Raw genomic sequence first — 72,089 nt, forward strand, 5'->3', positions numbered from 1 at the left:
GTGGTTGGGCCCCAGGTTACAGTAGTTCTCCTGTCTCGGGGTGGGGACACTGATGGACGGGCTCTACAGGGTGGAGATTCATCCCAGCTTCGTCTCCGGCCCCGCTTCGCCAGTGGTCCGGGTGAGGGGATGGAGGATGATTGCGTGGAGCTGGAATCTCCTTCGCGTCTCGCTGCCCCCCCCCCCCATGACAGAGACAGGGCTTTTAGCATGTACTGCATCGATTCTAATTTGGCCTCTACCACTCTTAGCCTTTCAGGGGTTTGAGATTCCTCCCTCCCTCGTGCGTTAGGCTGACTCCCTTCTGATACCATGGTAGATTCTACGTTTGGGGCCAGTGGGAACCGATACTTCCAGGACGCCTGGGACATCCCTGGCTGGGGTTCTCCCATTTCAACCCAGGTGATCAACTCTGTGGGCGATTCGCTGGGTGCCGGTTGCTTTGGTGCTCTCCCATCTTCAGATCCCTCTCCCTCCGGGCTGGAACTCGAATGCTGCTGTGAACCTGAAGGTTCTGGGGTGAGGCTCCGTTCTTCGCTCCTGACCGTTGACTCAGGCATCAAGCTAGTTGGCTCCTCGAGTCTCCCAGTCATGGGTTTGGTTTTGGCCATCATTAACTGTTTTCCCTCACAAGAAACTAATCTTGGCAGGAGCTAACGGTACAACTTTGGTGATTCTCAGCTTTATGTAATGATTGCCTATCCTAAAACACCCATCAGACTCATGAACAGGTTCATAAAGATATCTGATTTATTAAAGAATAGTATGCAGGATCACAAAGAAAGCTGAGAATGGAAAAAGCACACCAAATGCAAACTAAAAAACCCTCGGTACAAACGAGATCCCTCCCCCTGTAGAATCTTCTCAGGCTCACAATCCCAGGTGCTCCTAATGGCTCCTGATGGTCTGCGGGAAAAGTCCTAAGGTGGGACTAGAACTCCCAGTCTCCTGGTTTCTAGCCACTTAACCACTAGACCAAACTATCCCATTCTTTTTCCCTAAGAGACCCAGGTAGCCTAGTCTAAAAACAAATCATATAATGAACAGCTGCCAAAAGTAAATGAATAGCAAACATGTCTTTAGATAGCAAAAAAGTCCCACGGGGGGTGGGGGGGAATTGCTCTCCTTAATACAACATTAAAAGAGTTGTATAGATATCCTAGTTCCTTCAGAGTATGTATTTGTATGTGTAAATTGTGTAGGGAATGGAAGATTTACAACAATAAAATATACAGAATTAAAACTAATCCCACTATATATGTAATCAGCAAGGAATGCACAAATTAACCCTGTGAAAATGGGTTTGGAAATCATTATGGGTGGCAAAAATAAATATAAAAATGGGGCAAAAATTTGGATTTTGCCAGGGATTTTCAAGCAATGCAAGGAAAAGATTTTCTTTCATGATTCACTGAAAGAACTTTGCTCTCATCTCTGACTCTGCAGAAAATATAATTGACTATTTGGCTTCAAGATTTGAAGCAAGAGCAAAAATGAGTGTCTAGTCTAGGACATATTTATTCCTAAATTACATGAGTTGGGGGGGGACTTGGTTTCAGCACGTTTTTGACGATTCCAAACCCCTAATGGTGTGGGAAATTTCTGGCAAGAGATAAGAGATCATATGTTTAACTGGGATGCATTGCAGGACCAGCTGCAGTTTTGAGGAGTACATAATGCATTTTAGAGAGAAGGTGGGGGGGAGAGAAAGGGGACAATGTCTGGTTTAGCCTAGAGGCCACATGTAATACTAAAAAGGATAAGAATTCCCATAGCTGACATCTGTGAAAGTTAAAATCTGCTTTAACATTCACTTTGATTGCTTTTTAAAAGGTGCATTAAGAGCTTCCAAGGTTTCTAGTAGCAGTTATTCATTACTGAACAGCACGTCTCATTCTTTACTTGAGTAGGTAGAGGAACTGGGTTGTTATTTGCATAACATCTAAGTGCTAAATGCTGATTTAGCTTCAGAAAAGGAAATTATAAATACTGAACTTTTTCTTTCTTTTGCTATAAGTAAAAAATATTGTGTTTACCAGAAATCCTGTTTAACCTTGTTTGTTGTTTATTAGTTTAGTCGCTTCCGACTCTTCGTGACTTCGTGGACCAGCCCACGCCAGAGCTTCCTGTCGGTCGTCAACAACCCCAGCTCCCCCAGGGACAAGTCCGCCACCTCTAGAATACCATCCATCCACCTTGCCCTTGGTCGGCCCCTCTTCCTTTTGCCCTCCACTCTCCCTAGCATCAGCATCTTCTCCAGGCTGTCCTGTCTTCTCATTATGTGGCAGAAGTATTTCAGTTTGGCCTTTAATATCATTCCCTCAAGTGAGCAGTCTGGCTTAATTTCCTGGAGGATGGACTGGTTTGATCTTCTTGCAGTCCAAGGCACTCTCAGAATTTTCCTCCAACATGTTTAACCTTAGTTTATTCCATAATTTATCTTAAAGGTGTTACATTTTTCAGGTCTTTTGTAAACAGGGTTAGGTAGAGAGCCTAGTTTTCCCAGCATTACTAATGAGACACATTTATCCAGAAACAGGTCAAAATGGAGATGGGTATTGTGTTACCTCAGGAGTGGGACTGCAATTCCCACTTATCCTGAGCACTAACCATACTGGAATTGCAGTTCAGCCATATCCCTGTTTCCTCATTCCTGCTCTGGATCGTTGTTCAGTTTCAACTTCTGGGTTCCTGGATCCTGATTCAATTTTATATGCTTTGCCTAAGCATGGGTCTGCGAGAATACCACAAGGCACTCATCCCACTCCATTCACTTGTAATTACGGTATCAATTTTGAGACCAACTCTCTTCAGTTATGGTATTGCCTCATGGGGAATGGCAGTGATACCATGTGGCAATTCATACAAGGAAAAAGGATGGATTGGGAGGTTGAACCATACTTGAAATTTAGCAACCAGTTTCCCATGCCGGAGCTAGAGAGTCAAAGGCAAAAGCAAGGGAGATATTAGGATGAAAGAACAAACCAAAGGTCAGGGATGATGAAGCAGAAGATCAGGCATAATTCAAGGCGGAAGCCCTTCTATAATCCTGTACTGATGGGGTGGCACACTGATTACTAGCAGGATATGTATGTTCATGCTGTCCTGGCTCTGAGTCCCTTGTCTGCAAGTTTGAATTGTGTCCTACAGGGGACACAGCAAACCATCCAGATTCAAAGATGCCTTGTTGAAGTCCTAAACTAGCAATTGTCAATTCTGAAAAAGAATAATTTCCATCAGCACCAGATTGCTTAGTGCCTTCTACAGGAGCAGATTCCACTTCTGGCCCCATCATTTGAAAGTTCCTGCAGAATTTTTTAGCTATCCATCCTCACTTGTGCCCATTAATACAACATGCTCTCTGCCAATCCCAAATCTGTGTTCCTTTCCTGGGGGTCTCATTCCTTCTTTGTCCCAGGTGCTTCTTAAAGCAGAGAATGTGGTTGAAAGTCACATCTGTTTCAAAAAAGGAAAACAACATGTGCCCATTTGCAGGTCTTGATTTTTAGTTGTGGGTTAGCAACAGTCACTTCAGAGATGGCAAGGCTGGATTGTGTCCTAAGCCAAGGGCTGAAGTCTGTGCCAATAAATACTGGAAAATAATGCCAATTTTCCACCTTTCCCATTTCCCATAGAATCAATTCTGGCCTAAACTAGAGCTGAAATCCCCTACTCTGTAGTGGATACCCTTTGTACCATTTTATATTGTAGGTGGGTAAAACAAAATGTTCCAGTGCTCTTCAACACTAAAAAACAAACAAACAGCCCTCCATTACCTAAAAACTAGCCTAGCAGGGAGATGATTCATTCCTTGAGATTTCTTAGTTGTCTGTGTGGGCTTGTGGGAGGGGCAATATTTTAGGTGGAGATCCCCCACCTGTAGCTTTATATCTCTGTAACTGCCATAGATGGCTTCCAGTTCTCCAGAAATGATTGTGAAGAGGGGAGACTAATCAGCACTTTGGCCTAGAAACTCCACTGAGTCCTATTGCCTACAAAGCTTCTCATTCTCATTATCAGAAGTCATAATGAAGGAAAAGAACCTTTGGGCGAGGTACTGGAAATACATGGATCTCCATCCAACATCTAGCAAGTGGATTCCCACTCATGCGCTGAGGCTCCCCCTTGATTTCCAACTCTGTGAAGCCCCACATATGCTCTTGAAAGAACTTCCTATGTAGCAACTTTAGAGGCTGCAGAAAGAAGAGCATAAGTTCTGCTAGCCCTGAATCCATTCTTCATTTTGAAGAAATGGTTGACTGGAACTTTGTAATTAGAAGCAAAAAAGAATATAGGAAAATTATAGCTAAAAGGTTACTACTTCTCTACAAACCCTCTGAGTTGTTGGAGGAGAAAGCCTTAGTAGATCCTTATTTTTCAGTAGCTGCTTTAGAAAAGCTGGGGGATGGGAGGGCGGGCAGGCAGGCAGGCAAATAGCCTTTGACAAACAAATTTACCTCTTGGTTGTTTAATGTTACTTGTAAAAAGACTCCATAGATTTTGCCAGATGGGTCCCTTATGAAGTCATCCCATTAATATTCTGTTGTGGTAAATCAAATGTGGCTTGTCCTCCTTAAAGGCAAATAAAAATGAAACTTGCCGTAGGAGAGCAAAAATATTTTACACCCACAGAGACAGCATGCACTCATTTTGTGAGAGAGATTAGAACAACAGCTTTGCAGTTGCTCTCTAAGATCCTGCAAAAGCAGTTCTCCGTATGACTTGTTTGCTTCAAATCTAACCACCTAGCACTTCACCTGCCAGCTTTCCCTTTTTTTTTTTTAATAGCCTTTTCAAAAGTGCTGCTGCTGCTGCTGATTTAGAAAACAAAACTCTTCTAATTAGGCCAAACCCAATGCAACATTTACAGGACTTCTCAAATGTAACCTGAAAACTAATTTGGTGATGGTGTGAAAAAGCTGATAGATTTTGTGACAAGGCAGTCCTGTGCATGTCTATCACTATACTCCACTGAATTCAGTGAACCTTACACTTTGTAAGTGGGCCAATAAGAATTGCATTCTTAATGGTGAAAGCTTTATTGTTATGCAGTTCCTTTCATTTTGCATTGGTCACTCATTAGAGGCAAGCGCACAAATAAAATTATGAAGCATGGACTTCATGGGCAGGTAATAAAACCGTGTTATCAAAGGGATGTGTTTTTTGGGGAGCGGGTGGCTTTCAAGTCATTCTTGACTCCTGGTGACTGCCTGGACAAGTTTCTGCCATTTTCTTGGCAACGTTTTTCAGAAGTGGCTGGCCATTGCCTGCTTCCTATGGCTGAGAGACAGGAACTGCCCCAGGGCCACCCAACTGGCTTTGTGTCTAAGGCGGGACATGAACGCACAGTTCTAGCCTGGTACCATGACCACTACACCACACTGGCTCGCTATCAAAGGTGCATGTGTTCTCCTTTTTACTTTTTCTTGGAAGCTACTTCAAATTGTAGGCCTGCTGGACGCGGACGATTGTTGGCTGCTTACGTGTACTTCCAGCTCATCTGGAGCTCCAACAGGCTAAGTGCTGTCAGGGTAATGTGGATGAACACTGTGTTTCTTTAAATGCAGCTCTATCTCTCTTCTTGCATGGCAAATCTTCTTCCCAGATTTATGCTGTTGTAGCATTTGAGGAACCGGCTAGACTGAAGAGAGATGCAGGGGGGCTGGGTCTCCTTTTCTCTCTGGGTAGAAATGAGAGGCCAGCTTGCACTGCTGCAGCTTGTTTTGAGTGGGAGCTTACTCCAGAGAAGACCTCAGAGCACCCAGGCCTTTTCCACGTCAACCCTTCCTTCTGAAACAGCAGCACTGGTAAAGCATGAGTGCACATACCTAAAATCTGTTAAGTCTGCTGAGATTGCAACAATAAAGGTCCTTTATTTTGTAAGAATGGCAGAAAACCTTTCAGCTGAGAAATGTAAGCTGGAGGAAGCAATTAATACTTGCCTTGTGCATTCCTACCTCTGTCTAATCATCTGATTCCATTCATCTTAAAATCTAGTCCATTTGTTGGACTTCAGTGCAGAGTTTTATCAGAATATTGCAGCTTGATGAGCATGCATGCGATATTGGGCTTTTTGACATTTGTTTTATGAAATCTTCTCAAACTTCCAAATGACTTTGGGCCATTACTCTCCTATGGAAATATTTTTCTTGCACGTAAAACTAAATAATTTATGGTGGTTAATCTAAAGTGAGCATGTACCTATATGTGTGGGCTTTTGTGTATGTGTGTAATAGCGCTCTGTAGAATACAATATAAGAGGGAGCATTTGTCATATATATGGCAAAGGTGCTCTGTTTTGTTTAACTCCACAGTTCTGTGCTGCCAGTCTTCCAAATTTTTGAGACAGATGTTCAAATAAATTTAAGAGGACAGAGCAATACTTAAAAAAAAGATATTGGTATAAAAGTGTTCAGATAGGCAACATGGTTTGCTGGGTTCTAGATCTGCTGTTAAATGATACCCAATAGTAATAGTAATAGCAAATGTGGCAACAGCTGGGTAGAAAAATCCCGTTCAGTTGCAGTGAGTGTAGCAGGAATGCTTAAGGACCATGGATGAACTGTGGAATTAAACTGTTTGTTGGGGCCCTTCTATTTGGAATGAAAATTGTACCATTTCATTCCAGAAAATAATAAAAGGTACACTTGAAAGCAAATGCACAACTGGTTGTCCCCTGACTATAAAAAACTTGAGGATATGGACAGGTGTTCTCTCTTCAGCACTTGCATCAGCCCATGTATTGATGCCTGTCACTGCCAACTTGACCAGCCACTGGCTTGTCCTTTGTTTTTCCTCCTTAACTGTTACACCGTGGACACTTGACCAGAGATCCAACCCTAGTTGTACCAGTTTGTGGCTTGGCACACATTTGCTGGTAGCTTTGGTATGTGAAAAACATAGCTGTTACTTCTAAAGCAGCAGCCAGGCTGAAGCTCAGAGAGACCTTAACTTGTAATATTTTCCAAGTTTTCCAAGTAAACTTAAATCAGGGGTCCCATGCTGGAAAAGTGAAGTATCCTGTGACTCACTGGAAAATCACTCCTATCTTTACCTGGATAAGACTGGTTGTGGGAAAGCCAGTTTGGATAAGGTGCTCAACCAGGAGCAGGAAAATCTGAATTCTAGTCCTTGGCATGGAAGCCAACTGGGTGACTTTGGGTCAGTGACTTTCTCTTAGCCCTATGACGACTATAGCAAACTGCTTCTGAAAACGTCCCTGGGAAACAGCATGGACTTGCCCATACAGTATAGTTGCCAGAAGTACTTAAAAAAAAAAAACCCTACCTCAGCTAATTGTCACTCCTCAACATCATTACAAAACACATATGACATATATATAGATTTACTAGTGTCACTTGAAAGTGTGCTCTGCAAAGGAATTTTGTGCACTAAAACAATCATGCTGCTTTTTATCTGGAGGTGCACTAGACTCCAGTTAGGCCGGGTCTCTAAATAGGTATAAAAAAGAACCACCTTTCCTAGGCTGGCACCCCCCAGAAATATTTAGCCATGCTGTGGCCCAACAGCCCCAGAGAAGGCCAAGCTGCAGAAGGCTGATTTAACATCAGAGATTTCTATAGAAAAAGACAATCATGTTAAGTGGCTCCAATTAAGGATAGCTTGCCAGTCAAGGAAGATGTCCCATAAAACAGAACCACAAGGCTTTAAAAAGCTGAACCTAAACCAAAATGATTCTGGACAGAGGGCCAGCACTGTAGTCTCAGAGGAAGCTGGAAGAAAAATTCTCTCTTAACAAACTCTACCTCTGCTGATACTTAGAAAGCAAAAGCGATACTGCCTGTGCAAACAAAGGATCTCTTGCCTTTCACCGTAGAAACCCTGGATAACTTTGGGCTTTCTTAATTATAACCCTTCCCTTTTTATTTCAGGTCCCAGTTGTAGCCTCTCTAAAATGCGTCTGCCTATCTCTGCAAGACAAGCTAGAGAATGGATTGTTGCTACTATTTGCAAAGATCAACATTTCTGTATGGAAAATCTGTACCTATTCCAGGTTTGGAGTCACTGAAAAATTACCTCCAATTATCCTGCTTTGGACACATTAGGCAGGTATCTGGAGAAGGCGATAATGCCGGGAAAGGTGAAGAGAGAAGAAAAGTACAACCAGCAAGAAGGTGGAAGGGCTTAGTTACTGTGGCGGTGAGTGCACCATTGAAAGATCTGCAGGACCAGGCTGCGGACAGAACATCACAGAGAAAATCTATCTCAATAAGAGTTGACACCATCTAGATGGCACATAGTCAGTCAGTCAAACCAAAGAATGCAAGTACAGAAAATTGAAACTTTGGGGGGGGGGGGCTGAGTGGGAATTTTTAAATTATATCCTTTATCCAAATTCCAGAAGCAGTCAGTAAGATGAATATTATGAATTTTGTCATAAATATTTTTGGCCCAGGGAGTAAATGAAACCTGGAACTAAAGTAACACTGCTTAAAAAAAAGAAGGCGGCACCATTGGTAAAGCAAGAAATATTTTATATTTAATTTACATTTTGACATTTTTGCACATAAATAACAATGTAAACCAGTACGTAAACATAAGATAGTTTGTTGTAGCAAAGTAAAAAGCCTGCTAACTTTGGTCAGAACCTATTCTTAGGGGAAAAAAAAACACTGATTGTTGCTACATTCACATGTAAGTTTTTAAACAGAGGAGACAAATAGACAAAGAAGCAGGTTTAAAGCTGATGCATATAAATCTTTGTAAAATTCATATCAAATACAAGAAAGCACTACAGGCAATTAATAAAAGCAACTGTGTGTCCAGTGATGGGAGTAGTGGTACTTTGGTTTATCCAATAGTTAATTGCTGTATTTATGAAACATTGCTACATTTGAATTGTATTTGCCTCACAATTTATGAGAACAGAAGTGTTATGAAATGTAGCTCTTCCTTCAAAAGGCATAAAGTTTTTCTTGGGCTACCTGTAGATTATGGATATGTTTGGTGCTTTATATAAGGCGGCACTGGAATAATGTATCTGAAACAGCCTAATTCCTTAAGATTATGGGATACAAATATGTACACACAGAACGGAAAGTAACGCTGCCCTTTTTATCTGTGATGACGCCACCTCTTAAGAAGAAGGGAAAGTGGGACAGACCTCCCAGAGCACTTTAAACAACTCATCCTTTTTCTTACACGTTTTGTTCTATGTAGCATTCAAAGATGAGTGATAATGGGGCCTGTTTGATCTTCAGTAAGCATTTCTAGACTTTCCCCCCTCCCCCAAGGCAGACATTTGCAGTGATAATATGAAGGGATATAAGAGTAAGCCACATATTCTTCACATAATACTTTGGAGATTTTTAAAAATATATGGATAAATCTGTTCAAACGAATAAAAACGTGCAGGATCATGCCTCGGTAAAAGTTACTATGACGAATGAGAACTTACGGTATTATAGTTTTAATGTTGAGAATTCGTCCCTTTGGGACAGTGAAACAAGCTATGTAAATCAGTATTTTATTACAGGGTTTGGCTCACAAGTGTACGTGCATGTACACAGACACAACACAGGATAGTGGTATAAATAATTATAAATACAATTATTTGCTATGCCCTGTATTGTGACATATTATCTTTGGGTTCAGCAAAACAAAAGGTTTAGAAAAAGAAACGAATGTGCATTCCATCTTCTCCACGTTTTGGTTTGTTTTCTAGAGTAGCGAAGCATTAGGTAAGACAGCATTTTCTGCATCACTGGACACACTCAATGAGGTAACTGTTGTTCAGCAACTTTGCAATGCCCTTTTCATTTTTAATTAAATTAACCACAAAATGTGCTAATACAAATACTGAAAGAAAACTTGAGTCATATGATAGAAAAGGAGAAAAAAAACAGCTAGGTATGCCCAGAAAAGTGTTTGTTACCCAATTTCTATCCAAGAAAAGTGCGGGGAGGGAGAATGAAAGGGGGTTGTTGTATTTCCCTCACAGAATCTCCATGTGAGGTTTGGGACCTAACCAGCCAATGCCTCAGCAACACCCCTTCTTTGCAGGGAGAATCTTTACGGTCTCATGTGTTGTATACTTATATGAACAGTATGCAAGAGGAGGAAAACGTTATTTTCTAAGAGTATTGCTCACAACCATGAGGTAAAACTACGTGTTTTGTGGAAAGGACTGTTTTTGATGCATTCTGTCTGACATTTTACTTTTCCACTCATCCTAGACATGAGTTTCTTCCTCTGCTGTATATATTTTAGAGTAATTTCACATGTTTACCTACTTTGTTCAGTTATACAGCACTGTTCCAACCAAATGAATTTTGAGGATTTACCTTTGGCAAAACAAAACATCATGCCTGAAATAGGCATGTTAACATTTCCCCCTTTGCAGCCTAGTCAGACACAGGGTTTTGTTATTATTTTGTTATTGTTAAACAGATATACAGGAATCAACTCTATGGAGAACAGCCACAAGACAAACAAAACAAACAACAAAGAAAACCACTCATATTCCATTTACAATGAATTTTCCTATCATTGTAAATATTATTCTAGCTATTGCTTTTTGAATAGTAAATTGCATAATAAATTATGAAGTACTATTACTGGAAAATGATTATAGATATTAGATTGTCTTTTTTGGAAGTGGGAGAGGCAATGGACAGTCTTGGCCTCTTTTTATGCCCTGAGAATACAACATGGAAATTCCTTCTTTCAACTGGAGAAGCTACTGTAAGCTGAGGTTGCTTTGCAGCGTTGATAGTATATACAAGCAATTGCTACAGGCACCCTGTCTTGCCAGGTCATAAATTAAAAAAAAAAAACCACTCCTTTGCCACACATACTAATACACATACTAATGCACATGCATATACTCTCACACACCATACCCATGCACATCCCACAGCACTTAAGGGTCCATTGGTTCGACTGTTTCTTGCTTGACCTTGATAGGTACCTGAGGTAGTGGATGAGCATGAGGCAACTTCACAACTGACACATCTGACGCTTCATAAAGATTACACCCAGAGTTGATCAGCCCGTTCCCCAGGTTCCTTTGCAACGATGCTTTCATCGTGGCTCCTTCTATCTCACTTCTAAGCACAGCAAGTATTTCTTTCCCTACTACTGATGCTATATCAACATTGTCCTCGACATCATCCAACCTGTCCGCACTGTCGCTAATGTCAAATTTCTCTATCTCCTCATTGATCCGATTGAGGTCCTCTGTAGAAAGGTCGGGGGCAGGGATTACAGGGCAGTTTCCCTTCAGGTGGACCTTGAGGCTACAAAGGTGGATGTAACTCTTATGGCAGTGGATACACTTGTGTGGGCGCTCTCTGGTATGGAGCCGTTTGTGCAACTTTAGGTGCACAAACTGGGTGAATTTAGCAGTGCACAGCTTACACTGGTAAGGTTTTTCTCCTGAATGCAGCCGCAGATGGGTCTTCAGGTTACTTGTGCTGCTGAATCGTTTATGACAGACCTAATTGGGAGGAAGTAAATTGGAGTTAGGTCCACTTAATAGAAAAGCATAAGCCTCCAATCTTGCACCCCACATTTTCTTAGTCTAGGATGAATCATGTGTAACCACTAATTGCAAAATCATGTCTCCGTTCTTCTAGCAAGAGGTCATAACACAGGATTTGCACCCTCCAAAGCATGCAACCTGAAATGCATGCACTTGTTTTGCAACAAGTGTGAAAGTAATCCTGCCTATTTTTTTTAGAACTGAAAAGCAGTTTCTCTTTTTCACTGGGCTGGATAGGTAGGGGAGCAGGCTGATATCAAATAATGTTTTGGTTGAGTCCTCAGCTGAACCTACTCAGCCCTTGGATGGTAGGCCACCAGCACATCCCAGGGCTTTCAGTTAGACTAGGAAGTTGAAAAAACATCCCAAAAGAAAGCAATTCTGTACTATTGCAAAGCAATTCTGCATTGCCCCCCACCACAAAAGGTATGAATATGTTCTTCAAGTAACCAGCAGTCAAATTTGACTTAAGGGTATCTTTACTTTAATTACATCTTTTGCCAAAGCCATTCCGTGCAAACTCTACATACCTGACACTCATGAGGCTTCTCTCCTGTGTGTACCAGATAGTGCTTCTGGAGGTGAGCCAACTGGGTGAATCCTTTATTGCAAGTAGTACATTTGAATGGTCTTTCTCCGCTATGTACTCGAAGATGCACCTTTTAAGGAACAGAATGCTTAGTGTGATTTCATGATCTGTTAAGTCAGCACATTCAGAATGATTTATTATTTTCTTATTGAATTAATACTCTTATTTAGCTATTAAATTTTCTATAAGCATTATAAAAAGGCACAAAGGGAACAGTTTTGTATATTACTACAGAAATAAATATTGCTGCCACCCAAGATCTACAACTGTTTAAATTTAGCAATATTTAGAGAGAGAACCACTTGTGGAAATTACTAATGTGAGCAGTAGCTTCAGAAATCAAGGAGTAATCATTTCTCCTATATACTATTATGACTGTGCTGGCCCACGGCTGAATTGTTTATTTCCAGATTGACATCAAATACTGTTGGGTAAGAAAAGAATATGGAACAATGGTGGCTAAGAACTTCTTGCCTCAAACACTGTATAGGAAAATAATGACTGGACTGCAGGGCTCAGGAAGTGTATATCAGTTAGTTAAGAAGCTTAGATATCACCTCAATGTAACTGGACCCTAGGCAAATGAGTTTGGCAGCCCAGCATCTGATAAAGTCTCTTACAAGCTACTCTACCAGGTACCACTAGTTCTATAACTGCTCATCATCATCTCCCCACCAGCTCCAATACTTTATATCTTGGATGCGCTCATTTTCTTAGTTCAGTTATCAAAAACTCACACAGCAGGAAACCCTCAGAATGAAAGTGATGAAGTCAGACCCACTCTGCATCACAGCCAGTTTATTTAACTGTTGTAGGAAATTATAACATGAGCCACTTAAGAAATAATTACTGTTTTAAGTATTTGGTCCTCAGATCTTTAAAAATGCAAAAACATAGGCATAAATGTACAACCTCAGTGCCAGAGATATAATACCAGCGCTTAGGTAGGGACTAATTTCTAGGAAAACAAAAACAAAAACAGACCCTTTAGCACGTTAACCTCTTTCATGCCTTCCTAAAAAGTCATTTTTGAGGAGTAGTAAAAAAATCTACCTAGAAATTATGTCTTTAAGAGCCTACCTTCAGATTGGAGAGCTGGCCAAAGGTTTTGGAGCAGACATTGCATTCATACTTTATTTTGCCATTCTGCTTTTTCAGGGGGTAGGGAAGGGTTTTGTAACCGGTCATGTTTCGCTTGCTCTTGATGAGATTTATGGCTTCTTCACTGCTAGTGGCAGCCAATACTGCCGAGGTAGGTTTAGGTTGCATGGTGTGTTCAGAAGTGGCTGCAGTGCCTGCTGTGGGTGACCCACTAGTGGGGCTACATGGCTTGTCTTTCATGCTGGCAGCAGCTCCTGTGATGGAGAAGGCACTGTTGTGTGCAGGGATGAGAAGGTCCCTTGGATGATCCAGCTGTAGGAGCTGACGGCTCCCATCTGATGGCAAGGAACTTGGAAGGCCAGATGAGTTCAGCATATGAGGAGAAAGGCTTCCCCCACTGAAGAGGCTGCTATAAAAAGGACACATCCTTGGAAAGAGATTGAAATTATTGATGCTCATGCTGTATGGTGGTAATAGAAATTTGGGGTAGGGAAAGGCTTGTGAAAGATGGCTTGAGGGGGCATATCCAGAATATGACCCTAATCCTTCTGCATTATACAGTCCATTCAAGTAAGGATAAGACTCCCTGTGCTCTTGAGTCACAGAAGCTAAGGGTGAAACTGTAACTCCTGGACTGCTGTGAGGGCTGGAACTTTTTAAACTTTGGTCTGGGCTACTTCTTGCTGAAGGGCTCGGGGTGGTGGAAGACTGGACAGGTGAGTGAGCCATGTAACTAGGTCTATCAATCCCATAACCTAGGGAAGCCTTCAGGTAATCTTCTGGAATGTGAGGTCGGATGGGGTAGACAACTCGAGGATAGAAAGGCCTCCTTTCTGGACTACAATTTTTCTTTAAGACCTCTGAGGCTTTTTCTTCAGTATGTGGAACAACATGGCTATAGCATAAGTCCCTTCCTCTAGGATGACTGGAGTCAGTTTTTAGGATTTCCTTTACACTATGTTCTCTTCTAGGAAGATTTTTCTGAAAAAGTTCATCTTTGTCACTGGTTTGTTGCTTTGGCCTACTGTGGCTTTGTGCTGAAATACAAGAACAAAATAAAAACATAAGCAATGAGTATTTCAGGTCACTATGGGCACTTGATGGTTTCACTTTACAGCCTTAACAAAGTAAGGGTAGATAACCTTGTCAAACATACACTTTTTGAAGCCACCTTGATCATTAACTTCTATCTAAAAAAAACAAAACAAAACAATCAATCTTGGTGTTTTGAATTAGTGGAATGAATAGCACCAGGTTAAACTCAAGGAAGTAAAATCAGTAACTACTTACATTGTATACTCATAATAATTTATAGCAAATCTGTCAGTACCTTCCTATTACATTTGTTCTCAACTCAATCATCATCTCTTTTTTCTTTAATACAGAGCTAAGTGCTTTAGTACCAAAACCTTGGACCATTTTTTTTTAGTCTGTTCAATTGTGTCCAATTCTCGGAGACTGCCTGGACAAGTCCATGCAGTTTTCTTGGCAAGGTTTTTCAGAAGTGGTTTGCCGCTGCTTTGTTCCTAGAGAAAGAGTGACTGGCCCAAGGTCACCCGGCTGGCTTTGTGCCTAAGGCAGGATTAGAACTTTTGGTCTCCCAGTTTCTACCTTATGTCTTAACCACTACACCAAACTAGTTCTCCAGTGTTTAAAATGGATCATTCAAATAGCACCTGATCACAAGGAAAAGAAAATTCTCAAAAATTCTTTTGACAACAGCGTAAACCTCTTACCTCTGACATCTACACATGTTCATTCTAGTTTTTGATCATCATTCAGACATTTCAACTGCATGTCAAAATGTAGGAAGGAAGCATTTTCCTCTGCCCCAATATTGTAATTTTCAGGAAACTGCATGAAAGTTCTTTCTACAAAGGAAACATTTTCTTTTGGGATTTGATTATGTGCCATCAAGTCAGTGACAACTCTTAGCAACTACATAGATACATTTTCTGCATGATTCTTTTGGGTAGGGATATAATTATAATTTCTTTGATAATGTGCTACTTTCCTAGACAGTCCTGAAGCTTCAACATCCCAGTTAATAGTATATGAGATGGGATTATAAAAAACAACACATTTTTCAATGAATTCATCAAAAGAAAATGGAATTTCTCTTTTCTCCCTCCAGTTTGGGTTTGCACACCAACCCTACCTTTAACATGCCTCTATTTTAAGTGTGGCTTTGGTAGACATGGGTACACATACGTTGTGTCAGATGGCTACATAATTTTTTCCTACCACACATATATTGCTGAAACACTGTGGGGTGTGATGACTGGTCCCAGCTCCCTGAAGTGTTTCTGTGGTATATATGTGGTAAGAAAAGAAGACATGTAGGCCTCCTCATGTTCACCATTTTTAATATACACCTGCTTTTGCTATGATGTGTGAAGTGGTTTCTAGTTTTAAACTTTAAGAAAAGACACACCGAGGATGCGGTACTGTAATAAAAACTAAAAATAAAAGCCTCTTCAATTAGCACAAGTTCTAACTGTGAATTTCATACAGATTCATTGGCCTTTCTGTAACTCTAGCATGCATCCATATTCTGTCAATGACCAATAGAAGCAGAGTCCCAGCTGATACGCTAGATTTATGGGGGAAAAGTCAGCCCTACCCGCCTTTCTAAGGACAACAGTTTTGGTTTCATTATATCTTCTGTTAAAAAATAGCTGCCAGTGACCTAGCACTCTAAAAAGAAATAGTGCACCTTTCTGTCTTCTGTAAAATGTCTTGGGATCCAAAAGGGAGGCTTCATTTAGAAATTTTCTGGTTTATTTTCAAAAGGTTGTTTTCCTTAGATGTGCCTGAACACAGGAAGTGGTATGGTGCTTTGCTATGGAAGAACCTGTACCACTGCATTCTGTCTTTCAAGGCCACACAAGGGAGTATCATTTATTTATTTATTTAGATTTATTCCCTGCCTTTTATGCAGGAGCTCAAAGTATCATATATAGGGCTCCCTCCTATTTTTTTCTCACAACAGCAATCCTGTGAGCTAAGTTGGGCTGAGAGAGACTGGCCCAAACTCATCCAGTCAGCATCCATGGCTGAGGATAGAGAAGAACCTGGGTCTCCCCACTCCTAGCCCACTACCTTAACCACTACACTATGCTGATTGTTGGGATTGAAACTGAAGAGACCTGCTCAGCCACAGACACCTCCTTTTTTGTTCCACTTCACATAGTCTGCAAGGCTACTGTGGTGGACTTGTATAAGCCTTCCTGAGCATTCTGATGGGAAAGACAGGATATATACATGGTAGCTTTCTGCTACTGCTGAATAAGAAATTTGGGTTCTTTGCACCTTGAATGTTTAATATATACTTTCTGTGAATGTATCAAAGACAAACATTCAAAACAAATGTACCATGTTTGCTAGCTCAATGAGGATCTGTGACTGGTTATCAGGTATGCATTTCTTGGCACATGCAGCTAATTTCTTAGTAATGTGTAAAATAGCTTCTACCTCTTCTGAATTACAATTCTCCCAGTCCTATCCATTGGCTGTATTGGTAGAGGCTGATGGGAACTGAAATCCATAACATCTTTAAGTCATGGAGCTGCCCTCCCTGCATTAGAATATTTCCCTAGAGCAGTGTTTCTCAACCTTAGTAACTTTAAGATGTGTGGACTTCAACTCTCAGAATTCCCCAGCCAGCCAAACACTGCCCTACATACTTTCTTTTCATAGTTTCTTTCAATTAATTGGCTCTTCATTCAAAGCAGAAGACTCAGAGTGGCAAAATACATGTTTACATTTGGGGGAAGATAAGTAAAATAGAGAATAAATAAGATTACTTAATCCCACTTATTATTTCTACTGTCACAATACTAATGGCAGAGGAAAAGATAATGCTGCTGGATAAATAATAGGAAGCAGAGGAAAGTATGGCCCAGTGTGCATACTTTTTATACACTGAAATACAGGAGTTTGCTCCCTGGACTACATGTAGAAAAGACTGCATATTCAGCATTATATGGACTTTATCTCTCAGAACATAGCTGCAGTCACACTCTTTTTGATGGTGAGCAGATTGGGAAATCAAGATTCATATGCCAGCACATCAGTATACACATAAAGGGGGAAATAAGTCTAAGATTCATAAAAGCATCTCCCTGCATATACAGTCTAATTCAGGGTAATGTTGTATAATCATCCATGTACACAAGAAATTGCATTAAAATAATCATATACATGAACAGCATTTTCTCAGTAAAAATGTACTAACCAAATTCAACCTATTATTTCCATCAGAAGCCAAAGAAAGGTTTTTGCCTAACCTATAGACATAAATTACAGATTACATCTAGTCTGATGAAAATTAGTATCAGTGTAGCTACACAGCAATCAGTGAAAAACGAAATACAAATATAGAGTGAATTAAATTTCCCCCAAATCTACTTGGAAGAACCATCTCATTTGTAAACTATTAGGTGCCTGAGACATTTTATTTTAATTCTTTCCCTTGAGATCTCAAAAAATAGCTGTGGGTGTATAGTGTCATTTCTAGAGTAAATGCTGATGAACATTTTGAGTGATTAATTTTAATAATGCTGATTCACATTTTTGTTTTAAATAAATTGTCTGTTTTGCTAGAAGAGAACCTCGAAGTTCTAGTTTTTTTTCTCACAGACACTAGAATTAAAGCTATTGTTTAAAATTTCATTAGTTCAAATTTTATTTCTAAATGTATCATGTTTATTCACAGCTCCAGATCTTGAATATGATGGGAGAACAAAGATTCACTACTGCTTTGAAAACTCATCATAATATGTCTATGATTCATATTTGGTATTTGGTAAACCTAGTGAAAACACCAGTCACTTGTCATGTAGTCAGTGTGACCATATACATTTATGTTCTAATGTTTCACATTTAATTTGGACAAGACAATAAGCAATAACCTACTATTGCTACTATTCTGCATCTTTTATTTTCAATGATGTGATCATTTGTATCCTTCCCTTCCTCTAAGGAAATTCTTGACCAATGAGCAGGGATGTTTCAATGACTTCCCATTCCCTTTATGAGCAAACAGAGATCTGAATCTAAAAAAATATCCAGCTGACCTAGAACAAAATATCCATCTCATTCAGCATCCTTTCCAGACAGATATTTCTGGGAAGATCAGTAGTAGGTCTTGAGAGTGAAAAGCTTCCCCTGCTGTTCCTTCCCAGAAACTTGCAGTTTCACAATTAGGTTGGTCCTCAATTAATACATATATTAAATCCCTTTTAAAATGGGCCTAAGTTAGTGACAACCACCACATCTTATTCCAGAGATTTCTATAGATTAATTATATATTATGTAATAAAATATGCAGTTTTATTCTGAATCTACTGCTAATCAATTTTATCAATGACACTTCAGTTCTGCTGTTAATAGAACAGAGAAAGTTTTTAACCCGCATAATTTAACATGTTAACATACTTAATATTATAAATCTCTCTAATACTTCCTCTGCATGAACCTTAGCTGATTCCCCAGAACCTAAGCACAGCCTTGATTTGTTCTTAGATGAGAAACTACCTCAAAACTTCAGGGCTGTAAGGTAGACTGAGAAGTCAAAAGAAAAAAAAAACAATATCCTAGAAGACAGCAACGGAAAATGACATCTATATTGTTGCCAAGAAAACTGCATGGATCTTTTTACTCAGCTGGTCATTTTCCTAAATGAAAAATCACGTCACTTTTTCTTAAAAGGAAGATGAACCAAGCTCCTAATCATTTTATGTCACTTTTTCTTAAAAGGAAGATGAACCAAGCTCCTAATCATTTTGTCTACCCATCTGCAGGATACATGACAAGCTCTACCATACATCTTTTTAACTACAGCAGCCTGGAATCCAATGTTTCTGACACCACAAATTCATATAAAGGCATCATAAACACATGGCTTCTGATTGCAGGTAACTGAAGAACCTGAGTTTTTCAACATAACTCTGAACTTTCCCAGCCATTTTGGGACACAATTACTAGGACTGTGTAATGTGTCAAGTTGAATCAGGTCCCTTTGAATCAATTAAAACATTTAGTAGACTTTTACGGAAACATTTACCTACTGATTTTTCAAAGCAAACTGATGATTCACATCAACTCAACCTTTTACGTTGAATTTTACGTTGAATCTCAGGCTCAAAAATCAGACTGCGACTGATTCACATAACCTTAGCACTTACTACATGTGCAGGCACCTACCATCTTAGGCATTCCTATGATACTTTATTGAACTTGTAATAATTTAAATCAATGTTTTCTGGACTGTTATATAAATCCTCCACTTTCAAAACTTCTCACAGTTAACAGTGCATGATGAACAGAGTGCAACTACTTTTGTTATCTGAATGCTTAGGAAGCCCTTTTTTGATGCAAATTATTATAGAACAAGAATGTACACATTGTTCGAGAATATGCTTATAATAATCAGAATGTTTTATGTTCCTAGGATACATTACCTCAAAGATGGACAATTACAGGGGAAATAATATAAAAAGTAAAAAATGAAGACATAAAAACATGAGATAATAGCCCACACCTCAAGCAGCACAATTTGTCACAAAACTAAGATGGCCAAAGAACCTGAAACTATGGGGGGGGGGAGGTGTTAAATTATCCTGGATTCACAATTCAAGTTCAGTCAAAAGGTTCATACTACTTGATACTATGATAGTAGACAGCAATTCTATATAGAGCCAGATGCATATGACTACTGATTTCAGATTAGATGTACCTCACTTAATGATACAGTAATTAACCTATTTGAGAAGTAGATGCTATCCGGATACCCACCCTATTTCCCTGTTTTTAAGTAAGTATGCTCTTTTATAGGGCAGTAAGTATGTAAGTAAGTAAGTATGTATTTATTCATTCCATTTCTACGGATCTCCATTCAAACATATCTCTGGGCAGCTTACAATGATTAAAATCAGTATAACAAGTTAAAAGCTCTTCATTTCATCAGTCTATACAGTTTCTATACTGGAGAGAGAAAATGTATGGAGCAGAGGCGATAAGCAACATGACTCAGGAAGAGTCTACTTGTGTCTTTTTTTTTTTTAATCCATTCAATTGTGTCTAATTCTCAGAGACTGCCTGGGCAAGGGCCTGAAGTTTTCTTGGCAAGGTTTTTCAGAAGTGGTTTGCCCTTGCCTCCTTCTTAAGGCTGAGTGTGTATTACTGGTCCAAGGTCACCCAGCTGGCTTCGTGTCCAAGGAGGGACTAGAACTCACAGTCTCCCGGTTTCTAGCCTGATGCCTTAACCACTAGACCAAACTGGCTCTACCAGTCTTGTAATGATACACATATAGGCCTCCCCAGGAACTTGAATTCCTGCCATCAAGATATTGGAATTGGGTTCTTTTATTCCTCGTTTTTCATCTGTGGCTTTATCAGAATGTTGGGTCTCCCCCTCCCCACCTGGCAGGTTAATGACTGCTTAAGGATTCTAACAGCTTGATACTACCAAAAAAATCAGCAACAGCACATAAACGCTCAGGTTAAGCTCTGAAAGAAGCAACAGCCTCATAACAGGATGTTCAGCCCAACAGTGTATCTACATTTTTGTTTCACTAAAGGGATATACCAGGGCAAATATTCAGGCTTTTGATGCTGAGTTGTGTTGTTTTTAATTAAGAATGTTTCCTGTTTAAAATGTCTTCTCCTGCAATCATATTTGAACCTCAGAGGTTAATCATTCATACCATGATTCATACCCATTATCAACATTCCACTGACAAAAGACTTTTTTTTACATGTCAGTAAATCTAAATTACTCACTATTCAATGTCACCAGGTCTCCAGTGGAAGGATAATGCAATCTATCTGCGAAGTCCTGACAATACCATACAAGCAATTCCTGGCCAGGAGGAATAGGTTTGATGGTGTAGAAGTAGATGTTCATGCCATTCTGACATGCAGCCAAGTTCTGCTCCTGAACAGAGTGGGCAGGATTTACATAACGCATCCAATTGCTTTTTTCTTCATTAAATCCATCAATGAAATGGAGAAGTTCACCACCAGAATAGATCTACAGGAAAGGAAAGATACATATGCAATATAGAAATGACAAAAGCCCTAATTACAGTTAAATATGTTATTTATGAAAAAGTTCCTCTTCCTTTTAAAATAAGATTGCCATAAATGTAGGAAACAAATACCCAAAATAGTATTTGGTCCAAATTAAACGCCTTTTTATGCTTTTGTAATTACTGCTTAGTTTTATTATGGAGTTTTGAATTAAAACCTACAGGTAGAAGTTAGATGTTCAATGTTTCTGCTTTAAAACTCTACCTAAGTCTTGTCAACAAGCATCTACTTAAAGTTGACTATATCTCTGCATTAAAGCTATGAATCACTGTTGCAAAGGCCAATTCACTTAGTTATGTTACAACTGAATATTTTTCTTCTCCCCACCACCCTGCCTTTCTCTTTGTGATTTCCTACCATCACCACAGATTTAAGTTACTCAGGTACTGTCCCCTCAAGTCCTAAAGTAGCACTTGCTCATATTTGGAATGTAGCCCTATTGTACAAAGACTGGGTGGGGTAAAGTGAATTATACTAGTAGGTATAACTAAATGGTAATCTGGAGACAAGCCAGATTTAACTATAAGTGAAAGGCATTCTCTCAATAAGAATCTTTGAGAAAATATAATTCTATAGCAGGTGACCTTCAGCAAAGGATCGTTACCTTGTCGTGGTGCTGGAGCTTGAGCACCTCAATGATGCCATGAGCTAAACCGTGAAGGGCCACCCAAGACGGGAAGGTCATGACAGAGAGGTCAGACTAAATGCGATCCCTGGGGAAGGTAATGGCAACCCACCCCACTATTCTTGCCGTGAAAACTAAATGGATCAGTACAACCAGAGATATGTCGGTATACCATCGGAATATGAGACCCCCAGGTCGGAAGATGGTCAAAACGCTACTGGGGAGGAACAGAGGATGAGCTCAACTAGCCCCAGACGTGATGACGCAGCTAGCTCAAAGCCGAAAGGACGGCTAGCGGCCGACGGTGCTGGTGGTGAACGGCGAATCCGATGTTCTAAGGATCAACACACCATTGGAACCTGGAATGTAAGATCTATGAGCCAGGGCAAATTGGATGTGGTTATTGGTGAGATGTCAAGATTAAAGATAGACATTCTGGGCGTCCGTGAACTGAAATGGACTGGAATGGGCCACTTCACATCAAATGACCACCAGATCTACTACTGTGGACAAGAGGACCACAGAAGAAATGGAGTAGCCTTCATAATTAATAGTAAAGTGGCTAAAGCAGTGCTTGGATACAACCCAAAAAACGACAGAATGATCTCAATTCAAATTCAGAGCAAGCCATCTAACATCACAGTGATCCAAATATACGCCCCAACCACAAATGCTGAAGAAGCTGAAGTACAGCAGTTCTATGAGGATCTGCAGCACCTACTGGACAACACGCCTAAAAGAGATGTTATTTTCATCACAGGAGACTGGAATGCTAAGGTGGGCAGTCAAATGACACCTCGAATTACAGGTAAGTATGGCCTGGGAAAACAAAATGAAGCAGGACATAGGCTGATAGAATTTTGCCAAGACAACTCACTCTGCATAACAAACACTCTCTTCCAACAACCTAAGAGACGGCTTTATACATGGACTTCACCAGATGAACAACACCGAAATCAGATTGATTACATACTTTGCAGGCAAAGGTGGCGGACATCTGTGCAGTCGGTAAAAACAAGGCCTGGAGCTGACTGTAGTTCAGATCATGAACTTCTTCTTGCACAATTTAGGATCAGACTAAAGAGATTAGGGACGACCCACAGATCAGCTAGATATGAGCTCACTAATATTCCTAAGGAATATGCAGTGGAGGTGAAGAATAGATTTAAGGGACTGGACTTAGTAGATAGGGTCCCGGAAGAACTATGGACAGAAGTTGGCAGCATTGTTCAGTAGGTGGCAACAAAATACATCCCAAAGAAAGAGAAAACCAAGAAGGCAAAATGGCTGTCTGCTGAGACACTAGAAGTAGCCCAAGAAAGAAGGAAAGCAAAAGGCAACAGTGATAGGGGGAGATATGCCCAATTAAATGCAAAATTCCAGAGGTTAGCCAGAAGAGATAAGGAATTATTTTTAAACAAGCAATGCGCGGAAGTGGAAGACGACAATAAAATAGGAAGGACAAGAGACCTCTTCCAGAAAATTAGAAACATTGGAGGTAAATTCCAGGCAAAAATGGGTATCAAAAACAAAGATGGCAAGGACCTAACAGAAGAAGAAGAGATCAAGAGAAGGTGGCAAGAATATACAGAAGACCTATATAGGAAGGATAACAATATCGGGGATAGCTTTGACGGTGTGGTCGGTGAGCTAGAGCCAGACATCCTGAAGAGTGAGGTTGAGTGGGCCTTAAGAAGCATTGCTAATAACAAGGCAACAGGAGACGATGGCATGCCAGCTGAACTGTTCAAAATCTTGCAAGATGATGCTGTCGAGCTAATGCATGCTATATGCCAGCAAATTTGGAAAACACAAGAATGGCCATCAGATTGGAAAAAATCAACTTATATCCCCATACCAAAAAAGGGAAACACGAAAGAATGTTCAAACTATCGAACAGTGGCACTCATTTCACATGCCAGTAAGGTAATGCTCAAGATCCTGCAAGGCAGACTTCAGCAGTTCATGGAGTGAGAATTGCCAGATGTACAAGCTGGGTTTAGAAAAGGCAGAGGAACTAGGGACCAAATTGCCAATATCCGATGGATAATGGAAAAAGCCAGGGAGTTTCAGAAAAACATCTATTTCTGTTTTATTGACTATTCTAAAGCCTTTGACTGTGTGGACCATAACAAATTGTGGCAAGTTCTTAGTGGTATGGGGATACCAAGTCATCTTGTCTGCCTCCTGAAGAATCTGTATAACGACCAAGTAGCAACGGTAAGAACAGACCACGGAACAACGGACTGGTTTAAGATTGGGAAAGGAGTATGGCAGGGCTGTATACTCTCACCCTACCTATTCAACTTGTATGCAGAACACATCATGCAACAAGCTGGCCTTGAGGAATCCAAGGCTGGAGTTAAAATCCCTGGAAGAAACATTAACAATCTCAGATATGCAGATGATACCACTTTGATGGCTGAAAGTGAAGAGGAACTGAGGAGCCTTATGATGAAGGTGAAAGAAGAAAGTGCAAAAGCTGGTTTGCAGTTAAACCTCAAAAAAACCAAGATTATGGCAACCAGCTTGATTGATAACTGGCAAATAGAGGGAGAAAATGTAGAAGCAGTGAAAGACTTTGTATTCCTAGGTGCAAAGATTACTGCAGATGCTGACTGCAGTCAGGAAATCAGAAGACGCTTAATCCTTGGAAGAAGAGCAATGACAAATCTTGATAAAATAGTTAAGAGCAGAGACATCACACTGACAACAAAGGCCCGCATAGTTAAAGCAATGGTGTTCCCTGTAGTAACATATGGCTGCGAGAGCTGGACCATAAGGAAAGCTGAGCGAAGGAAGATCGATGCTTTTGAACTGTAGTGTTGGAGGAAAATTCTGAGAGTGCCTTGGACTGCACGAAGATCCAACCAGTCCATCCTCCAGGAAATAAAGCCAGACTGCTCACTTGAGGGAATGATATTAAAGGCAAAACTGAAATACTTTGGCCACATAATGAGAAGACAGGACACCCTGGAGAAGATGCTGATGCTAGGGAGAGTGGAAGGCAAAAGAAAGAGGGGCCGACCAAGGGCAAGATGGATGGATGATATTCTAGAGGTGACGGACTCGTCCCTGGGGGAGCTGGGGGTGTTGATGACCGACAGGAAGCTCTGCCGTGGGCTAGTCCGTGAAGTCACGAAGAGTCGGAAGCGACTAAACGAATAAACAACAATAGCAGGTGACAGGACAAATAATGGGATTTAAGAAATGCTTGTTTTCAAAGTGCCTCTGAGATTATGAAATGAACAAAGAAAGCTCCTGCTAAACCTTAACCCATACACCGAACAATTTGTTGCACTCTGTCAGTTCCCCCTGATCAAAGGATTCACAGAACCCCTTATCGGAGGATCTGCCATCATTTCCCTGTGAATGGTGTAGACTCTGTGTCGCCAGATGGGAGGGGGTGTGAGGTTGGAGTGTGAAGTGATTATGGCTATGGAAGACATCAAGGACAATGGGTTGAGATACACCAGGACCACCACCTGGATGGGAGTGGGGGTGACATGCTTTCGTGGGAAAGGGAACAAACCAAGCAAATGTAGTTTTAAATCTAGGTTTGAGCGGGAACTCTCCATTCGCAGCTTTACTTCTGTACCGTTCATTACACTTCATTAAACAGTTGAAGGAACCTCAGCTTCTTGACTGTGATCGTGTGAATGCTCGAATGACCAGGTGCTGACATTAAGCTGCCAATCTTGTTTCATTCGAAAACTCTTCCTGAGAAAGTAACTCGGCTGAGAGTTAATGAATCATGCCTTAACACGGAGAATCCCGAGCCAAGCAGCCATCGCCTCTACCATCATCGGAGAGGACAGTGCTATACGCCAAGGTGGAAGAGGAAAGAGTTGAGTCGGAGGAGAGCTCTGGGAGCGGCGACAGCGAGTGTGAGATGGAACCCCAGCTCAACATCACAGAGTTGGAAAGTGCTCTTCTCTCCCTCAATTTCAAGAGGGAGCCTCAGACACCAAGTGTGATCATAGAAGAACCAAAGATGGGTCCTTCGCAGTCTGGTGCCAGGGAGCAGGAAAGAAGAGCCCCTCCACCTGTGGAGGCACAAGTAAAGGTGTGGAGCCTGGGGTCCCACGGGACTATATCAGACTACAACGGGACTCCGCAAGAAATGCGGGGTTTGGAGGCGAGGATGTCTGCTATGGAAGTGGTGCTGCAACAAATGTCAAAAACCCTTGAAACCATGGCATACCCCTTGGCAGAAATTTCGAGTCAGCTATGCAGAGTGGCATCACCGGACCCATGAGGAAGGCGATGCACCCTAACCCTGACCCAGGATTTCGAATCCCCAGTGAGGCGCCAGCAGAGTGGAGGCCACCCGGAGAGCCAAGGCCAGTGGGGGAGAGCTGCACACAGCAAAGCGATGTCGGCTGTGACCCCAAAAGAAATACAAGTTAAATTCAATGGGGATTCATGACAGCTGGCGTTCTTCTTGACCAACATGTCCATCTACATGAAGGAATATGGGTCTTGCTTTCCCACCGAGTACAAGAAAGTGAGCCAGGTAGGCGCCAGGCTTCAGGGACCGGCAGCGAAATGGTTTGTGCAACTGCACAATGCCATGGCCCCTGAGCTGAACAGCCTACGAGACTTCATGAGGGCACTGAGAGAGCCCACTCGACAAGATGAAAGCGAAGGTGGGCATCCAGAAACTTAGGCAGGGGGGGGAGAACCGTGGTGGAGTATGCCATGGAGTTCAAAGCTTTTGCCGGGAAAGTTATGGACTGGTCAGAGACCACTAAGATTGACTATTTCAAGGGGGGCTTGCAGCCAGAGGTCCTAAGGTGGGCACTCTGCCACAGAGACCCTCCTACCTTAAAAGAATGGATTTGCCTAGCAGGGGAGGTAGAGAATATTCAATACCAATTCCATAGGCAACTCCGAGCACAAGCGACAGGGAAGAATACTGGAGCCCCAGGGCAGTTTCCCTCCACCCAGCGAAAGCTATTCTGTGACAGAGAGGACCCGAAAGACAGCACATGGAAAAGAGGCAACTGTTTCAAGTGCGGGAAAGACACCCACTGAGCAGCAGAATGCCCACGCAGGGAGTCCGATGCACCTAAAGGAGGAACCAAGCCGACTAAGACCCCGCCAATCAGATGCAAAGTGACAGCTGCGACAGCGCTAGCACAAAAGGATCCAGACGTTAAGTCCCTGATGGAGTCAAGCAAAGACTCCGAGCAGGAGGAACAGAAACCGGTGGGAAATTACTTTCACCTGTTCTAGATTGCGCCTGCAAGCAGGTGGAAACTCCTGGGCACAACGTGCCTACTTCGGAGGAAGACAAAGATCATCCTTTGGTGAGTGATGATTGCCCCACCTTGTTGGTGAGAATAGAGCTAAAAAACTTAAGAACCTGACACAAAGCCAATTTGACAGTGATGTTAGACTTGGGGTGCACAAAATGCTTAATACACCCCGTCTTAATTGACATGCTGAGCCTCAAAACTAAAAGACTGAAGCACCCAATTATTTTCACCCAGATGGACAGTTCCCGTTGAATTCCGAACTGAGACTGTAGCCATGAGGTTTGGGGGGGGGGCATAAGGAAACCTTGCAGTTCATTGTGACCCCTATTGCCAACTATTCCATCATCCTGGGACTCCTGTGGCTAAAGAGTAGAAAACCACAAATCGACTGGGAGTCTGGCGCTTTATTGTTTAACGATGGTGCCAGCAACCTCTCGACTGCCACGGAACGGGTGGAATGTAGCTGGGATACTCCTCAACCAGATCCCAATGGGAAAACCTGATGCACAATCAGGCATTCCACCCGAATATGCCGACTTTGATGTGTTCAATGAAAGAGAATGTGACCAATTACCTCCGCAAAGGAAAACTGATTGTGCCATCAAAATTGACCCAAAGGCTAAATTACCCAAACCAAAAATGTGTGCTATGACAGAGACAGAAAAAAGTCCTCAGGGAATTCACAGATAAAAACTTGGAGAGAGGTTTCATTGAGCCTGCTAATTCACCTCTGTGCTTTGCCCAGTGCTTTTCTGGGCAAAAAAGGATGGCTCTTAGACTCTGTACTGATTACCGTGGAATAAATGCTATCTCAATAAGCAATCAATACCCTCTCCCCTTAATGAAAGACATGCTAGCACACCTATCAAAAGGAAAGGTGTTCACCAAACGATCTCAGGGAAGCCTACTTTACAATTCGAATTCGGGAGGGGGATGAATGGACAACTGCTTTTAACTGCCCTTTGGGTTCTTACCAATACAAAGTGCTCCCATTTGGATTGTCAGGGGCCCCTGGAGTATTTATACAATACATTAATGAGCATTTGTACAAGGAGTTTTTAGTGTATTTAGATGACATTTTAATCTATTCTGACAACTTCAAGGACGTTTAGCTTGTTAAGGAGGTCTTGTGAAAACTGAGGGATGCAAAAACCTCCAAGCTTTACAAACTCCCAGAAAGTTGAATGGTAAACAAATCCGCTGGGCTCAATTTTTTAGCCATTTTAATTTCACCCTCAATTTCCTCCCTGGGAAAAAGAACTTTCTGGCTGATGCACTTTCTTGCCTCCCGCAATATAACACTGCCCAAACCGAAATTGTAGACACCGTTTTCTCTCAGAAACAGCTTGGAATGGCTTGCGTAAGGTGCAAACAAGCAGTAGCAGGGAAAGTGAAAGTGCAGGCAGACCTAAAAGGGGAACTGCTTAAGGCGCTCCCTAACGATCCCTGGCTACAATGTAACAAAGCCCAATTGACTGAAATTGACAACGTCTGGTATTGCAACGGCAAAATCTACTTGCCCGAGTCTCTTCACCAGACAATTTTACACCGTTCCCATGATATTAAATCTGCAGGACATTTTGCCTTCATAAACTCTCTCCACTTGGGGAGGTGCCAATTTTGGTGGCCCTCCCTTTGTGCTGATGTACAGTCCTACGTCACCTCATGCCATGTCTGTGCCCAAGCAAAGAGGAAGGGGGGTAAACCACAAGGACTTTTACAACCCGTGGCCTTCCCCAAAGCTCCATGGAAAGAAATCGCTATGGATTTCATAGTGGATTTACCCAAGAGTAAAAACAAAACTGTTATTTGGACTGTTATTGATTTATTCTCCAAGCAGGCTCATTTTATATCTTGTGCCAAAATCCCAACTGCTCAACAATTAGCAAAGCTATTTCTCACTCACATCTACAAAATCCACAGCTGTCCCACGCGTGTGATTTCCAACAGAGGCGTCCAATTTACTTCCAAATTTCGGCGAGCATTTTTAAAATTAATTGGGGTCCAGCAATTCCTCAGCTTGTTGAGCCATCCGCAGACAGATGGAGCAACTGAACGAGCTCAGTCTACTCTAGAATTCTTACGTTTTTACACCAGCTTTCAACAAGATGACTGGGTGGACCTCCTCCCTTTCGCTGAGGTTGCTTATAATAATGCAGTACACCAGAGCACTGGCTTTTCCACTCTTCACATGGTTTATGGCCAGGATTTCATTCCCATACCAGAACTTCAATTGCAATCTTTGCCTGATTCCTCAGTAGCTGACTGGGCTACCCAGATTGCCACAAATTGGCCTGTCATCTGCCAGGCATTGGATCATACACATGACACTCACAAAAAGTTTGCTGATCGCCACAGGCGCCCAGAATGGAAATTTAAGGTTAGGGACTTGGTGTATTTGTCCACTAAATTTTTACACTCCCAACAACCTTCTAAGCAGCTTGCCCCTAAATTTGTTGGACCTTTTCCAATCACCAAAATCATTAACCCTGTGACTGCACAATTACGATTACCTTCCAATCTTAAATGACTTCATCCTGTTTTTCATTGCAGCTTGCTTAAACCTGCCCTGGAACGTTCTAAGTGGCACCAGCCTGCAGCAACCCCTCCACCCATCATGATAGATGGCCATCAACACTTTGAAGTTAAAGACATTCTGGACTCTCGTTTTTTTCGCAAATCTCTACAGTATTTAATTCAATGGAAACATTTTCCAGATCCTGAGTGGGTTGATGCATGTCATGTTAATGCTCCTATTTTAACTAAAAAATTTCATTCCAGATACCCTGCAAAGCCCTCACCTTACTGAACCTGTACTTATTTTGCCTCCAGTTATTGCTGTTTCATTCCTTTCTATTGTTCCTCTTTATCTTTCTTGGGGGGGGTGGTATGTCAGATCCCCCTAATCAAAGGATTCACAGAACCCCTTATCGGAGGATCTGCCATCATTTCCCTGTGAATGGTGTAGACTCTGTCGCCAGATGGGAGGGGGTGTGAGGTTGGAGTGTGGATTATTATGGCTATGGAAGACATCAAGGACAATGAATTGAGATACACCAGGAATACCACCTGGATGGGAGAGGGGGTGACATGCTTTTGTGGGAAAGGGAACAAACCAAGCAAATGTAGTTTTAAATCTAGGTTTGAGCAGGAACTCTCCATTCGCAGTTTTACTTCTGTACCGTTCATTATGCTTCATTAAACTGTTAAAGGAACCTCAGCCTCTTGACTGTGATTGTGTGAATGCTTGAATGACCAGGTGCTGACACCTCTGTAGTAATTGTTTGAAAGTTATCACTAGGGAAAAAAATGATTTAACTGGAACTAAAAGTATTTTTTTATATATTTCCATTAAGAAATACCTCACTCTTTATTTGTCTTGTTCCCATGGGCTTTGGGCAAATGGCAAATATATACTCCTAGTTTCATTTTTACCTCAACTGCTACTCCTGAGATAAATTAGTCAGGTGATTTCCAGAAGGACACTCAGTTGAAATGTCATGGCTAAGAAAGGATTTGAGTATTGCTTGCTCATGTCAAAATGTAGAACTGCCACACTTCCCCCTGTGCTTTTTTACATGCATATTCAATTTTGTCTGAACGCTGTTTGATGTAAGAATATACTGAGAAGTCATTAAAAAAATGAAGTAGCAACAAAGCTGTCCTTTTAACACACACAGTAAACACCAGAATCACTTTCTTACTTCCTGTCATTTGAGGCTGAGGAAGTACATGTGGCTTCATCAAAGAAGCCTGAGAGATTTTGCGGTGTTTTTGTTATGAGAAAGATGGAACAAAGACTCAAGAATTATGCTCTCAAAAAAAGCTTGTTAGCTCCGATTTGCAAACTTCCAGGAACTCAGCAGTTCCACTGGTATGCACTGCTGTAACAAGGAAGAACCTACTTTTCAAATTTAAAGGAAAGATCTTCCAGTCACATTCCAAAGCTAATGCAATTTACTGTATGCTTTCCTACTACAAACACGCTGTGCAGTGAGATTGCAGGGCCCTGTAGAACTTTATTCTGCTGCTTCATCTAATCATCATGAATCAAACAGGATTAAAATGTGCTGAGTCATACTGCCACAATTACAAGAAATGACATCACCTTGGAGTTTGCACAACACATTCATGCTTTTTCTTTCTAGATGGTATAAACTGCATGGAACCCTTATGAGTACATATAACAGATGTTTCTGTTCCTGCCAGACAAATAAGAATGTCTTTTTACATGACATGTGGGAAATTATCTTCCAGTTTCCTTTGCATCTACAGTGCTGTTTTCAGGCACTGAGGAAAGAACCTTTTCTAAGAATCCCAGGCACTGTGAATCAGAAGATTCAACCCCGGTATTTAATCAAGGTTTTTCAAAATGCGGGTAATGCGTGTGTGATATCAGTTGTCTCACATCCTGTTAGGTAGTTAGAATCCTTTTCCAAGAGTTGCTGAATTATTTCAGGGCTATACTTTCCTAATCTGATTCCCTGCAGATGTGTCAGACTAAAGTCCCCATTGTTCCCAAACAGAATGGATCAAAGAAATTGTAGTCTGAAACATTGAGAAGGGCCCAGGTTGTCCTCTCCCCTAACAATTAGTGTGAAGAGAAACATGCTTATTTTTCTTCCATGATGAGAATTTGAAAAACAATTATTATAATGATTTGACTAAGTAAATCAATTACATCTAGGGTAATGACACATCTGCCTTATTGAAGAACTAAACATGAATGAGAACAAATGGCCAAAACAGATGTGTTTCTACTCTGTCTTCAAAATGTATACAAGTAGTCCTTGCTTAACAGCCACAATTGGGACCGGAATTTTGGTTGCTAAGTGAAGCTGTCATTAAGAGAATCTGACAGAATTTTATGACTTTTCTTGCGACAGCTGTTAAGCGAATCACCGTGGTTAAGTGAACCACATGGTTGTTAAGCGAATCACATGGTTCCCCATTGATTTTGCTTGCCAGAAGACAGCTGGGAAGGTCAAAAAAGGTGATCATGTGACCATGGGATACTGTAATGGTCATAAATGCGAACCGGTTACCAAGCGCCCAAACTGTTATCACAGGACTATGGGGATGCTGCAATAGTCGTAAGTGTGAGGATTGGCTGTCAGTTTTTTCAGCACTGTCATAAGTCTGAACTGTTACTAAATGAATGGCTGTTAAGTGAGGACTACCTGTACTTATACAGAGAAGCAAAGATGACATGGCCTTAAATTGCAAGTTTTTGTAATGCGGTATTGCAATGAAGTCACCAGTAGCATACCAGCTTCTTACCACCATCCAATAATTTAAGTTAAATAAATTTCTTGCACTCTAATCCTAAAGTAGAAAGAATGGATGGGGTAAGATGAACTAAATTTGTCATAAATGAGATTTGGAAGGGAAGAAGACTTGATTGTGTGGAGATGATATATTGTATCTTTGGCTCCACCCAACCCCTGCAATTTCGATTACATCTTATCCCCTTATATAGAGAGGAATACCATTGTACATTAGTACAGCGTTAGAAAAAAATAAATCCTTTATCATATTAATTCTGTGTTCTCTTACAGCAACCTTATGAGAAGTATCATTTTTATTTCTCAAATGAAGAACTGAAGCTGTGAGATGTCACCTGGCCTAAATTTATTATGGCCATGAATGTACTCACAAATGGGTATGCACAAGACATCTAGCTCAGGATCCAGTGCTACAATCAGATGGATCGAGCAAAAAATTTCATAGTATCAACAAGCTGGATTTTTAAAAAAGCTTTATTGTAGAATGGCTAATTGATGTGTTCTCTTCATTTGGTCAATTAACACTATAGTAACTCAGTTACTGTAAGTACTAATTTAAGTATTCATCTTAAATGAATCCTGTGAGGAGGAAGAATAGCATCACATTTGTGAGCTGTAGTCCCGATTGTGTTCCTGAGGAGGATGCCTGAGACAAATTGCTCTTTAATATGGATCCCCATTTTAGTCTTTCCTCCTGAAAGGTAGTGGCTCTGAGTAATCAAGATGCAAGAGGACCACCAGTGGCTGTTCTATTCTAAGAATGGGACTATAGTCCCATGAGAACTAAATAGGACAATACTGCTAATTCATCAATTTACCTCATGCAGTTCAAATAAGGGCAGTATTGTTTTACTGAAAATGTATTTAATATTTTGTGAAACTTTTATATAAAGTTATTTTCCCTGCTTACCCTCCAAAAATATTTTCTATTTGCATCCTTAGGAACTGTGTCACTGGTGTAGATCTCACCAACCAATGGTCCAAAGCGTGTTCCTTTGGGGATAATATCTTTGCTGATAACTCCAATAACCTGAAAAAAATAGGTGTGCAGTGTTAGATTATGTTAAGAATATATGCATTGAAAAATACAGTTTAAAAGAATACATTTGTGTAAAATAGTATGATTCAAAAAGCAGTTGTACACATTGTTTGCCTGTTCACTGTATTACTATGAACCACATATTTCCCCTTCTTCTGTATTTAAAATAATGTTTCAGCAATGAGATTACAGGTACTGCTGCAGAATGAAGTATTTCAATTATGAGTAATATTCATATAGCTTAATTTGCTCTGTTTTTGTAGAAATACTTAGATGCAGCAGTATGGAATTCAATTTATCTATAATTCATATCATATAACTAAATTATGACTGACTCACTTTGAAAGGTGCACCATAAATGTAGATTTGGGGAATGGGAGCCTCCCAAAATGAAGAAATGCTTAAGACTAATAATCTCAGTATTGTTGAAATATTGGTAGTCCTCGCTTAATGACCATTTGTTTAGCAAATGTCTGAAGTTACAACGGCACTGAAAAAACCGAATTACGACCAGTCCTTGCAGTTACAACCATCGCAGTATCCCTGTGGCCATGTGATTGCGATTTGGGCACTTGGCAACCGTTGTGCATTTACAATGGTCACAGTGTTCTGCAGTGACATGATCACCATTTGTGACTTTCCCAGCCAGCTTCTGATGAACAAAGTAAATGGGGAAGCCGGCAGAAAGTCACAAGTTGCGGTCATGGGATGTTTCGCTTAATAACTGCTTTGCTTAGTGATGGAGTTGCCAGTCTCAGTTAGGGTAATTAAGTGAGGACTACCTGTAAATATTTCCATAAGCAGTAAATATGACGCAACTGCATCCATATTTAATAGAGTTACTAGTTACAGCCCTTGTACCTTACCAGCCTACATTAGAATCCTTGTACCTTAATATCCTACATGGGAAGACAGATGTATATTATAATCTGAAACAGTACTTATTAAAGGACAACCACTCATAAAACCTCTAATGTGCTTCTTGTGGATTTAACCCACAGTCTTACAGTGTAAAATATATTGGCTATACAAGTTCCTTTTTGCCACTAATTATATCATGGACCATTTGAGTATCTCCTTACATACTGGGGATTTCCTCCCTTCCTCTTGCCTCCTCCACTAAGCCCGCTCAATTTTAATTTGCTTTGAATATTATATAAACAACAGAGTAACTTTGTAAACCAGGAACCATGAATAAGGACTTTTTGAAACTGATGTCTGTAACTTAAATGGAAAGTGGGGGATGAAAAGAAGACGTTTGTTCCACAGACTTAGTAAACAGTCATGTTCAAGCTAATGAGTCATGCTATTCTCACACTATTGACTAGTTTCATTATACCTAACAAACTAATAAACGGATAAAACTGCATTACGGATCCATTGCACTTAACTTTGAAAATAAGGATATTAACTAAACCAAAACACCACAGTACCTCCTCTCTTTTCTCAAGTTTATGTATATTGTAGAGCTTAACTAGTATCTAGTGTAATATGTGTAATATTTTACAGAAGTGATAGATCTTCTGCTTTATTAATTATACTTAAGTTTTAAATGGGAAGCCTGGAAGTAAGTGTGTAGGGGGAAGGATTATTGATTCAAGTTAGAGATTAGTGAGATTTAACTTTATTCCCATCTTTGTAAACATTTTATACCTGATTTTTTGCAGGCTATCTTTCAGAAGAAACATGTATATGTAGGGTCTGAGAAATTAAAAAAAGAGTATCTAGCTAGTGGGATCTACAATAAACATTTCTGGATCGATCAGATCTTGTTAGCCCTGAACAGAGCAGTTTCTTGGTGCTGAAAGAATGAAAACTAAGTGCTCCAATACAGGATTCCATACGAGACTAAGAGGGGAAAAAGGTTCACTTGAAAGCAACCAGTTTTCTACCAGAGTTTTACCTCTTGATCAGGGGTTGAATTTTGTTCTAAAGCCAATAGGTTCCACAACATGAAAAAGTTTGAAACCCTTGCAGATAAAGCCCTTTGTTAATTGCCATGGTTACTCTCAAAGATTCCTGGAAGTTGTAGTTTTCTAATGTGTTGAAATCTCACAGAAAACTACACTTCCCAGAGTTCTTTGTTGTATAAAAGAATGGATGCTAAGCCAGTTTAAATTTGTAAGAGAACAAAAAAAAAGTCTTGACAGAGTAGTAACACAAATATCTAGGATTTGGCTTGCCATGAATTTTTTTGGTGAGTCTGGAGAACTCTGTCATGTTTTTTTCCCCCTAAACTTTAACAAATTCAAACCAGTTGTGCATCTTTTAAAAACAAGTAGAAACAAACAGGGACATGCCTAATGGCTGTGTTTATTTTTACCACTCTTAAGCATTTTTCATAGAGGTGAAAAAGGCAGATGTTCTTCTGGCTTTTCCCCATCTGACTTAATTTACATTCTGTTAAAACCTTCAAGAGAAAATTACAGACAGTATATGAATTATACTGTAGTCTGGCCGTTTTTGCTCTTCATAGTGGTAAAAAATACATCCCCCTTTCATTTTAATTCAAACATATGTTGAAGTTTTCAAAACGTCTAGGAATCATTATTACTTGGAACTTGTCAAATGGAAACAGCTAGGGGATTTTTGTAGAATAATTCAAAGCATGCCCAAACAATATTTTGTGCAAGGCCTTTGGAAAGAATTTAGTGTGATGCGTTAGTTATCTTCATTAAGTACGGTGTAAGTGTGTGTGCATAGGATATGTTGGGGGGAAGAGTGGAATGGATTTGTTTACTGGTGTGAGAATGACAGAGGGGAATGTTTGCAATATTCAGCCAAGCTATACAGTAACTTTGTTAATTCCAGCCATTTCACTTGGCTCACTTTCTCTCTCTGTATTCCTCTTCCAAGGGTTTGAATGCTCAGGCAATGGTTAAGAGAAAGTTCCGATATTTTTTAAACATCGCATGAAAATTCCACAATTTGCAAGTTACTATCAGAGGAGGAAAGGGGAGAGTGAGAACACTACTGATGGGAGAGTAAAAATGGGATGTGCTGCTTGCTATTCACCATAATCAGCAACCCCCAAGTGTTCATTCCAGCATTACGTTTTCAGAAGAACGGCCATGTTAGTATGTGGCAGAAAAACAAAACACAGCCTTGTGGCACCTTAAAAAAAATAAATGGATGACAGAGCTTTCATGTCCACCTCATCAGATGCATGAAGTGTCATCCTGAATGAATTACAGCTATTATTAAGCACTGGATGCACTGGAAGAATCATTCTCTCAGGAGTAAAAGGTAAGTGCAACCAGGATTGAGAACATGTGCACTGGAATTGCAGTTTCTTTCTTATACACATAACAAGCATTTATTGCATTAATGTTCTCCATAGAAAGGCTCTTCCTGGCTATTTTCTTCTAAAGAGCACACTGATTTTCTCAACGTGTGAATGAGATATTACCCAAAGTTCTGTTACCAGTAATTATATATTGTAGAATGGTTGTACATAAATTATATTCCAGGATTTAACTATATCCCCCAAAAGAAAAAGGAAATTATACATTATGAAGAAGCTCGAAAGAAATCCAGCTTAGAGCCCATATCAATTGTGGCTGTGCTTCATAAAGACGACGTATTAATATAACTATGAACTGGTAGCATAGCTTTAAAAAAACAACTACAAATCAAAAAGGAATGTAAATTAAGCCTTGTTGAATTTTGAGACACACAAAGTGATGTTTCAGATTTGTCCACAAGGTGTCCTTAAGCACATCTGCTTTGGAATAATGCTGTCCCAACACCCCACAAATTCTCTACAAACTAATGGGAATGGAAGATCTTCTGAACACTAAGAATACCTCTTTGACAAAGAAACTGTGATGACAAAGGAATGTAATGTCAGTGTTTTAAAGCTGAATAGAAAAGTTTCTCCAGCTGCCATGGTAAGTACAATACTTAAATAGGCTGTTTCCCCCCCCCCTTTAAGTTACAACGATTATAGAAAGTATTTAATTCATGAAATTTTAATTACTAGTTCTGCCATTAGTATATGGATGTTAAATACACTAATATTTAACATCCATATACTAATGGACTATAAAGTCATAGTCATGTGTCACTGAAGAGTAAAACCCTTGTGCTCCTTGCTCACATAAAACCCTGAAACTGGCCTTCTAAAAATTGACTATTGGGATGCAAGGCACAAGAGAGCTTCTCTTTCTATATTATTAAAAAAAAAATAGCAAGTTTACGAGTGTTCCAATTCATTCTTGTTCATAAAAATAATACTGCAATATGTTACTAGTGCTTTAAGTTTAAAGTTACAGAATTGCTTCTATACTGTACTATTCTGATGTGATCCTCCAGATTTTGGGCTGAACCCTGTTAATTGTTTTAAAATCTGACTTCAATTCTTTCTGATTTTAGCATAGAAGCAACTTTGCTTTTCTTCATGGGAATGGACACTGCAATTTGACAGACGGAACTTGCCCCTATTAATTCTGCTGAACATTAGCTGCATTCTAAATGGGCTCTTAATCTTCCTGAATTAAATAAAAATAAACACCTTTAAAAAAAATCACCAAATTGTTGCAAGATCAAAAAATCATTGTATTATTGTGAGATCAGATTTTTTGTTTTTTTAAAAAAAATGAGGGATATCTAAATCGTTGGAACTGAGCAGGGTCATTGCTGCCCATAACTGCTGTACCTCTTGTATAAACATTTTCATTGAATTTTTCCCCCCCTTTATATTTTATCTATATACAGAAGCTACCTCCTTTGATCCTTTATGGGGATCAGCACCTTTTCTGCTCTAACATCCCATTTGTCTCTGACACTTGATAAAGCACATGTAGATTCTATACAATAATCAGTACTTTATAACTTTCTCTAATCATTACTATTTTTAAATACATTTATCTGAGGATATCTTATTAGAATGAGCCTTCATAAAGCACAGGCTGAATGTAGATAAAAGACACAAGCTATTTTTTTCTTTTAATGGGTACTACCATAATATAAAATTACTAACTAAATACACTACTAACATACAAAACTTAACCAAATAAACTGAACCTGGGCTAATGTCCACGGGAAAAAATTATTTAAGATGCCTGTTAGCTTAACCTCCACTTCCCAAGTTCCATGATGACTTGTTCACTTAAGCTTTTGTCTGGAACAATACACACTTTTTGTTTTTCAGCAACACTGGGAGAATAATGCACTGAAGAGGGCTTACATCCTATAATTTATTCTTTTTTAAAAGGGTGGAGTGAGAGGAAATGTTTGCCTGTTGCTTCCTTCTTACATGTACACAGCAACAACATTTGCAAGATATTCAAGTGATAAATATCTATCTAATGGGTCAACATACAATTTGGTTAAATGTTTAGTTTGATTTTCTGTGAACTACCTTCATCTTCCTGTTGGCTGGAAGGGTGGATTAATTCTAAAACAGCAAAACAATAAATACTGAAGCATAATTCTCTTCCAAGTACAGCTAATAAGGAGCAGTATCTTTTGTGTCTCTAAGTCACAGTTAGGACAAAAATATAGCACCTATATTACTTCCTGGAATCAGTCCTAAAGAACACAACCACCACTTAAAATGTCTTCATTTTCTGAATTCATTTCGAAGTTTTTGGTTTGTAAATCTCTAAAAAGTTGGGACTAGACTATCATAAAACTTTCCTCCCCACAAGTCGATCCAGAAATTAAAGTCCACAGTGGAGGCTATTCTATAGGTCCCTATAAAGGATCTTGACATGGTATCTTCTGTTGTGATTGGCTTTACTGGAATGTACACTTCCTTGGTACCAACCTTTCTGTCTGGCCAGTGTGTATTCTATTTGTATGTATTTGTGGATGCTTGAGCTGGTTGTTGGTTTTTTATCATTTTACCAATATGAATAGTATTGCCTATTATTTTAAAGGAGCTTAATTGGGAGTTTCCTTTCAAAAAAAAAATCTGTCCACACTGAAAAAATAGTACAAAATACTGCATCATGAATGTCCATAGATAAATGATACATCTTTGAACATTAAGAATTAAAGTTGCTTTAAGATGCCCATATGCTTACTAATGGTATATGGTACATGGTAACTATACAATGAAAAACAGCTCCATAAAATAATCCCCAACAAAGGTCAACCATATGACATATTGTGGTTTCTCTTGCCTTTTCAATAAAAGGTGGAGTTCTGGGATTAGTAAAGCAATGAGAAATAAACAAAAACACACAGGTGCGCGTACAAAACACAGGAGTATCTGTAGGCTCTAGGAATATTACTCTAAATACAGTTCCTTAATGACAGCATTTACATTTCATAAGCATATTTTTCTCCATAAAAAACAGCTCACCGCTTGCATCATTGTATGTGATAATGTCTGAGTAATCTATCCCTGAAAAATAGCAAGGCCTCTGTGGCCAAACGCTGCCCAAAGCTACAAGCTCAGGCATACATATAAGATGTGGTTCCTTTAGATTAATTTTTCGGTGTACGCTATTTTGCATTATGCTATAAAGCTAAGTTTACCAATGAGCATATTATGCTGTAAGAGAAAATGTTCTCATTGCTTCTGTGTTTGTGAATCAGTGTAAATAATTCGAGATCTAGAACACAGATGTTTGGATTCTGAACTCAGGATCTCCCCCCTGCCAAAATATTCATAAACTCTAATACCAATTAACTTGATATCCTGCCCAATCAACCATAGAACTGATACAATAATCACAAAGCCAGTTAAATCTGAGGCAGCATACTATGAACATATAGATATTGTATCCTAAATGGGATATGGGACTGGATACACAACTACAATTTCCTCTATTTTTCACATAGCAAAGACGACTAGAATGAAAAACAAATGAAGGATATTGTCTAACAATAACCTTCTCTGTAAAGATCCATGGAACTAAATTTTATGAGAAACAACTACAAATCTTGTCGTTTCTGAAACCACTGTTCAATGTAATAGTTTAAAAATGATTCACAAATGCATGAATGTGTGCCAGCATATAGCAAGACAGTTTTATTTTTTTCAGATTGCTTGCAACCTGAAAGAAGATTAAGGCATACAAAATGGGTTTACAATGGATATTAGGTAGTTGCTTCTTCACAATTCATTTTCAGGCCATTCAGCTAAACATTGAATGTATCAGAATTATAATTACATTGCCTAACTCAAGGGCCCAGTATACAGTGGGAATATTTGAAAACTTCTGTTGTTCCAGCTCATCATTCAGGTTCAGCTACAAAGCAGAACAGCACCAAGAATGAAACCACAGAGATAACAGGCTACCTATTGTCTGAGTAATGTTAATAGAATTACAATTTATATCACTTCAAGTTTGGGTCCTGTTTTTGAATACAAGAATTTCCATGCTGTTTGTTTTAAGAAGGATCCTTTTAATAACTAGAAAGGAATGAATGTACACCCTTCCCTGAGCTCTGTGGTCAGTTTATTTAGCCACGGTGGCAACACAGGTTATAGCTGTTCCACCACAAGTCACAGGAGAGGGACAAAAAATGATGGGTTGGCCCTACCATTATTAGCCAGCTGAACATCACGCCTAACTATAATAGCTACTCTACCTGAAGGAATAAACAGGCAACCGATTGCTCATCTAGACTGATTTTCTTTTCTCTGCCCTTCTGGAACAACAAAGAACGCATCCACTCCAGAGACATGCACTAAAATATACCTGTATGTCCAGCTACCAATAAAGGTCCTGTCCTAGATAAACAAGTCATTAAAACACAGAGTATTTAAATTTCACTGATTTGACATAATTTTATTGTTTCAGAATAAAAAGGTCACTTATAAGCAGGGTATACCCTGTATTTTACAGGTATGTGTGCTTAGGACTGTACAAAAGAGCTAAGTCTAAACTGGCCAGGGATACAAGTTTCCAATTGCCATTAGTATGTTAAACCGCATCTTATACACAATTTCTCTATATACATCAACACATGTTGGATATATAGAGATACATATCAGGAAGTGTTTCTTTTTGATATAGTAAAATAGGAATGATACAATATTAACAGGGAAATCTCTTCAAGCCTTTTCTATGCTTTTAGGAAAGAAAAACTGGTGATGCCTATTTTAAAAAAACACAGAAATCTAAAGGTCTTTTAAGGTTGCTGTAATCATTCTTGGTAAACTTGTTCTTACCTCTTTGCAATTTCCTGCATATTTGAAAATCAAGTTCCTTGGCAAAGAAGATTCGGCCTGAGTGCAACCTTCTGCAGAGCTGGGTTCTGTGGGATGATCATTTACAATGTAGGTACACTTGTCTTCAAATTCAGCTTCTGTCCATACAGTCATATCAGCATCCTTCATGTCCATTTTCATTATCAATTTTGTCCCTTTGATCTGTCCTCGGGAATTCACAATATATGAACTACACGGTACAGCAGCCTGGAAAAAAAATATATATATATATATTTGTCATTCTCTTTTCATCACTGCTGCCAAATTGATCTAAATGGCTATCTAGTGGCACACTGAGGACATGAGTGGAACAGCTGAAAGTAGCCAAATGCCCTGCACTTTGAGGTAACCTCTCTGACACACCATGTTCAATAGCTAAAGCTAGTTAAAAAAAAAAAAGAAACTCTCCACACCTCTTTGAGATGTTTCTTTATTATCTGAATGGGGGGATGGTGATCTGAAAGCACAAAAGTTTGTGTACAACACAGCTTGTTGGAAAACTGCATTAGGAGAGTGTCATAAACAAGGAAAGGAAAAGGAAGGAACTGCTGTCTGCGTCTGAAAGAGCTAAAAATGGAAAGTGCATGCTGGAAGAGCGGAACCTGGCTTGCTTTTTCCAAATGAGGAAGACTGAACTTTCCCACCACTTCCAACGCACAAACAACTTTTAAAAACAACATTCCCCCCTCCCTACCCTATACTCCATCCTGTGCTATTGCTCCAAAACAATCCAAAGTAACTAGAAATATTATTCAGCCCCCTACTCCCAACTGGCATATTTTTACATCTTCCAAAAAGTGTTTAAAACAAATTTCATCGCTGGGCTATACTGAGAATACTGCATGGCTTACAAGATGGACCACAATGCTTCTATTTCAAGCAGTGCCTACACAGTCACAAAACTCAGAGACAAGATATTTCTTTCATTTCAGTTCTTCATCCACAGTACAGGTATAATATTAAAGGCCAACCTTACAGTGTTGCTTTGAATATTCTTATTGCAAAAAGTACTATTTGTCTCTCTCTCTTTAGAAAAGAGTATCACATTTTAAACAGAGCAGGGTAGTAATATTATAGAAATATGAACAGATTTATAATACAGTTATAATATTTAGTCTTACAACCATCCTTATAGTAGTAGTAGCAAACTAATTTGCATATTAAAAACATGTTAACTTACCATTCTGTTTTCCCCAAGTATAAAGACTATGGATTAGACTACAGCTTTTCCATAACAAAAACCTGAAGCTCCAGAATTATACTACTAATCCTTTGGACTGAGATCAAGTAGGTCATATTCCCAATTCAAAGAAATATTTTAAAAAAGGCAAAGAACAAAACTTGCTTAATTCTGTATTTTCTCATAGTATCCAACTTTGGCAGGTTTAATAGTTCTTCAGATAATGGTTATGGAGCCAATAGGACAGATTCCAGAGACTCAGGCACCATATGAACACAGCTTAAGACTTTACAGTAATAGTGAAACTCAACTGCCAGTTGCTACTAGCAGTGAAAGAATTAATCATCATAAAAACAAAGGTCCCTTGAACTTAAAAAGGCACCTTAGAAAGGGCACTTTCAAGAAAAACATTTGCCACTGTCAACCTGTTCCTTGCTATGTTTCATTCAAAAAACCCTCTCCAGCAATCTGAAAAAAAGTAGCTTACCGAGGTACAGTCCACAAATACTTCCAGCTGGCAGCCTGGCGTTTCAGGTAAGTCTCACACATATCTAAAGAGCAAACATTTCCCCTGCCTTCCACTTAGCCCGTGGAAGTAAGACCGACTCATGCCTCGAGATTTAACTTTGGTTGCTCGGGCTGGCCTCTCGCTCACGAGCTCTCTCACTGTGGGACAGGTGCAGTAGATCTTAGGCTTTAACTCCTTTGAAACACAGGAGGGCTGAATGTTTCAATCTGTGCTAGCGAAACACTCTTCCTTTCTCCTTCCTGCTACAAGTTTCCAATGAGCCAGTCATTTCTGATTTACTCACACTCCAAGCTGACAAGAACAGGGGTGGAGCTATACCTGCAACTCACACAGAAATTATCCAATGAAACTCTGATCCACTCAGAAGGAATTTTTCCTTTCTGAAAATCACAGCAATGCAGACTTTCCAATTAACACATACGCTGGTTAATAGGCTGGTAGCACATGAATTATCTTCCATGGGAAGGGGAAATATTTGATGGTGAAAAATAATATGGATGGCTATATATGCAGCATATAACCCAGTATGTAGAATTGGATGCAAAAGAGAACAACATTATTTGTCTGTCCCTAACTTCTATCTCTAAATTGAACTTTCCAGGAACATCAAAACCCAATTAAATTTCTGTTTATGACTGATGTACAAAATAATGAAGGAAAAAATATTGTTATGCAGTTTGATCTGTCATTAGTTGTATATGCTTTTAAATTAAAAATAACACCCAGATTTCCTGTACGACATACGTATGTATTTTCCCCCCCACCCCATCCTTTTACATCCCTTAATAAGATTAGTAGGACTTTTACTCCAAGGAAAGTGAGCACAGGACTATAGCCTTAACTTTGTGCTATTTTAAAACAGCATCAGTTAAAGAAGAAACAACACAGCTTTGCCCTGCAGGTGTTTTTGCAGAGAGTGGTTCAAATGCTAACATAGTGCAGAAAGAAAATCTCCATTATTAAAATTCGTATTAGACACAATCACTTAAAGAGCAAGTCACTAATGAAAGAAGCACTTGTGTGTAGTAATTAGACAGGCATGCGTTCTTGCCATTTCTTTTCCTTCTTTCCATGTTAATGTACTGCCTTGAAGGAAGGACATCCTGTGATGATGGCATACAATGTCCTGTTTGTACACAGACCTTGCATTCCTATTTCTCATTACCAAACAAACCAGATGCATAACTTCCTTTAGTGGTCCTGGCCCTTCAATGTGGAATCCTTCAGCTCACAACAATTACCAGGTCACATAGCTCCATGTACAGTCACACACAGTATCAAAAACACCAAGTCAGTTCAACAAAGGACAAGTCTCCTACTTTTCCTTTTTACATCACATCTTCAGACATGTTTATTTCACTGTGCCATTCTTCTTATGTAGGAAGAAACCTGTTTTGACTTGTTTTAAAAATACAAGTGAATGTCTAAGTGAGAATTTTTATTATTCATAGACCTATTTCATTCTGACATGCAGGCCATGCCTTAGCTCTCTGAAGTTCTTATGGAAAAAGGTGAACAGGATTATTTTTCTGTCTAGGTGACACAGTAGAGAGAGTGGCATATATTTGTGTAAAGACCTTCGACATACTCTAATCAAATATCTGCAGATCACTGGGCATTAGAAGACATAGTGTCAGAAAAGTACCCTGATAATTCTACAAAAGAATTGACAGAGGTTATGCAAATTACAGAAAATGAAGTAGGAACAAACATTCAAAACAAAAGAATATGGCCACCCTGATTTTGATCATTTATGATGAATCAGAAGACTGCTACCCACTCAGTACTCTGTACTCAAACCTGTGGCTTCTAGATACGGGATAACTTGAGCCTTACCACCTTCCTGTAACTACTCCAGAGTCTGTGGATATAGGAAAACTGGATAAACTAAGCAGAAGCTATAGAAGAAGTCCTCTCTATATTGTTAACACCATGAAATATAATGGTCATTGTGGCTGTCTGATTCTATTCCTGTGGAACACCAGAAGCAAGGGGGCTATTTCTGCACACTACTCTACTAACAGGTGTGGCCAGCACGACTTCCCATGAAGCACTACAGATCCCAGTGGAACAGTATAACCTAAAGCAGCTTTGGTATAGGAAACAGCTATGTTTCCCAACCCACGTATGTTACTTCTAACATGAATGACCTGACTCACTTCAATATATGGGTAGTCCTCGTTTGGTGACCACAATTGGTTCTGGCAACTTGATTGTTAAGTGAAGCAGTCACTAAGTGAAAATCATGCGACCGCAACAGTGCTTATGATTTTACTTCAGCTTTCCTGGCTTCTTGCTACTTCCTTCAGCTGAACTGGGCTTCTTTCTCTTTGAGTACATCTTGGTATGGGGTAAAAAAACAAGTGAAAATAAGAGCAGGTTATACAAGTGTTGCCACTAATCTGTGCATCGATGCTTAGTTTAGAATTTGCAGGACAGATACCAAAGAACAAGACTAAGGGAGATGACATGTAATAAATCTTGAAAAAGGTTTATTAAGAAATTGTCCCTGGATATACCTACAGCATCAGAAGGATATGACCCCAAACAGCAGGGAAGGTTTCCAAAATCTGACTCATGAGGAAGCTGGGTAAAAGAGCAAATCTTATAGCTCTTTTTCCCCCTCCCCCACCCTTTGGAATGCTCACCCTGGCGCTGGGATAATTAGCAAGAAGAGAATTAATGTTTGTATTTACATTCATTGGAGAGGAAGGGATTACAAGAGAGTAGCAAGCACACAATGGGGAATACACATAGAAAGGAATGCGCTAGTGCTGGCTGTTTGCCTACTGTGTTAGCCTCAAGACCTTAGGAGGCAAACAAAAGCCTTCAGGGTGAAACTGATTAAGGTCTTGTCAGTTTCAAGCAGCAGCTGCCAGTCCTTGGAAGGGCTCTAATCAACTAATTAAGGTCACAGAACTGAGTTTGTTGACTTGAGGTTAGCACTTTTTAGGGACAGGCTGCACTGTGGAGAAAAGCAGTTCAGGAAGAGACAGTTTGTTCAAGCAATCTCTCCACTCTGTGAGGGGTGGGGGGAATGGTCAGGCACAGGCAACTGATACAGTACTGACTGACTCTAATAGTGAACATGTGATTGAGAAAGAGAGATGCTGCGAAGGTTGTAAATGCGATCACTGGTTGTGAAGTTACTTTTTCATCACTGTCGTAACTGCAAATGTTTGCTGTCCGAGGCAGTCTCTAAATAAGGACTACCTATATCTTGTTAATATAGAAGTCTTCTTTCCTTTCTACATGTAGTAAAGGTAAAGGTTTCCCTTGACGTAAAGTCCAGTCGTGTCCGACTCTAGGGGGCGGTGCTCATCTCTGTTTCTAAGCCTTGGAGCCGGCGTTGTCCGTAAGGACCCCGTCCATGGTCATGTGGCCAGCATGACGACACGGAACGCCGTTACCTTCCCACTGAAGCGGTACCTATTGATCTACTCACATTTGCATGTTTTCGAACTGCTAGGTGAGCAGGAGCTGGGACTAGCAACGGGAGCTCACCCTGCCGCGTGGTTTCGAACCGCCAACCTTCCGATCGGCAGCTCAGCGGATTTCTACATGTATACACCATATAAAACTTACCTTGATAGAATGTTCCAGATCATTCTAAATCCCTGATTTTTTTTTTAAATGTAGGGGACAGCATAACTGAAAATCCAGTTAACAACTTTTCAAGTGTAGAAAGTAATTGCATATATAACCATATATCATGATTAGGTGTGAATAATATTTGTGGAAATATTTTTGGTGTTTTTATTATTAGTTATTTCTTAAGCTTTACAGAAAGAAAAATTACAAAATGCAATATATAAAGATATAGATGATGTAGATATATCTATCTAGATCTAGATCTAGATCTAGATATTCTGTTTGTCTGTAATGGAGTTTTAGGAATATCCAATTGGCTGCCATTGATGATAATGAAACCTCCATGGCTATAGAAATTGATGCTATTCAGTCATGTTCAGGAGCTGCAGTTCTCAATCATGTACCCGTTAACCAGAATACTACTATGAAATCTGTGTTCAAATTCTTGATTAGCCATGAGGCAACTAGGTGACCTCAGTCTGTCACCATATCTACAGCCAACAATCTCAAAGGGCTATTGTCACAATAAAATGGGGAAATGAAAAAGCAATGGGGGCTAGATTCAGTTCACTGCAGGAAAAATAGAATATATAAAATAAATGAATAAAGAAATACAGGTAGTCCTCGCTTAATGACAATTGAGAACAGAATTCCGGTTGCTAAGTGAAGCAGTCATTAAGTGAATCTGATTTTATGACCTTTTCTGTGTCGGAACTGAATCACTGTGGGCGTTAAGTGTACCACATGGTCATTAAGTGAATTACAGTTCCCCATTGATTTTGCTTTCCAGAAGCCAGCAGGGAAGGTCAAAAATGGTGATCACATGATCATGGGATGCTGCAATGGCCATAAATGAGAACTGGTTGCTAAATGCCCAAATCATGATCACATGACTGCGGGGACACTGCGATGGTCGTTAAGTGTGAGCACTGGTTATAAGTCAGTTTTTTCAGCACCATTGTAAGTCTGAACTGTTACTAAACAAATGATCATTAAGTGAGGACTACCTGTAAAATATAGGTGCTGAAAAAAAAGCACATGACAGCTTTAAGAACTGCTAGACACATGATGGCTATTCTAAAGGCAATTAAATATTCTAATCAGGGCTAGCTTTTCCCTTAGAGATGCTGGATATCATGAAAAACAGCATAATTAATTGATTAATTAATTAATTAATTAAATTTACTCCATTTGCATGCTGCCTTAATTGGAAAAGCAACGCCAGGCGGGGTACATAAAAAAGGTTAAAAACAATAATACAATAATAAACTGTAAACGCTTTGCACATTGGGAAGAATAAAACAAGAAGTAGTAAGTCATAAAATTTTCCCCCAATAACACCTGCTACTTGCTAAGTTTTAGCAGGCAGGGTCTCTATGCTTCCCCTCTATGCCTCCCCTCAGTTAGACACTGCCACCTACATGGGCCATGGAAACAAGCCTTTTCAGTTGCAGGTCCCTGCCTCTTCCAGTATTACCCTGCCCCAGTATTCAAAGGCTTCCTTCCCTTCTAGTGTTGAAAAAGTTGGTGAAAAGTTGGTTATTCCATCGAGCTTTGGTGGGTGGGCTACTGTGACTATTCCAGACAATGAATTAGTTTGATGGAGTAACCTATAAGCCCTGTAAATAAATGAAATTAATCAGTCCAGGGAGTGGATCACAGTCTACCCCTGCCTGAGGGCCTGTTTAAACAGCCAGGCTGTTGCAAAAGCACAAGGGCAGGGCCAAATGGGCTTCCAGGGGAATGCTGGTCCATAAGGCAGGTGAAGCCACAGAGAAGCCTGTTTCCTAAGTCCCACAAGATGATATTGCTTTACAGATGACATCGAGAACAGATCAATTCTGCCAGATCTTACTGGACAGAAACAGCTGGAGAGAGGTGGTTTCATCAGTACTCAGGTCCTAACTCATGAAGGGCTTTATATGGAACAATTCAATACATTGAATTGTTTCCAGAAGTAATTCAATACAGGCAGTGTTTAACGACACTAATTGGGACCAGAAACGCCATCATTAAGCACAGTTGTAAGTCAAAAAACTACATGACCATGCTGCTTGGCAACAGCAGTTCTGGCAGTCCTGGTTGCCATCATTAAACAAGGACCACGTGGGTTGTTAAGCGAGGACCTTACATGACCGCGACTTCCAACTTCCTGCTGGCTTCCCCATTGACTTTGCTTGTGGGAAGCTGGCAAGGAAAGTCACAAATCATGATCACATGACCATGGGATGCTGCAGTGGCCATGAGTATGAGGTCCAGTCATAACTACCACTCGTTCAGCCTGTCATAAGTTTGAATAGTCGCTGAATGAGTGGTCGTTAAATAAGGACCACCTGTACTTTGAATTGTGTCCAGAATTGGTAATCAGTGCAGCTTGCAGAGTAGAGGAGTTACATGAGCAAAACGGGAAGTATCCATAACTACTTACACTATTGCATTTTGAACCAGCTGTAACTTCTGATTGGTCAAGAGTAGCCCAATGAAGAGCACACTGCAATGGTCCAAACTGGGAGGGGGATGCCTAAGGCATGAATGACTGCAAGAATGGTTACCTGATCCAGGAAGAGTCATAGTTGGCACACAGACGTATCTGGGTAAAGGCCTCCCTGGCCATAGCTGCTACTTCTCATAGAGCAGGAGCCAAGAATCCAGGAGGATCCTCAAATTATATACCATTTCTGCTTGGGAGAGAGCAGCCCTATCTAGAACTAGAGATGGTAAATCCAAGGAAGCAGAAGGTCTTTAAATCCAAAGCCTCTGCAGACCTTAATTAATGATTTATTTATTTATTGTGTTTTTACACTGCCCATCTCAAAAACGACTCTGGGCGGTTTACAAAGAAATTAAAACAGTAGGAATTAAATATCAATTAAAAAGATACATTATAAAAATATAAATATACAAATATAATAGAAAACTCTAAAATATAAAACATAAACTCTAAAACCCAAGATGGTGAAATCACAGTCTTGTCTATTCTGTTTTGTCTGGGGGAATTTTCTGCCTCAAGTCTTAAAATGATTTGATTGCCCCACTACACACTTTAATTTCTGTAGGTGGTGAACAGCCATTTTTGGTTATATTTGATAGTAAATTGTGGGGTCTGGGCCTGGTTCTAATAGTATTTATCCAAAATATGTTATTGTTTTATAAAGCCTTATTCAGTAGTAGTTTTGACATATAATACATTATTGGGTTTTATTATGATTGTTTTATGTGATTTTAATGTTTATGTTTTATGGGGAATTTTATTGTAAACCGCCCAGAGTCCCTCTTCTGGGTGCGATGGGCGGTGGCTAAATATGAGAAATATATACATACATACATACATACATACATACATAGCATATTACAGAAGTACAGAGCCATAATATGTATGTTGAATTATGAAAAGAAATAAAATACATTTTTTACCCTTTTTACTCAAAAGATATTTTGACTTCTTGGGTGTTCTGCACAATTTTTCATTCCTGTCTCCCCACCCTCTATACCTATATTCATATTTAAAAATGTGTTATTTCGCTGGCAGTTTGATATTTTTGCATAGAGTTCACTCATACCATCTGGTATTTGCAAACTCAGTGGTGTTCATTTCAGATAACACACTTTTTAATCATATCTTTATTTTTCCTTTTCTGCTCAGAGAAAACCTCAATTACCTTATTAGTCAGCATTTCTCAGATAGGACCTTCTCTCTCCCTCCCTCCCTCCCTCTCTTCTAGCCCAGCAGCAAATCATGAATGGCTCAAACTGTGCTGATGTCAGAAACTCTGCTTTCACCCTCACCCACTTCACTTCCTTTGATGCTGTCATCTCATGCCACTGGAGCTCAGCAGTGAGTGAGTGTTACTCCGGCTTCAAAAGTCACCGAAGCTGCCTTTCCTCTTCTGTATGCCTCTGCTCAAAGGCTATTTTTTCTAAAAGGGTGAGCAGGCAGAACAGCACAATGATTGTGAGGAACTGACTTCAACAGATGATTCTGCAGATGCTGTAGGGGCATTAACATATATCAGAAACTAAAGAAGACTTTTTCACATCCTCCCATTTTTTATACAAAAAAGGCTAGGAACAAACTGACCACATCTACTGTATAGAAGCAAGAAAATCTTTTGTTTTCCAGTTCTTCTATGTAGACCTGGTCATATACATTCAGAGAACAGTTCTAACTATGAACTGACTATAGTCATATTTTATATTTAAAGAAACAAATCCTATGAAGAAGCTGTTCAAATTCAAAATGGTTCATTGATTACTGAAAATCTGAGAAGGCTGATGGGCAGAGAGAAGGGGTGTATAAGGGAAGATGTAGCTATATGAATTTTCCTTGTGGAATCTTGTTACTGAAAAAATTCTACAAAATTTCGGAAAAATTACCACATGGATTTCAGTTATAATCTGGATAACATAAATACTCCAAAATACCTTCAATGTGTTAAAATCTCTCTAGAATAAAATTAAAAATGCATTTAAAATTGGTCCAAGGTTCAAGTTATAGAAGTTCTAAAATATATCAACTTTGAAAAGCTTCCTAGCTAGAAGGCTTCTCAATTGATTTTCTAAACTTTCATTAAAAAGTAGATGCCCTTCAGTGCAATTGGACTCCTGGTGGTTACATGGATCAATCTGTGTAGTCTCCCTGGCAGCAAAGGAGACTTGGTTTGCTCCTAAATTCTTCTAAGACATTTTTTCAACTTCCCAGTCTAGCTTGGAGCCCTAGATTTCTTACCAATCTACCCTCCAAATATTAATTAGAGCTGAGCCTTCTAAGCTTTTTTCAATTGGCCAAGATTTTCTAGGTGCTTCCATCTTCCTTTAATTATACAGCATACTAGAATATTAGATTGCATCACTTCTGAATTTCTTAAAATTGGAACAATAATAGCAAATCTATCAGCAACATTTCTAGATCCCACAGTATTGATGTCATTCTCATTGTTTTTAAATGTGCATTAATTAATTCAATAAGGTCTTTATACCACATTTAATTATGCCATTGCCATATACTGAGGCTAGAAATGCTAGCATGCATACATCTATTCAGAAATCTTGCTGAGTTCAATACGTCATATACCAATGGGTGTAGCATTCCAATCTAAACAAGACGACAAATAATTCAGTACTTTAGATGGCCCTGGTTGGTGATACCTGTCTTAAAGCAGTTATACTACCTAACAGAATCAGGTTTGTGAGTGTTTCTTTTTACTGCACCAAAATTTAACTGTCTTTGGTGTAGTGCTTGAGAGCTGGCTTTCAAATTTACTCTTTTATATTTATTAAACTCTCCCATATACATGAAAGTTCAGACCATTCTAAAGGCTCTGAAGATGTATTACTAGCCAAGTCTTCTCTGGTCTAGATTATATATGAAGGTCAACTAGTTCAGCAATTCCTTTCCATGGTGATTTGGGATACTGTATTTCTGCAAGGGAAGCTAAAATGTTCTAACAGTTCTTCATTAACTTCCTTAATGGCAAATTCTACTTCTTCTACAGCACAAGGCAAGCAACATTCTGAACCCAGGCCAAATCCTAAACATCATTCAACTGCACTAATCTTTAATTCAGTGATGGTGCCTTACTTTCTGAGTTTTGCATTAAAATTAGAATGTGAGAAGCAGAAGCCAAAACTTCTCAGAACTAGAAATAAACTGGTGGTTGAGGAGGAGTGGCTGCATTGTATTTACAGAAAAGTAAGAGGTGACCTTGAGAGGAAGGTTTATTGCAATCCCTCTTTTTTTGCTTTGTTTTCAAAGTGCAGGCATGTCTCTTGAAAATCATCAAAACAGTTTCCAAACTGAATTCTGCTTGTAAACATTACTCAATCTAAAATGTGATTATTTACTTGAAACCAGATGAAACACATTTAAGCTACACAGAAAATTCTTCTCTTCATATTACAGGTAAATTATCTGCCATTTTGGAGGTGTCCTCACTTGTAACCTTTCAGTGATGGCCATATCTTTTTCCAATTAGAGAAAATGCAGATCTAACGACTCCTCTAGTCTCCTTAAACAGCTCACACCTTCTCTTTTCTGAACCCTATTAAAATGTTCGCTCCATGAAACCTTCCAAAAACAATGAGAGTTAAGAAATTCCTCCTCCCCACCCTTAGAACTATGCACCTTGGCTTTATCAACGGGCTATTGTTTCCCAACAGGGTTTATGGAAGAAGGTAGTTAATGTTCAAATAGGTTTTTCTCAGTTCCACTCAAGGAATACCAGCTGCTGACAGAAAGTATCCTAGAGTTTTTTGCTGCTTCTTTAGGAAGACAATAAATCAAAGAGTAGCATGGACCTGTCTTGGAAACACCTGAAGGCTGAAACTGGGTTGTTCTTTTTTATTTCCAGAAACAGTAACTTTTGAAGAAAGACCAAGCTCCATAGAAATGATAATCCCACAGTGGAGAGTCCATTAAAGGTATTAAAGCATTGGCAGCGGTCTGATCGACAAGAGGAGCTCTGCCTTGACAATAGACAATTAAAGCTGATAAAACTGAACTACTTGTTGCTGTTCTAATTCCTTGTAATTATGTGCTCCTTGTCCCTGCCTCCTGTACACAGGGATGAGCAATGTTTCTTTAATCTCCAGAGTACCTGACCTAGTTCCTCTTGTGGTCTTTTCAGGACCTGTTTTCTTCCCATCTGGATCTCTGTTTTTCCCTCCTCTTTCTCCAAACCATTATGGAAAATTAGTATAAAGGAAAAGAGGAAGCATCAGAATTCAGTCTCTTGGTCAATATTTCTTGAGCTCCAAACAATATACTAATCAGCAAGCTGCAGTTTATCAAACTCAGTGAGTATAATCTTTTTTCATTATTAAATTATTAAATGCTCAAAAAGTCAAGTGATACACAGTGAGAAGTCAAATTACTATATGAAAAGAGGCTGCTAAAATGGCACGGTAAGCCCCACTTGAACATCCATATACACAGGCACATACACTTGTACAATGTCATTACGGTCTCACTGAATTTCAAAGAAGGCTACACATACGTTATTATTTTTTTATTTTTTATTTTGGATAACCCACATACACTGGAATACCAAATACATTCATGTATGCTGTCTTCCAGCATACTTTTCTTTTAAAAGTAATTCACTTAGACTAGTTTTTGAGTTGTATTGTCTGCAAGTCAGCAAAGTAAAATCTGCAGAACTATTTGCATATAGCTTTCATAAGAATAGTAACTATGTACATCTGTTAATATACCAGGGGAAAAAAATAACTATTTGGGTATACTAGCTGCAGAACAGAATATTTAATCCTCTTCTTGATTCATAATTTCACAATATTTGGGTTGGCAGCAGAGGGGAACAGAAAAGATTATTGCAGCAATGCCTTCTGCTAGGAACAAAAACGCTATCAAATTACATGTGTAAGCATGTGACTACTGAAAATTTCTCACCGGTGCCCTTTTCCTACTTGTTAGAATTGGAATATGGCTTATAAACTCTACCTTATTATAACAAACCAGCATGACAATCCTTTATTTTTAGACATGTGCAGTTTCATACAACATGTTTGTGATATTTTACACTTTACTTTTTTAAAATCAGGATCTCTAACTGTCATGGACCTCTTTACTTAGACTAAACTGAGTAGATTAAATGATCTGATATCCAGTTAAATTTTCCCTAGTGTTGTTTGCTAGTTTCCTGAGTAGACTGCCTGTCTGATATGAAAGCAACAGTCCTACACTAATGTTTTACTAATTTCCATTTGTTTTAAACGGTGCTTTCAAAATAGGCTACTAGAATCTCATTTGAGATTCTATGCTTTTAGAGTTCCAATTTTCCTTGTAATGGTATAGCCTTTCAAATCCCTTCCCAAATGTGTTCTGTGCTGCAACACATACAAAGTATTTTTTTTAAAAGGGAGACTGCAGATGAGGATTCTGTAAATGACAACTCATGCTATATTTCAGCATATTGGGCTATGGCATGTTTTGCAATGAACAGAGAGAACAGCTTTCTATAAAGAATGCCCCCAATCTGTTGTTTTCATTTAGGAACAATTGGGCTTTGCAAAGAAAAGACAACAAGGCAATTCATATTAAATTGGACCTGCCAACTGCAAGTTGGAATATTGCAAATAATTTACTTTCCATGATAAAAGCCAAAACAAACAGCACCCAGCAGGGGCCCAGCTGATAAAACTGTGTCAAAACTCAAACCATTTGTCAACGGGGAAGGAAAGGAGTGAGCTAAAAGATGGACTCAGGAAGCAGAATTATCTGGTGCAACACATTAACTAGTATAAATACTGGGCCACCGGGCAAGAGGGGAGGGGGGAGTAAACACATTTACTCAGCGGTATCTCTAACTACCCCAGGAAAAATCATTCATGAAACCGTCTGGCCTGTGCCACCCATACACTCATTTGTCACAGCACAGTACTATTTTCTCCACTGCATGTAACCATTATATTCTTTAATGCACTGTGAAAACTTATAACACGGAAAAGACTGATTAAGCAAAGATTCAAATGCTTTTCATTTTTGTCTCCAGATAATAAAATCTTCCAATCATAAACATACAATAGAACTCCTACAGGACTCCACCTCTGTTGTGCAATTTTGTTAACTTGATAGTCACACCAGAGGAAAATATTTTAATTGGATCTTAAACAATGCAAAGCTATATAGTGTCTTATAAGGATGGACTATGAATATATCAGTATAGAAGCAAATAGGAAACAAAAGTTTTAAAAAAATCTTGTTTGCAAACACATCCATTTTAGTAAATTACCTATATTGTCTACTATAAACAGTGCTATAAATGATAGGGCAAATATGGGCTGTCAAAAAGAATTGAAAGACATACAAAGCATTTTAGCTCCTTTGGCAAGTGACAGCAAAAGATGTCAGTATCATACTTAAAATGCATATGCCAAAAACAATTATTTAATGCATAAAATATAAGATTAATGTTTAAGATGTTTAGCAGTACCTTTGATTAGCCATAGAGGATAGACTTCCAGTCTTCATTCACACATCACTAGTTTTTAGTCCATAGGCGTATCTTGCATAACTCCTCACACAACATAAGCCTGCACTCAACACACTCTTAAGCATACAAGCACACACAACACACATGCTTTCTAGTTCTCACTCCAACTCTCATCTAACTCTGCCTACAATGAGCCTTGGATTTTAGAATTTCTCCCTGGGAGAGTTCCCTCCTCCCTCCCCTTTCCTTCAACTCCACCCCATTCTGTAATTAGGCTTAACAAGAGCAATTAACAAAATAAACTCTGCTTAGGTTGGCGGTAGGTGATAATTCTGACTGACCTTTGAAAAATAAGCAAAAAAAAAAAAAAAAAAAGGAAAATTAAGACATTATCCAGCACCAACGCAACATCTGATTTAATCTTTCATTATATAAACAAGATAACATTAAAAGACAAGTTTGTGTTTGGTTTTTGAATTTTTCATCATTAAAAAGATGATCAATCTCTGAGACTCAATTTTTAGATAATATAAAAATATTCTTTAAAAAGTTAATCACCATTTCTTAGATAAATAGTATTCTAAAGTAGGTCTAATGGAAAAAGAAAGAGAAGTAAATGGATGGAATCAAATTTGGACTATATTTTTGCTACTCACTGGATTCAGTTGAAAGGTTAAACAGCAATTACATTTCATCTTAAACAAAAATGTAATGGCAAATACATTTAATCATTACATCTAATTAAAAAACCAAAATATTCACAGTGCTCCATACTTGTAAATATTACTGTTGGATTAATTGATATAAATATGTTGGAATTACCCTCTTGGATACATTTCCATAGTTGGACTTAGATGGTGTAGCACTTCGACATTCTAGACTGGTGCGCAACTTGGGGATCCTTCTGGACCTGGGCTACTGCTTGAAGAGCAGGTGGCAGCTGTGGCCAGGAGGGCCTTTGCACATTTATTATTCATCTTGTGCACCAGTTGCACCCCTTCCTCAACCAGGAAGCCCTTCAGACAGCTACTCATGCCCTGGTCACTTCGCAACTGGATTATTGCAATCCACTCTACAGGAGGCTCCCCTTGAAGACTATCCAGAAACCACAGGTGATTCAAAATGCAGCAGTGCGAGCAGTAATGGGCATTTCCCAGTATGCCATGTGTCACCACTGCTATATGAGCTGCACTGGTTGCCAGTCGGATTCCAGATGCATTTCAAGGTGCTGGTTATATATAAAGCCCTTTATGGCATAGGGCTTGGACAACTGAGGGACTGCCTATCTCCAATTGTTTCTGCCTGCCCAGTATATTCCAGCAGAGTGGGTATGCTCCAGGTCCCTTCTATTAAATGTCATATTATGGGACTGAGGAAACGTGCCTTCTCTGTTGTGGCCCCTGCCCTCTGGAACAGCCTCCCTCCAGAGATATGGACAGCACCTTCTCTCCTAGGGTTCCAGAAAGCACTTAAGACCTGACTTTGGTCTCAGGCCTGGGGTTGATGTGTTTGTGGGTGCCTCATTTGGTTTAATATGTTATTGTTTGTTTTAGTTGGGGCTGCCTGTGGGGTTGTATGTTTTTAACTATTTTTTATTATTTTGCATTTGTATTTGTAAGCTGCCCAGAGTCTATGTGAGTGGGCAGCTATAATAAATTTAAATAAATAATAATGCATTTCAGTCAAATGCCCTGTCCTGAGAATTTATTAGAACAGCAGAAAGTGATGTCTCCATTGTTACATAAGCTAATGGATAGTATCAAACTGATCAGGGCAAATACATTTGGATTCAAAGATACCAATAAGGTACATATGGCTTGTATTTGCGCAATGCAATAAATAGTTTTTTGTCATTTAGTGGTATTTATATTAATGAAAATAAATACTATTTGTCCATGGGCTTGAGACAAACCCTCACAAAAGCTGGTCAGCACATTTTTCTGTCTTTCCTGGAAATAATTTGTTGAGAGAAGGGGAAACTAAGCAAGTAAAACAAGCCCTCCACCATCCTGAATCCCTACCTAATGATGTTAGATAACAAATTCCATAATGCCTAGCAAGTATGGCCATTGGTTTGGGATTATAGAAGGTCAAGTCCAGTATGTTTGGTCTAGTGGTTAAGGTACTGGGCTAGAAACCAGGAGACTGTGAGTTCTAGTCCCATCTTAGGCGCAAAAGCCAGCTGGGTGACCTTGGGCCAGTCCCTCTCTTTCAGCCCAACTCACCTCACAGGGTGGTTGTTGTGGGGAAAATAGGAGGAAGGAGTATTTGGTATATTCTCTGCCTTGAGCTACGTATTTATAAAAAGAATAAAGGTGGGACATTAAAATAAATAAATAAATAAAAGCAGGTAGGCAAAAGCTGGTGTACTTATACATCATGAATATGAAAACATTCATATTCTCAGCATCCTAGGACAAGACATGATATTCATGCCCTATCTCTTCTTCACCCCCTACCCAACAGAACATAAATCCATTTGCTTTTCCTTTTCAAATCAAACATTTCCAAGATTATCAGAAGATTTTCCTACTTTATTTGGACATGACAAGGATCAAACCTGGGACTTTTCACATACAAAGTTTTAGTCCTTCCTAAATGCCAACTACTGTAGGTTGCTGAGTAAGTAGAATGGAATGGACCACCTTGCTCACTTTGAACTTTGTTGTTGTAGCTTAATTTATTTATTTGTATTTATTTTCTATCCCGCCTTTATTATTTTTACAAATAACTCAAGGAGGTGAACATACCTAATACACTTTCTTCCTCCTATTTTCCCCACAACAGCAATCCTGTGAGGTGAGTTGGCTGAGAGAGAATGACTAGCTCAAGGTCACCTAGCCGGCTTTCATGCCTAAGGTGGGACTAGAACTCACAGCCTCCTGGTTTCTAGCTTGTTGCCTTAACCATTAGAGCAAACTGGCTTTTGACCTGAATGTAAACTAATTCCATTTTACACACATTGTTTCTTATTGTCAAACACTATATTATATATGGCTTTTGGGTATGTACAGAAAAAGCATGCTTATATCATGATGCAAGAAAATTCTACAGGTATCCTTTCAAATATTCATGTATATGAATGCCATAACTTGTAACTGGACTAACATCATGTAACATTTCAAAGTATAAAGATGTTCTATGCTCTTTTCTCTTGTTATTTTACAATAGAAAAGAACAGGTGGATTAGCTTTCTATTCAGGCATAACGAACTATATTATACATATATAGTAACTGCAACTATCAGATAGTTTGCAACTAATGCCAAATGAGAAAATACCATATAAGAATGTACTTTGGCACTGATAAGAAATGCACAATTTCAAACTTTCTAATATTAAAGTAATAGAAAGCAACTGCTATCTAACAAAAAGGGAAAGAATTCTTTTTCACAAGGAGCAGTAATTTTAAAAATATTACTGCAAGCAAGTTGTCATATGTTCAGCAACTGAACATAATAAAAGAAAAGGAAGAACAATGCCAATGTATCTCAAGGCAAATCACCAATTAGATTTTAAAGGCAACAATTCATGGCTTACATGCCTCAGTAAGAAGAGGTTTGTTCATGGCATAAATTCAGTAGCACTGGCTATCCTTGTTGTAGAACACAGAAAGGCTACAACAGTAGAATCATGAATACTAACTGGTGTTCTGCATATCTGCACTGGTGGTCCTGCTCCATGCTCTGATTACTGCAAAAAATAAAAATAGGCAAAGTATGCCATGTGCGAGGGACGCAGTGGCACTGCGGGTTAAACCGCTGAGCTGCTGAGCTTGCCGATAGGAAGGTCGGCGGTTCGAATCCGCGTGACGGGGTGAGCTCCCATTGCTAGTCCCAGCTCCTGCCAACCTAGCAGTTCGAAAACATGCAAATGTGAGTAGGTTAATAGCTACTGCTTCGGTGGGCAGGTAATGGTGTTCCGTTTAGTCATGCCAGCCACATGACCACGGAAGTGTCTATGGACAAACACCGGCTCTTTGGCTTTGAAACGGAGATGAGCACCACCCCCTAGAGTCGGACATGACTGGACTTAATGTCAAGGGAAACCTATGCCATGTGCATACAGATGTAAAGATTGGCTGTAAATAAGTGGGCAATGATTTCATTTAGGCTTCTATGCATAATGTAAGATGTTTACAAATCCAGGATACTAGCCTGCAAGATATCTATGTCTGGATCATACAATCCACTTACATGATCGAAACAGAGTGTTGTACGGAGGAGGAAGGGAAGCCAGAGGTATCTATCTCGGAGTGTATCTGTATCATCTCCGTTTTTTGTAGGCAAATATTGTTATATGTTATAGAATTCAAGAACAACTGATTTATCAGGAACAGATTCAAACAGAACAACATCTACCTTGTTGATGGATGTCACTTCTACAGAATATGCATATAGTAGCTATACACAAAATATGAAAGTTCAATTTCCTGCAAATTTTTGTAATTCTAGATTAGAAAATCTGGCATTAGGGATGGAATATAAAACTTTTTTTTTCAGAATTGCTAGAACATAGCTCACAAGGTGGTGGTTGTGGGGGAAAAAATGGAAGAAGGAATGTTATGAACTCTGAGCCCTCAAGCAACTTTTGAAACTTGTTTATATTTATATTTGCATGGTTTAAAACTAGGTGGGAAGACTAGAAAAGCTGTTTCTCAAAAAGAGCTGGTCAAATGTTCAGTGGCCATGTAGTAATACCCATAGAGTTCTCTGGATTTTGTGCTTGCGATATAAATGGTTGTAATCCATTAAGTATGCATATGTTCAAACATTCAAACATGTAAGTTAAATTATGACAAGACAACATTTGCTCAGATCAGCTGATATACTATATCAAGGTTAGCTTAAAATATTTTGCTGCCTCTGGTACTCTTGCCTCTTTTCATGTACAGAAGAGAGCTGGACTGGTGACAGAATTTTACTTCAACACAGGTAAAAGTGTCTACTTCCACACTAGAAGCCATAGGCTAAGGGAGGGGGTGGGGGGAACAGGAGAGGCTGAAAAATGTATACTTTCTCCTCTAACAGCCAGGGAGTTCAGACAGAGCAGCTGATTCACTGCCACCACTGCTCCCCAGCACTTGCTACTTGAAGAAATAGCCTCACTGCCTAATGGTAGAGCTGGGGAACACCAGGGGAACCATGTATTGCCATGGGTTATCTGGAGACTTGAAAGAAACCTAGTAAACTTCTCTAAAGACCAAAATGCCAACCTACCCATTCAGCTGTTAGAAGGTTATTTGTTTGTTTGTTTAAATTTATATCACCGCCCATCTCCCCCAACAGGGGACTTGGAATGCAATAGTGGTGATTGCTGAGTGGTAAGCTTAGTGCCAGTTGGTACAGAAAGCTCAGTATTGTGAATATAATGTGCTGTGATATGACCAGACCACAGATTTATTTATGAAGTTCATTAAAACATCCTATTTATAGAATGTTACTCAGTACTTCCAGTTATTTATAAAACCTATTTTGCATATTTTAGGTAAACAATATAGATTATTATATATTAATTTTCAGGCTTCTGTTATGTGTTAGTTTTAGGAAATGGTTAATAAATATTCAAGATCAAGAAGGATTAAACCGTACTAAAATAAAAGCCAACCCTGCTTTCAATTATACTTTTGTCAATTAGTATTGAAGAAAATAACACCTCTATTAATCATTTTAATTAACTATGAACACTACATGATACCAGCACCATGGCCCATATGTTGTGCTCCAGTCACCCAAATATTAAAACCTTTTTAATTGATTTATCTAAAGAACATTCAACAGACTCAAGGTGGCAGCCAGCCAGGAAATCCCAAAAGAAGATGAGAAAAAGGAGGAGTGGCAGTGCTAAACGTGTTTCCTGATTTGTTTTTCCTCTTTCTCCTGGGCTCACTGTTAATCTAATCATGCCCTATAAAGCTCCTTTTCAATAATATAAATAAATAGATAAGACAACACATACTTCGGCTCCTGTTCTACTTGGAAAAGCCCCTCTGCGATAGTCAGTGCTCCTCTTAGAGGGCTATGTACATCGGTACATTTTTTATCCAGCAGAAATATTTAGCTTGGCTACCCGCCAAGGAATGCTGGAAGAATAGAATGTATTAGGGGATTTGCCTTCCACGTGTTTGGCACGCGTCACAGAAAAGTCTGTTCTTTTTTTGCTTTGCTTTGTTTTTGCTTCTCTCTCTCTCCCTCCTTTATCAAATAACAGCTTTGTCAGAAGAAAACAGAACTCATAAGAAGAGTTGGGACTTCTCTATTTTGGCACAATCATATAAGGCAAATTTAAATAATTTATTTACAATATGTTTATGCTGCTTTTCTATTTAAAAAGCACTCTAGGCAACTTTTTCATTTCCATGTTTCTTTTGAAATAAAAAATCTTTACAACTAGAACAGCATAGGATAGTTTAATTGCATTTTATTTTATGGGGACCTATTTTAAAGGGATTTTTACTATCTGTAAAATCTCTTTGACCCAGACTTAAGAACAATGCCACCAAATAGCAATATTTATTTATTTATCATAAACTTGACTCTATAAGTGAAGTGAATTCTTCTGTCTTTTGATTTGTGTGTGTTCTCCTTGTTCTTATGACAATTCCAATTTCTTGACTATTTCTATTTATAATGGCAAGTTACAAAAAGAAAAGATTAAGACATATTATTAGGTTTTGTAGTACCCTGGACTGTAAATGAGAGCTTAATTTGAGAAGCCAGGGTGATGTTTGGTTCAACAGATGGTGCTACAATAGAAATCTACAAAGATAAAGGAAAGCTTCAACAGCATTAAAAAGGGGAGCTCTTAACCAGCCACATTTAATTCAATACAGTGCATGTGTCCTTTTTATGTTTCTTCTGACTTCCAGGAGTCAGTAAAAGAAATCAGATACACTTTAGCTAAAACATAACCGTTAAAAGTAATATAGTAAGACATTTCAGTAGAACTGGCTGCATTTGTCATTAAATGGTAACCTCAAGGTCCAATTCAGAAAGTACATTTAGGATTGGCAGTGATTAGAGAAAGAGAGATTTGTAATGCAGTTCTGAAGTGTGTGGATAACTAATTCCACAACTCAGAGAATATCTAGGGAGCAATAGCAGTTACATTGTCATCTGATGTTTTTAAGTCTCTATATGATGACTAGAATGATTTGCAGTATTATTAAACTATGCAATGAGACATATCAAAATAGCTTATCTGAGGTTTCTCAGGAACTCCAGCTTCATTTTGCAAAATACCTCATTTTGCTTGCAAAAAGGTCACGCCATAGAATCTTGCCATATTCTTCTCTAACTTGTTGCCTTCCAGATAAGTTGCATTTCAATTTCCATCAGCCCCAAACACTACTGTGGTAGTTAAAATCCAACATATCTGACAAGTTAGGAACTTATGGCAAAGATCTTCCAGTGCTCTTAGAATGTTAGAGGGTGGGCATACCCCACTGTAACTCTTAGAATACTAGGCAGAAAAAAAAGGAAGTTAGAATGGTCAAAATAGCTTCTATTTCTAGTAAAAATCATTTAAATTATTACACACAGATGTGCTAATGCTGCTGCATATCTGTCTGCACGTGGCCCAAAACTATTAAGCCAATTTGATGCAAATACATATTATAAAATCGCAGCCAACAGCAGGGCATTGATCCTACATGGTCTGCAAAATGCAGGATGGTAATATATCAACTAGCAATTGACATCTTATGCTGTGTAATAGGGATGTCACAGTAATAAACCAGGCTAATTTCTTCGATATTTATTATTACATTATTATATGCTGTTATAGTCATTATTCTGACTCTATTTTATGTCTAAATTATTTTTTGTTGTTTTTGTTAAGAAAAAGATCAGTAATTGGGGATGCATAAATGCTTACAGAAGTCTTGCTAGGGATTTCAGAATGGACTTAGTCCTTTGAAATATTTCAGTAGCAACTGCATGCAATAGCTCACAGTGATTTGTATGCGATTTATGATGAGGAAAAAAGTAACTAATGAGGATGAACAGGTTGTCTTTATTTCTAATAACACTGATATACATTCTGCATTTAAACACCTTTAGAATAAGGCCATTTACAATATTTGACACAGGTATAAGTCAACAATAACAGTATTTAGATAAACCTGATTCATAGCTTTAGGTGATTCTAAATTATGACCTGAGGTGTACTTCAGTATCAAAAATTGTTATTTCATATTAATTCTGCTTATATTATTCTCCCTTAATGTAAAGTAATGTAGTGCTAACATTAATTTGCTTTCCTTTCAACAGTCAACTGGTTGAATCACTCATTGTTCTTATCAAAATCATATTCCTTAGATAAAAAACTATACAGTACTACTGCTGACATATCCATTGGGTGGAGAGTATAATAATATTAATAATTGCTGAATGTCTGATTTATGTTTTTAGTTTAATATATTTAGTTAATTGAGTTATTTATTTACTTCAATTTGTATTGCTGCCCAACTCTGTTGGACCTTTTAAGTTTTTAAGGACTGACTCAGAACGTTCAGATTTGTAGCCCCAGCATCTGTTGCTGACAGTCCATGTTTAAGCTGTTAAACTAAGAAAGCAAAAAATAAGATCAGTCTATGCATTAGAAACGCAATAGTTTTTTAAACTGCAGTTGAAGATTAAATTAATGTAGCAACTCAAGTAATTATGCAATATATGTAAATATTGACTAGCTAAAGATTTATAGAAGATGTGTGGCTTTGAATCGTGGACCTGCATTGTGGTATGCTTTGGATATCAAACTCTATGAGAACAAAATCTAACCATGGAGACTTTCTGTCAACATTGCATCTGAAACGGCTAAAAATCCAAATGCTTACTGAACTCACATTCAGTAGTTATGTAATGCACGCTCACCTAATCAAGCCTTACTTTATTTCGAAGCAGGATTTAAAATGTGTTTTTAACTGTAAACAAAACCCACCTAACTCCCTCAAGCAACTGTCAGGTATAAAGCAACAAACAGTTCACATCTGAAAGTTCAACAAAAAAGCTTCACTTTACAACCTCAGGGATACAAGTGGAGATTTTAAAAACACGGACGTTACTGAATCACAATGCAGTAAATTATCTTTCTATAAACCTGCTTCTTCATTAAAATCTTATTTGCTTGGTAATCTCCTTTGATCGCTAAAGTTATAAGAACCCCCTCCTTTCCTTTTGATACTATCAGTGTGGCTTTTGACCAGGGAGCGTGATGAATTAAATGTATGACAGATATGACAGGTGAGGAGTGCTTGGAGGGGGCTTAAACAGCAGGGATAAGACAAAGCCTCCATTTAAAAACAAACCCCCTACCCGATGACGAAGCCATTAATGACCAACTACAGAATCCCTCTATTTGCCCCACTAGATGAGGAGCAAGCTGATACTACAGACAAAGCTTTGTTAGCCACAGGGCAGTTTTTCAATCAGGCCACACAGCCTATTAATTGAAAGGTCTCTTCTCCATCCCTGTTCCCTTGGTATTTGATACACTGAACTTCCCTAAGTAAACAGCTCCCTTCCTATAATGTTGTATTATGTCACCCACTGCTAATTTACTCCTAGACTCAGTGATATTGTAGTTTGAAAACCTACCTGTAGAGAATCCAGCCCAGCTCCAGAGAGAAAGAACTCCAGCATTGCAAATCCAGCTAGAATTTTGGAAGCCAGTCCTGTTAGGATTATTGGGACAAGCATTTGATTGTTTATTTATTTTATCAAGTTTATACACCACCCATCTCACTATGCAAATGACTCTGGTCAGCTTACAAATGAAAGAAGAAGTTGAAGACCCGGTCAAAAATACAGAATCAAGAGACTCTCATTTCAGCTTCTTGTCTTGGCTTAATAACTCATTTTTACTATAATAAACAAATGCACATACATGACATAATCATTTGCAATAATATTTACCAATGGAGAAATTCTATCTATGTGGTCATTAGGAGTCAAAAATGACTTGATGGCACATAATCATCATCAACATATTGCCAGTTGAGAATATTGAGTAACAGCCCAGAATATAAAAGATCACTTACGTAGGCAATTGGGGATATTGTTTATGTCATCTTTCATGTTTTAGATAATCTGGTATGTATAAATAGAGATGCATACAGCAAGTAGAAATAAGCAGATAATTTATATAATGATGGGACCAGAAGATGCTGGACTACTGAAGTATAAATATAAAAACCTTCAAGCAGGTGGTAAAAGAAGAACCTGAGTTACCTTCAACAGAGATTTTACAAGTTATCAAATGTGCAAATGATAGCAGGTAACTGAAACTGGAACTCTATCTTAAGGCTGTATCTACCATTAGGCAGATATCTATTTCTTGTGATAGATGCTGGAAGATGCCAGTGAATGGGAACTTAGTTCTTTCTAGGGTTTTCTTGAGATATTGACCCCTCTCTATTCTGTGACAGAGGTCTGTATATGACACTTAGTCTGCCATTGAGTAGTATGGAAAGCTACCAAGCTCAGGGTGAAAAGAAAATGATCGTGGGCAGCATTTCAACTGATGTTAAGCCCTTAAAAGACGTATCGCAGGGTTATAGAGAAGCTAATTTTCTCCTGGATCAGGAGCTGGAGTAGCTGTACAAAAACTCTCCATGGTTTCAGATGAATATATACTTGTATTCATTTCCATTGTTCAAAATAACCAAGTTTGTAACATTAGTTAGGATACAAGGAGAATAATGGTGTTAGGGCAATGTATGAAAATTACTAAAGAAAATAGTGATTATATACAAAGAAAAGGTGAAAAAGGCATTTTTGTATGTTGCTACTGAATTGAACTTCAGCAAAGGATCGTTACCTTGTTGTGGTGCTGGAGCTTGAGCACCTCAATGATGCCATGAACTAAACCATGAAGGGCCATCCAAGACGGGAAGGTCATGACAGAGAGGTCAGACTAAATGCGATCCCTGGGGAAGGTAATGGCAACCCACCCCAGTATTCTTGCCGTGAAAACTAAATGGATCAGTACAACCAGAGATACGTCGGTATACCATCAGAAGATGAGACCCCCAGGTCGGAAGATGGTCAAAATGCTACTGGGGAGGAACAGAGGAGGAGTTCAACTAGCCCCAGACGTGATGACGCAGCTAGCTCAAAGCCAAAAGGATGGCTAGTGGCCGACGGTGCTGGTGGTGAACGGCGAATCTGATGTTCTAAGGATCAACACACCATTGGAACCTGGAATGTAAGACCTATGAGCCAGGGCAAATTGGTTACTGGTGAGATGTCAAGATTAAAGATAGACATTTTGGGCATCAGTGAACTGAAGTGGACTGGAATGGACCACTTCACATCAAATGACCACCAGATCTACTACTGTGGACAACAGGACCACAGAAGAAATGGAGTAGCCTTCATAATTAATAGTAAAGTGGCTAAAGCAGTGCTTGGATACAATCCAAAAAACGATAGAATGATCTCAATTCGAATTCAGGGCAAGCCATCTAACATCACAGTGATCCAAATATACACCCCAACCACAGATGCTGAAGAAGCTGAAGTAGAGCAGTTCTATGAGGATCTGCAGCACCTACTGGACAACATGCCTAAAAGAGACATTATTTTCATCACAGGAGATTGGAATGCTAAGGTGGGCAGTCAAATGACACCTGGAATTACAGGTAAGCATGGCCTGGGAGAACAAAACAAAGCAGGACATAGGCTGATAGAATTTTGCCAAGACAACTCACTCTGCATAACAAGCACTCTCTTCCAACAACCTAAGAGACGGCTTTATGCATGGACTTCACCAGATGGACAACACTGAAATCAGATTGACATCCTTTGCAGCCAAAGGTGGCGGACATCAATACAGTCGGTAAAAGCAAGACCTGGAGCTGACTGTAGTTCAGATCATGAACTTCTTCTTGCACAATTTAGGATCAGACTAAAGAGATTAGGGAAGACCCACAGATCAGCTAGATATGAGCTCACTAATATTCCTAAGGAATATGCAGTGGAGGTGAAGAATAGATTTAAGGGACTGGACTTAGTAGATAGGGTCCCAGAAGAACTATGGACAGAAGTTCGCAACATTGTTCAGGAGGTGGCAACAAAATACATCCCAAAAAAAGAGAAAACCAAGAAGGCAAAATGGCTGTCTGCTGAGACACTAGAAGTAGCCCAAGAAAGAAGGAAAGCAAAAGGCAACAGTGATAGGCGGAGATATGCCCAATTAAATGCAAAATTCCAGAGGTTAGCCAGAAGAGATAAGGAATTATTTTTAAACAAGCAATGCGCGGAAGTGGAAGACGACAATAGAATAGGAAGGACAAGAGACCTCTTCCAGAAAATTAGAAACATCGGAGGTAAATTCCAGGCAAAAATGGGTATGATCAAAAACAAAGATGGCAAGGACCTAACAGAAGACGAAGAGATCAAGAAAAGGTGGCAAGAATATACAGAAGACCTGTATAGGAAGGATAACAATATCGGGGATAGCTTTGACGGTGCGGTCAGGGAGCTAGAGCCAGACATCCTGAAGAGTGAGGTTGAATGGGCCTTAAGAAGCATTGCTAATAACAAGGCAGCAGGAGACGACGGCATCCCAGCTGAACTGTTCAAAATCTTGCAAGATGATGCTGTCGAGCTAATGCATGCTATATGCCAGCAAATTTGGAAAACACAAGAATGGCCATCAGATTGGAAAAAATCAACTTATATCCCCATACCAAAAAAGGGAAACACGAAAGAATGTTCAAACTATCGAACAGTGGCACTCATTTCACATGCCAGTAAGGTAATGCTCAAGATCCTGCAAGGCAGACTTCAGCAGTTCATGGAGTGAGAATTGCCAGATGTACAAGCTGGGTTTAGAAAAGGCAGAGGAACTAGGGACCAAATTGCCAATATCCGATGGATAATGGAAAAAGCCAGGGAGTTTCAGAAAAACATCTATTTCTGTTTTATTGACTATTCTAAAGCCTTTGACTGTGTGGACCATAACAAATTGTGGCAAGTTCTTAGTGGTATGGGGATACCAAGTCCTCTTGTCTGCCTCCTGAGGAATCTGTATAACGACCAAGTAGCAACAGTAAGAACAGACCACGGAACAACGGACTGGTTTAAGATTGGGAAAGGAGTACGGCAGGGCTGTACACTCTAACCCTACCTATTCAACTTGTACGCAGAACACATCATGCGACAAGCTGGGCTTGAGGAATCCAAGGCTGGAGTTAAAATCGCTGGAAGAAACATTAACAATCTCAGATATGCAGATGATACCACTTTGATGGCTGAAAGCGAAGAGGAACCGAGGAGCCTTATGATGAAGGTGAAAGAAGAAAGTACAAAAGCTGGCTTGCAGCTAAACCTCAAAAAAACCAAGATTATGGCAACCAGCTTGATTGATAACTGGCAAATAGAGGGAGAAAATGTAGAAGCAGTGAAAGACTTTGTATTTCTAGGTGTGAAGATTACTGCAGATGCTGACTGCAGTCAGGAAATCAGAAGACGCTTAATCCTTGGGAGAAGAGCAATGACAAATCTCGATAAAATAGTTAAGAGCAGAGACATCACACTGACAACAAAGGTCCGCATAGTTAAAGCAATGGTGTTCCCCGTAGTAACTTATGGCTCCGAGAGCTGGACCATAAGGAAGGCTGAGAGAAGGAAGATCGATGCTTTTGAACTGTGGTGTTGGAGGAAAATTCTGAGAGTGCCTTGGACTGCAAGAAGATCAAACCAATCCATACTCCAGGAAATAAAGCCAGACAGCTCACTTGAGGGAATGATATTAAAGGCAAAACTGAAATACTTTGGCCACATAATGAGAAGACAGGACAGCCTGGAGAAGATGCTGATGCTAGGGAGAGTGGAAGGCAAAAGGAAGGGGGGCCGACCAAGGGCAAGGTGGATGGATGGTATTCTAGAGGTGACGGACTCGTCCCTGGGGGAGCTGGGGGTGTTGACGACCGACAGGAAGCTCTGGCGTGGGCTGGTCCATGAAGTCACGAAGAGTCGGAAGCGACTAAACAAATAAACAACAACAAACTGAATTGAAATGAATACAGAAAAATAAACAGCAAGGTATGTGAACTTTTGTAGTAAAAGCCAAGGCTTTGTGACATTTTCCCCTGCATATTATTCATAGTTCATACAGAAGATACACTGAAAGAAAAATCATTCTAGGGTAAGACATCCTTTCACATACACTGGTGCTATTGCAGTTCCTTATTCATGCCACTTCTGGCCTCTGTATCACTAGTTACAGCTTCTAGTGAGAGATGTGAAATGGCTTGTATCTAAGATGCAGACTCAAGTCCTACTACTCCAACTCTAACTCTGTCAATAGGCCTGCACTATGTCTGTCCACAGGTCTGCATTCATACAGATCATTTAACAGAAAGGCAAAGACGACATTCAGGAAAATGCTTTCAGACCTTATCTGAGCAACAATACTTAACTTTCACCACCTGGGCATGGCTTCCGGAGGGAAAACAATCACACACTTTTTCTTTTTGGACAAGCCCCCAGCTGAGGTTAAATGCTGTTTTTAAAATCCTTTCAACTCTATGCCTTTCTATTCAACCCAACACACTGAACTTTAGCATGCATATTTAGAGTACAATTTTTAATTTCATGCCCACACAATCATACCCAGTTTTTTTTTTTGGGAGGGGAGAGGGAAAGAACTAAAAGTAAACACAACAAGGCACACAAAATCTGTTCCATATTCCTTGGTAAAGCCTTTTGCTCAGATATATGACACACTGTAACAAATATTGCTGCAGGTAATTCATTACATTCATTATAATGAATTCATTTTTAAAAAATTAAAAATTAAATGGGACTGTCACAGATCCATTCTCAGACACCAAAATATCACCTTTTGGGTGTAATCATATGAATCCATATTTATAATGCAGAAATGAGCAATAACCAAGCTTATTTAGAACTAAAAGAAACACTGGGAAAGCCACAGTAATTTTATCAGAATCTTGATATATGTTCATTATATGAAATGAATGTATATCTCAGTGAAAAGTGTAATTTATTTCTCAGTAAATGTGTTTACAATGGAAGTGTTAACATGAAACAGATGTTTCTATACGGGAAGATTTCAACTGACAGAGAGCTCGTCTAGAGGAATCCTAGTGAATTTCAGATGCATTGGGAAGACGATTCACCAAATTCCTATTTAAGATGGCCCAAGACCATATTACCTTAGGTTTCTGAGAGTTGCAGGATAGAAAAGGAAGTCCTAGAGCTTTGATCCCCCCTCCATCAATAATTTCCCCCCATAATGCCATTTTTTCTTTTTTGCATGCAATTAATAATTATAAATATTTTATTCTACCACAACTGCAGAAAATAAGACTGTAGCGATGCTTCTTTCACTGACAATTGATCTACGTGGTGCAATTTCCTTTAATCCTTAGAGTTAGACCCATGGAGATAATTATCTACACATTTAAGGGCTTTTCAACTGTATCCTAATTTTACAAAAACAGTGTGATTCATAATAAACACATTCCCAAATGCTTTCTGCCTCCGACTGCCAATCAAAAATGGTGAGTTCAATTTACATTGACCTCTGAATAACCTACAAGTTAAGTTCTAAAGGTCTTCAACCCTGCCTCAGTCTCCATCAGGAAGTGATGTCTTCTGAAAATGTTCTTTGAAAGACAGCATCTAAAGTGACCCAGGAGTCAAAATTCCATCCTGCCCCTATTCAAGAGAACCCCATTCACCCTTTTAGGGTTCCATCCATCTTCATTTGCTTTCATTTGCTGTCATTTCCTCTAACTTTCCAATTCCAGGACAGAAGGATGTTATTATTTCTTCTCCACTCTTCTTCATTTTAGAACATTTACAAGCTTTCCTCCAACAGTTTGTATTTTTAAATAAACACATTTTTATTATAATCAATTGTTCTATGATTTCTATGCTAAAATTCAGAAATTTAGAGTAACATCATAGGGATGGAGAAAATTTTATAAACCATGTTTATCTCATTTTTGATAGAGAAATCCTAGAGCTTAAGATGCAACCAACGAATAATTAGCCAACCAACACAGTAAAATCGTGCCAATTCAAATAGCATCAAAGGACTCCAGAGCAGGAGATAGAAGCTTAAAATGTGTATGTTTTTCTATAGCATTATTACTCATTATTGGTTTCCCTGGCAATTGTTATTTTCATTTTAAAGCTGTTTTT

General features: G+C 39.2%; 1 protein-coding gene across 1 annotated transcript; it reads right to left on the reverse strand.

The window, feature by feature from the left end:
- Positions 1-9,946: 9,946 nt before the first annotated feature.
- On the reverse strand, positions 9,947-43,483 carry PRDM1 (PR/SET domain 1). The gene is made up of 7 exons (XM_063311604.1): positions 43,332-43,483; positions 41,626-41,871; positions 33,369-33,488; positions 20,979-21,228; positions 13,173-14,230; positions 12,034-12,162; positions 9,947-11,458 (listed from the first exon to the last, which is right to left on the reverse strand). The coding sequence occupies exons 2-7, from the start codon at positions 41,803-41,805 to the stop codon at positions 10,883-10,885; spliced, it is 2,313 nt and encodes a 770-aa protein (XP_063167674.1). The 5' UTR covers positions 41,806-41,871; positions 43,332-43,483; the 3' UTR covers positions 9,947-10,882.
- Between the last annotated feature and the right edge of the window lie 28,606 nt (positions 43,484-72,089).

Source organism: Candoia aspera, chromosome 1 (genome assembly GCF_035149785.1).
Source record: "Candoia aspera isolate rCanAsp1 chromosome 1, rCanAsp1.hap2, whole genome shotgun sequence".
Classification (NCBI taxonomy): Eukaryota; Metazoa; Chordata; class Lepidosauria; order Squamata; family Boidae; genus Candoia; species Candoia aspera.

Coding starts and splice junctions, on each gene's coding strand:
- PRDM1 (XM_063311604.1), bottom strand. CDS start 41,805: ATGAAAATGGACATGAAGGATGCTGATATGACTGTATGGACAGAAGCT. Junction 21,229..33,368: donor ATAGAAAATATTTTTGGAGG/GTAAGCAGGGAA, acceptor CCTTTCCTGTAG/ATCTATTCTGGTGGTGAACT. Junction 11,459..12,033: donor AGAAGCCTCATGAGTGTCAG/GTATGTAGAGTT, acceptor CCTCCCAATTAG/GTCTGTCATAAACGATTCAG.